Below are 56,700 nucleotides of genomic sequence, written 5' to 3' on the forward strand. Positions count from 1 at the left end.
TGATTATCTCAGTCCAGATTTGTGAGCATTTAACAATTAATTGCTGCAGTGATTGGAGATCTGGAGAGGCAGGTCCTTCTGGGACTTCTAGTTTCTAGTTAAGCCGTTCTCTTTAATCCACTGCCACCTAGTGGTAATTTAGCAGACCGAAAAAAAAGCTTTACTTTCATCCAAGGAGAGAATATAGTTGGGCAAGAAACTTTCTTTCCTTGACAGTCCTATCTAGAAAGCATAGGGGAAGAGTGATATATGTCATTCCACTGGCCTCCATTCTGCTGCCAATATTTAACTGTCACTATATATTTTAAATGTCAAGCTAGCTGATTCTTTCGCCTTTATTTTGATTAATGAGGACATTCTCATTTAATCAGGAATCTTTGAGGTACAAAACAAACAAGCAAGGCCAGAACTGGAGCATTTCTAACATCTTCAGTTGTTAGAAATTTCCTATATGTTAGCTGAGTCCAACATAGTAAATGGGGAACTGGGTCTTGATAGTTAACTTGAGTTTCCCTCTCTAAGAATCGAGATGATTTTTGTTTGTCCATCTTTCCAAGGTGACTCAGTTCTGGAAGCATACCGAGGAGATCAAGTAATCAGTGTGGCAAATCTTTGTGCAGTTCAACTTTCTGTACATGCACAGAGAAAAGCTGGTAGCAAATTCAGACATTTCTGGAAGCAGTGAGGATCGATTAATCAGATGTGGCAAAACAGTCAGAGGGGAGCAGTCGATGGTGACCTCAGTAGATCGTGAAGACAGTGGATTAATGCCAGTGAGCTATTATGTGGAATGAAATCACAGAGCAATTACCATTGCTTGGGGCTTAGAAGAGATAATTTGCAATGTGGGCCAAGTTTCTTTTCTAAGCATGAACGTCAAATAAACTTGGAAGAATAAAGCTACCTCAGGATAGAAATCTAGATATGTGTGCTTTGGTTAAAAAAAGAAGGAAAATAGAAGGGCGCAAGGTTACAACAATGACATTGCTGGAAATGTTTTAACTTTCTAGGTCAGTGTCTTCACTTGGTAGCAGACTTTCCTGCCTCCTCTCCCTTCCCCCAAAATCAACAGACAAAGCAGCCAGTACATTAATACAATCATATTTATTACAGCTTCCAGACTCCCATATGACACATATCTAAAGCAGAACATTGCAAACTGACGTTACTAGCAGCAATCCTCCCTAAACAGGAAGGGGTTAGGTGAACTTAATAATTAGGAGTAATTTCAAGACGAGATTATAAATCATGGTTTTTCATTTAGCAGCTGGTATATGAATAGAAAAACTATAAATTCATAGAGTCATCCAGATTTAGCCTTGTCTAAAAAAACAGTAAATATTTGCAGAGGGGTATTCCCAGGGTAGCCCAGAAGGTTATGTCTTTAGATGTCAGTAAATCACTTTTTAAGACATCACTTACTATCTGCTTTATTGCCAGGACAACAGAAAAAGAACTAGGCAGCTGCCCTAGAGCCTAGCTCACACAGAATTCAGTCAGATAATCATTGTTTAAATAATATCTGTTAAAAATTTTTAGATATATTTCCCCCACAGCTCAAAAAACATAACATCAGACATTTGCTCAAAGGACTAAAAATCAAAAGCAATTGCAATGTACTGGGAATAGCTTTTGTAGTTTTCCTGAGGGAGAGTTCCCATCTTTTCAGAGTGTTTTTAAAGGAGCACTAACTCTGGCTGCTTATCAGACTACTCTTTATTCTAAATAAATAAAAGACCAACTGAAGGTCTCAGGTGTACTTTCGCCCCCCTCGATCTCAGAATCATCCAAAGCCATTTCTTGACAGAGAGCTTTCATTTTTATTAGAGGAGTGCAAGAGAACTTACAAACATTTGAAAAACACTGAGAGTAAAGAAGGCCCAACCCTTCCTTGGAGCCCAGGAAACTGTGACAGGAACTCCAAAGGCTTATCTTAAACCCATCACTCAATTTGTCAGAAAGCAATGACAGACCACCCACCTTTGTAACACAAGCCCACATAAGATTTTCTTGCTTTATAATCACTAAGAAAACCCTTTTGGGAGTTACTGCCCTGAAAAACACAGGCTGATGGACAGAAGGGGTTGACTGCATTCTGTATCTGGCACAGGAAAAGAGAAATTAAAACAGTTGGAAAACCATTATATTTATTCCATGATACACTTATTTCATTATTTTACCCATGTCAGCTACTACAGGAACAGTGCAAACATAAATATAAATAACTACTCTTCATCAAGTTAGGGTCTATTTTTTCTCAAGGAATAGAAGCAGTACACCTAGTTTCCATAAGGCTTCTGAGGATTAAGAGCAGCTCATGGCTCATGACCTGACAATCTCTAAAGGTGCTTTTAGACTATTTCACCATGAAAACAGATGAACCCCTCTTGATTCACTAACAACTCATAGCAAGGACTCCTATCTAGACTTTAGTGTTAAAGGTTTCTAAGCTTTCTGGCTTGACATGCACAGAGAGCAGGCAGAGTACTGCTTAGACACTGCTAACTCTGGCTAACCATCTCACCAACTGCCCACCTCTTTCATAAGAGGTCTGTCTCTGAAAGGAAGCATAAATGCTTTCCAGATACTAAAATGAACAACCTAAAGTGCAAGTTCGCCTTGTGGTAGAGCAGTAGAATCATCTCTCTGTACAAAGAATGGCACACGAAACTATTCTGGGTGTAACAGCATATCTTCAATTTCTCAATCCCTTGTTCTTATCTAACAAAGCTGGAAACTCCTGAGAGGACCTCAACAAGTACACAGATAGGTATGCCCTGTGAAATGTCCGGAAAACACATTCCCATGTTTGGAGATTACTTTGAAGAACCAAAATGGATGTTCAAAAATAAGTACTATTCCTACCAAGTTTCCCAAATCCAAATCTCTGGGGAATACGAGAAACCAGTTTTGCTGACCTGCAGCAGCTCAGAGCCCCCTTCAGGTGGAGGGGCCCCCAGGTCTCTACCATTCTAGTGGTTACTGCCTCCTTTTCTCTCCTCTTGAGGAAGACATCAGTTGTTTCCATAGCAACTTACTATAATATCCTAGATGATCACATTTTTTGAGCAACATATACATTGTTAGGACCTATTTTTTCTTCCTTATGAAAAATTTCTCCAATAATAAAGAAAAAGGCTATTGATTTTTAAAAACTGACTTCTCTAAAAAAGTATGCTTTGCACAAAATAACACAATACTAGATAGTTCATTCATTCCAGGATCACTGTCCAAACCAAACAAATAAATGGGCATCTAAGACATATCACAGTTTTAAATTTTTCAGAGCCAGAATTATTAAGTTGGGTAGAAAAAAGCAGTAAATCAATCCTTACATGAATATATAAAAATTATATACAAACATTATGAAAACCAGCATTATGTAAAATAAATTAGGTTAGATTTAATCAGGCACTAGACTGAAATAGAAATTGATTATATTCCTTTTGATTCCAAATTTCTACTTTATTGGAAAAATCTAATATCCATTACAGCTTCTAGCTAAGGAACAAGAGGGCAGACAGATAGGACAGCCAAACAAGGGAGACTAGTAAAGAGGTAGAGGCAGGGGTGCCTGATGATTAAACAAGACAACTATTAATTGGGGAACTGAATTTTTAGACACATTATTTAGAAGAGATTAGACTGGCAGATTCCAAAGATGATGGTTCAAGTTTGTGATCTGGAACCTCTCTAAATATTTAGTACATCTTCTGTGGCTCTAAAAAACATATTTAAAATGCATTTTAAAATAAAAACAAACAAAACAATTTCTACAAATTCCCTTTTAGGGATGTGTTGTTTTTAGATGCTCATTCTCCCTTTGGTATTATCATACAAATCGATGAGAAATTCAGGGGAATCCTTTCTAAAAATGATCAGAAAGGGTAGGGGCTAGGATGTAGAGGAGCAGCAAAGAAATGTTATTCTCATCTTACTCAAGATATTCTTCTGAAACTCCCACTGTCCTTTAGGAGAAAGGAATGGAACATGGGAAATAGTTCCTGAAGATACCGCTGCCTTCTGATCACAGCAAGATCATACTTATGATACCTACAGAGATTACCCGCCTTGCTCATAAGCATTCTAACCAAACCATGAAGTAGAGTTAGTAAAATGACTCATGGTTCCTAAACATGCTTAGAGACTTTAAAATGCCTTCCTAAAATTCTTTGTCTCAGTGCTCCTGTGAGGTAGGTGTCTGATGGGCAAACACTGAGGCTCTCCTTTCATTATATGATGAGCCAGTGACCCATCTAGCAGAAGGACCAGGTATCTAAGTTACACAACAAATACAGCAGGGGAAATTTTTCTTTTCAAGCATTTTAACTAGTTAGCTATTTCTTATTTGTAATTTGAATATGAATTATCTAAAATAAAACATAAACTAACAAAACAAAACAAAAAAATTCAATGTTACCTAACAGTCTGTAGCCTATTCTGCACTGGTGACTGAGAAAGCATATAGCATGATTCAAGTAGTATTGGAGAGTGCTATGGTATTTCTGCTACTGAAGCTGGCTGTGAGTAAAGTGTCCCTTACAGACACACCTACTCGAGTTTGTAAGAACCTCTTTGGTCTGACACAGGGAATAAAACTACTGCTGCTGTCTCATGAAAACCATTCTGAAAGATATTCTACGTAAGACCAGCCCTGCCTGGAAAAGGGATTCTCAGCTGTATGGTGCATGTATATTACAGTGTTCATGCAGCACTCTTTGAAGACAGACTTGAAGGTCACAGTCTCTTGCCATAAAGCTTATAGGACAGGTCACAGAGAGGCAATACACAGGGTACATGCACTAGCACTATGCCACAGAAGTTAGAGAGAAAGACAAGAAGCCACCACACGAGCATCTTATAGTTCCACCTGGTATGTCATTCGCAGAAGTTACCTCTGGTAAGGGAAGACTGCTGAGGTCCCACATTCCTTTCCATAATAAGGAGAGGGACAAAAACAGGGCATTCATTGCTGGCTGCTTTAAGCATACCAACTTTTCAAATTTTGCCCTTACATAAATTGGTAGCTTTCTTAGATCTTATAGATACCCAAAGATAACAGATTACATTTCTTGATTAAGAGAGAATGGTGGAGAGCAAAATTCAACAGTCAGTTACAAGATGTCGGTGTAGGGTTCCAGGATAATTTATACTGCTACTCTTAGAATCAAATTCGTGGGTATTCCGAGTACTAGCTTTAAAATGAGATCATTCTTTTTGAGGTTTTTCTCCTCCACACTAAAGAGTCCATAGAGTCAACTTAATTCATACTATAACCCCTGATTCAAATGGAAGATCGTATATTTGGTCTGAGTGTCTGATGTATAGCATGATACCAAATCAGATGTGTGTCCTCATATGCAGCCTGGTATTACTGCTTTGATATTAATGCAAACAACCCACCCTCCCAAGGCCTGTCTCCCCTTCAGGGAGCTCATCTCCCAGAGAGCCCGAGCCTGGTTCTCTCCTCAACACATGCAGTACCAGAGGGGATCATTCCAACTCAGGGTTTCACTGGGATACTAGGATACAGCATAGCAGCAATTCATGCATTTTGTTTCTAAATACTAAAGCTCAAGTGAAGCAGAGTTGCTCACTGTGCAAGATGAACTAGCAAGACATTCTCGCCTCGAATGAAAATCTGATTTATGTGTCTAGTGAATACCTGTTGGTAATCTACTTTGGGCTTTCTCTTTTTCTTACGGGACTGGCCCCTAGAGAGGGTAGTAGCTCTGGAAAAGGTACCTCCCACACTAGACCCTTCTGTCCGAATAGTCCTCCCTGACAGCTCTGACCTGGACTCCTCCCTTGTAGATGCCTGCAGGGAAGATGGGACGGAGCGGGAATGTTTGCGTGAGCCCCGGTCAGTGTCTTCTCTTCCCCACACTGAGGCTACCTTCCAAGTGGATGTCTGGGAGTATCTGGACAGAGTGGAGTCTTCAACTGCAGACTTAGAATCTGCCTCCTTCTTGGAGGAATCTTGAAGTTTTAGTCGATCAAATAGCTATAAGGAAAGCAAAGACAAATATTAGCCTTAAACATCCCTCTTTCAATATACAAGGAAAAAAAGAACAGATTCCTCAATTATGCTCTGTGGACAACTTGCTTCACAATTTTTAAAAAGTTAGTAATGAATTTTTTATTTCTACCTATAACTCAGATAAATCAGTAAGTGTGTCAAGAGAAAAGGCACCTTATTTCTACAGGGTAAAACAGAAAGACTTTTAAGCCTTATAAAAGGTAACTTGTTGCTCAAATAATATGCAGGTCTGAAGCAGAAACTCATTTGAAATTAGAAGAATGCATGAGAAGAGAGACTAAGGAAGACCTTGGTCTAGGCCAGTGGTCGGCAAACTGCGGCTTGCGAACCACATGCGGCTCTTTGGCCCCTTGAGTGTGGCCACGAAGTTTCAATTGCACTGTACGTGCACGCCTGCAGGTGGTATTTTGTGGAAGAGCCACACTCAAGGGGCCGCAGTTTGCCGACCACTGGTCTAGGCATACCTGGTTGACAGCACCAGGGCTTTCCCACTATGAAACACTGGTCACTGGGCTCAGTGATCTTAATTCCTAAGCCTGAAAGCATGCTGGGTACTCAAGAAGTCAGGAGAAATTGCCTACCCTCGTGAGAGTCAGTGAAGAATCCCGCTCATATGCTTTGCCTAGAACAGGCTTTCGGTAGGTCTCATCCACATCAGTAAGTGCCTAGAGAAACAGCCCAAAGGGGGGGAAATGAGGTGGAGTTAAAAATATTATCTTTATAGCTTTCAGGAAAAAAATTTTAAGGCAGAATAACATCTAATTGTAGTAGAATTAAACTTAAGTGAAGCAGCTCTTGGGCAGGAAAAAAAAGGTAATACCCGGCCCCCTCTGAGTAGAATTTCCAAGTGGCCTATGACCACATAAGACAAGTTTCTTCTGTGGTAAGGGGCCTTTATGGCTGCACAGAAGTTCTTACATTTCACTGCTCATAAATATCCAGGAAGCTTATTAAAGTGTGAATCCTAGGCTACTACTCTCCTAGAGATTCAGATTCAATAGGTCTGGGATGAAGCCCAGGAACTTTCCGTTTTAACCAGAAACCCCAGGTGATTCTGGTGCAGGTAGCTTTAGGCCATGTTTTGAGAAACACTCTACTGCATCTTTTCCCTTTCCAGTTTCTATGTTTTGTGACAGCAATTAACAGAGACTGACCAGAGTTACAGACTGAATTGCTGATGAATTCTCACCAGTGAGAGATCAACTGCACAGGACAGCTGTTAGGATCAAATGAGATCGTGTATGAGAAGTTACTTTGAAAAGTGTAAATCACCATACAAGTATAAGCTGACAGTATTATTATTACCAGCACTCTCACTACATATGTTCTCTTAAATCCTTTTCCTTCAAAGGTAAAATTATAATAATAAAAAAAATTCTTACATTTTAGAGGTGAGAAAACTGAGCCTCAGAGAAATTACCTTGCCTAGAGTCACACAGTTACCAAGTGGTAAAGCTAGGATTAAAACCAGGGTTTCCGATGTCAGAAAGATATATACTAAAGTCCTGGTACTTCCACTTACTAGGAGTGTGATCTGTACTAATCTTCCAAAATCTGTAGCCTCAATTCCTTCATTTGTGAAATGGAACAACCTACAATTCATTCATTGAGATAATATATGTAAAGTTCTTAGTATAGTATCTGGCACATACCAAGTGCTTGGTACACATTAGCAACTATTATTATTATCCAGGGGAATGCATGGATGGAGATAAAGCATAAGGAAAAGTTGGAGATGAACGACCATATGGAAAAGAAACACTAGAAAGCCTGGTGGCTCCTATTTTAACAGCCCCACAGTTAAAATTCTGTTTTTCCCTCCCTCCCAAATTTGCAAGGCAAAATTCTTTGGAGATTGACATTGCTATAATACATCCCTACTTTTCTTCAAATATCTAGTAAACAGTAAGCCTCTAGGAGGCTAGGAGTGTGTGGTACACTCCTTCATAAGGAAATACCATGTAAATTATCTTGCTTATTAATATGTCTGTTCCCCTTCTATCCATGTATATCTTCAAAAAACAGTAGCGTGGATGTTTCTTTCTGAAACTTCTGTACTTAGCACTGTGCCCAGCCAAAGTGAAACATAAATATTTTTAATAGGAAATCAATATAAAATTGCTAAACAGATGAAATAAGTAATTATTGCTTAAGGCTGGGTGTCTCAATCTTGGCTAAAAACATTCTGCACTGGATAATTTGTTGTTGTTGGGGGTGTCTATGTATTGGAGGACATGCAGCAGAATCCATGGCCTCTACCCACTAGATGCCGTAACACCCTAGCCCACAGTTGTGATAATAAAAAAAATGTCCCCCGAGGGAAAGAAAGGCAAAATCACCCCTCCTGAAAGCCACAGCCTTAAGGAAAAGGAAGCAATAAAAGAAACTTTTTTTGTTATTTCTCAAGAAAGTGTAGATTCTAGTTCTTCTGGGAAGTTATTCTACAGGTTTCACTGAATAAGGTTACTCAGGATCTTTAGATTTATAAAAGATTTAATCCCCAAGAGGTTCTCCAGCCCCCTAAGGAGGGTTTAATTACCATATTCCAGAACTTGTCAAATGCAACGAGGAAGCCTGTGCAGACGCCCCGAAGTCCCTTGAAAGTGCGGATGTGAACATTCACCTTCACCCCCTCCCGGATACAACGATGGAGTTCACCCAGAGGGCTGCCTTCGTGCACTGAAACGAGAGAAGAATAGTTACATCGCATGAACATATGCTCTCATTCCCAGAAGTAACAACCAAGACCACCCATCCATCTCCAGCAATACGAGGCAGCATAGTGCAGTGGAAACCTCACTGTGGGAACAGGAAGGCCCACTGGGCAATATGGCTGTCAATGGGCAACACACATTAAATGAGACAAGATTCATAATGTGGATAAACCGTCTGAACGGCTATCATCTAAAAGTTTCACCTCTATATATCCCATGGCCTAAGCCATTGACTCAGATGCATCATCATTTAAAACTTTTTGGGCAAAAAAGAAATACCACATTAAATATACATAGCAGCTAGATTCTTCTCAGTTCTGTGTCTGTTAAGACAACTTTTTTCAGGATAATTCTCATGAACGACGTATCCAGTGTAAGCCTCCCAAAGAACCAAAAATCTTGCTCATATGTTTAAAGAAAATAAATTGTGTAACACATCTGCCCTTAAACACATGTAACGCTCCAAGAGAGAACAGCCTTTAGGCTCCCCAGTCTCAGCTACTACACGCATGAGCTCTCTGGAGCCACTAGTGTTTCAATGGACATCACCTTCACACTGGCACTCAGACACCTGCTTGTATTCCAAGCCTTGCTGGGGTAAAGGCAAGGCTGAGCATCTGGTTCCTATGAGACTGCTGATGAACATCATTAAAAAGAGCAGCATGATAATTCATAAGAAGAATGCTGGGATTATAATGTCAGCCTTTACTATGATGGATTCTGTTTTTCAGAGCTTGGGAGCAGGTATGAATTTTATTTTTATTACTTTATGTTAACCTTCACAATATTCTGATATATATATCATTCCAAAAGAAAAATCATATACATACACATACTCTCTCACACTCATGCATATAGAGTCTCTGTTTTTCCCTTCCTCCCAAATTTGCAAGGCAAAATTCTTTGGAGATTGCCATTGATAGTAAATAAACAAAAAAAATCACTCTCTGTTTTATTTCTAGTGGCATAAAATAGAACAGTCCTGCACTTCAGTTTGGATAACTAAGTTAACCACGCTTTTTAAAAAAATATATATATATTTTTTATTGATTTTAGAGAGGAAGGAAGATTGAAAGAGATCAAAACATCAATGATGAGAGAGAATCATCAATTAGCTGCCTCCTGCATGCCCCCTACTGGAGATCAAGCCTGCAACCAGGCATATGCCCTGACTAGAAATCAAACTGTTTCCTCCTGGTTCATAGGTCAATTCTCAACCACTGAACCATACCGGCCGGGCTAGGTTGGTTACTCTTGACTTCCTTATTCTTCATTCATGGATGCGCTTATAAATGATGGCAGTGATAAATAAAAGAAAATACTCTTGGAAGAAAGTGACTTAAGAGATAAGTAGGAGCTTATGTCAGACTAAAGATTCAGCAAGAAGGCACAGGTGGAGCAGAGTGACAGAAACAGCAGCCTTGGAAAGAAACGTGAGAACCTTGGTCTAACCTTCATCATCTACCCTTCCTCTAGCAATATCCTAAAATTATTTGCACTTTTCATATTTAAGGGGGTATGTGTATGTATACATGTATCTGGATATGTGTTACAGACTGTGTTAAAGCCAGCACTGTAAACAACATTTAGGTCATTATCACTAGTTGTGTGACCTTGGTGAGTGACTTTCTCTCTACAAGTCTGAGTTTCCTCATTTATAAAATGAAGTTAGATGGTTAGTTAGTTTCTAGATTCCAGAATAAATCTCTATAATTCAATGTCTTAGAAAGTGATTACAATGCCTGCATTTACTCCCTTTGCCTATATACATACGCTGCCCCCCCTTACCCCCATACACATATGTGTTTCCACAAAGAGAAGACCATTCTTTTTCTAACTTGGAAAAAAATAGGATACCACTTCCCTCACACCCCCAAATCAAAAAGAAAAGACAAGCTTGTATCTTAACAACAGTCTCTTATTCTAATGGCAAATGGTAAACTCGGGTCTTCAACTCTCACATCTGTGTCTTTCTCTTGATTTTTTTTTTCTTTCAAAAATTTAATAAGGTGTAATTCCAGGAAGCATTTCTCTCCTTCTGTGATCAAAAGTGCAACACTAGCACCACCTATCGGAGCAAATTGTCAAGGCAAAAATGAGCTCTGCATTCTGAATCAGAACGTACATTCTGAATCTCTTTCCAGCAGTCTCTGTAACAAATTCCAAATAGATATGAGCTAAGCTTATAAAAACTTAATATGACCAAAGGGAGAGAAAAAAAGCCTCATTTTTGCAGGACTGTTTTCTTCCAAATCCTCCTCCCTTTCCATAGCCACTATGCTTGGGCCACACCCTTCCAAGTCCAGGTCATTTTTAACTCCACTCTTACTTCTCTCTGCTCTCGGCAATCACAAAACTCAGACAATAGATTCTCAGTAACTAAGACCTTTCTCCCTCCACAACCAATCACATCATTATCATCACTGTCACCATCATTATCACAAATTACTGAACCCTCAGTGAGGGCCATGCCCTGTGCTAAGTTTAACTTTATGTACATTATTTTACTTAATCCTCACAACTAACACATAGGTACTCTTATTTCCTCTCATTCTATAAATGTGGAAACCAAGGCTCAAAAAAGTTTAAATAATTTGCTCAAAGTTACTTACCTAGTAAACAGCTGAGCCAACAGTCAATGTCAGGTTACATGTATCCCGACCTAGAGCTTTTAATTATGACTAACAGTGATTTTTAACTTTCACTGAGAATTTCCCTATATGCTAAGGAAGATTACTGTTGTAAATGCTTTAAATGTGTTAACTAATTTAAACCTCACAACAATAGGTGGATTCTATCATTGTACTCATTTCCCAGATGAGGAAATTGAGGCCCTCAAGAGTTTAACACATTTCGTACCGCATAGAAATCTCTAAGACATACGCCAGGGACCGCACGTTTTTGGGCAAACTGCACGTTATTTAAATCATCATAACTACAGATCATAATGCACTTTAGGTGTTGTTTTTCAATAATTACAACATTTTTATTTACAAAAACAATTAAACAAAGTTCCTAGTACTTTTTTAACGTATGGTACTGTGTAAAACATTTTCTAAAAGCACCAGGAACTTGAAGACGAAGACTATTCGAATGACCAAAATACAATGTAACTGCAATGCTTTATGGGTTCGTGCAATTATATAGTTTTTCGTAGATTGACCTGCACGGTTTCCACCAATGAGATCGCTTCATTCGATGTGGACAAGACAGTGTGTTGATATCTAAGGTCCATAACAGAAGGCGCGAGAAACACGAGAAAGCTCGTGAGCGGTACAAAAGGTGTTAAGTAACTTGCCTAAACCAGAACAGCTACAAAGTGGAGGAGCCAGTATTCCGACGTAGACAGTAAAACTGTGTTCTACTCTACCCCCAAATAACTTTACTACTAGAAACTTAGCTCCTAGAAACATTTGCCCTAAAAGTGCTTTTGCTTAAGAAAATACACCATGGTTCTCACGCTCTATCATCACAAAGTCGAACAAAAGAAATCTTTGGTTTGGCTCAACACATTCTAGCAACATATCCCTCTCTGAACCCAAATTCCATTCTCTTTGCTTTGGACACAAATCCTCTGCCTCATATATGCAGCATCCTCCACACAACAAAAACAAGCAAGCATTACAATGTACTCTCCTCTTCCCTCTCCTGAGACTAGCATAATGGGTAAGCACATACCCGGAGTTGGACAAACCCGGGATTCTCAGCTGCAAACTAACCAGTTATGTGACGCTAGGCAGGTAATAACTGAGACTCGGTTTCTTCATCTATAAAGTTGTTTCTAAGGGTAAAATGAAATATAATGCATCTAAAGCCGTAGTTCTCAACCTTGGCTGCACATTAGAATCACCTGGGAATCTTTTTAAAATCCTGGTTTCTGGGCCTCATCCTCCGGAAATTCTGTTTCTTTGTTACTAATGTTGTGGCCCCACCCCATAACAAAGAAACAGAATTTCCAGAGGATGCGGCCCAGATATCAGGATTTTAAAAAGATTCCCAGGTGATTCTAATGTGCAGCCAAGGTTGAGAACCACTGATCTAAAGGGCTTAGCAAAGTGTATAGCACATATGTGCTCAATAACAGTAAGTATAATTAGCAACACTAAAATTATCACCTGACTTACAAAGGGGCATGAGGAAACTTTTGGGGTGATGGAATTATTCTGTATCATGATTGTGGAGATTTCAAAACTCACTTTAAAAGGTTGTATTCTGCCAAAACTGGTTTGGCTCAGTGGATAAAGCGTTGGCCTGCGGAATGAAAGGTCCCGGGTTCGATTCCGGTCAAGGGCATGTACCTTGGTTGCGGGCACATCCCCAGTGGGGGATGTGCAGGAGGCAGCTGATCGATGTTTCTCTCTCATCGATGTTTCTAACTCTCTATATCTCTCCCTTCCTCTCTGTAAAAAATCAATAAAATATATTTAAAAAATAAATAAAATAAAAGGTTGTATTCTGCTATATGTAAATTACACCTCAATAGCCTGATTTTCAAATACAGTGGGGCCTTGACTTACGAGTTTAATTCGTTCCAAGACCAAGCTCCTCATGAGCTCGTTAACTCAAATTACTCTGTCAATTCAAAGCAAAAAATCCACCGAGAGAGACAGCTGGTATCTCAAAAAACTCGTTAGTCAGGACGTAAGTCAAGGCCCCACTGTAATTACTGTTAATCCAAAATCATGCCCCTCTTTAATTTCAAGACCTAAAGCTTACCTCTTATAGGAACTCTTTCTTGAATAAATCTAATCCTCACCCATGCTGGGGGGTGGTGGTGGGGGTGTTGGTTTGCTTCTATTGTTGTTTTTGCTTTCTGAAGGTCAGCAACCCTGTGTGATGCCCACCCACCTCTATCATGTACACCCCACTGTTTCCAGGGGCCTGATTAAAATTTTCAGTGCCTAGGGCACAATCTCTGAGACCTTGACTCCAGGCATATATTTTATAGTGGGAAGTCGACAAAGCTGGTCTTCACACTGTCAGAATAGTACAGCAAAGTGCTCCGCAGGTAAAGGTAAAGCCGCCCACCACACAGAAATATTTCTTTTCCTTGACAATCTTGGTAGCCAAGCAATTAACTGGCAAAATGGAAACGAATGTTACACGCTGAGTCTGATGTGGCAAAAAGTAGAGGCAAAATCGGGTCCCCCAAACTACCCTTATTTTAAGAACATGAAACTCCATCTTTGTGTTGCTGCTGGACAAGCAAGCTGGGGTGAACCCTAATCGTGGGCAGGGATGTTCCGCACGGTGCATCATCTGACAAAGGCACCCCTAACAGCTCACCGATTATCAGGATGTCTCTCCCTTGACAAACACATTTCTAGGAATAAAACAACATATACCCCTGCTTAGCACAATCCCCCATTCCAAAGGCAGGGAGTGACTTAATAATGTCACCATTTCGCTATCAGGGTACAGATGCTCTGAGTGGCTAAGTAGGTCACTGCATTCACGGGGCAAATGTCAGAACGGCTTGCCAGACGACAAGAGATATATAACCCTGGGCTGTTTTTATTCTGCCTATAGGAGACCTACCTCGCACAGGAGCAGCCTCTGCTGTTTACAGCGTTCCTCTGGGGATCTATTAGGAAATTCCCCCGAGCCACTTACACCTTCAGAACTTAAAATAACCTGCGCTCGTGGTAATGAGCGCCTGACAGACACAGCCCTGCGCCCAGCCCAGCAGAGCGGCTGTCACACGGTGCGTGTCTCGGCGGCACTGTGCCTGCTGCATTCCAGCACGTGCGATCTGGCAACGCGAGCGTGTGTGTGCCGACACCCTGCAAATCCTTCTCCTGCTGGGAGCGCCCCAGAAGGAGCCGTTACTTGATGTGCCCTCGGAACAGACCTCCCCACACGCCATCCCGCCATCCCCACCGCCCTCCCCCCCCCCCCCCGACCATTCCTCCCCCAGCACTGGCTATGCACCACCTCCGCCGTCCTTGGTCCCCGAGACGAGACCTCTCGTCGCGCCTGCAAACCCGCCCGACGCGGTCCGGGCCCGCCGCCTCTGCAGACCCCGCCCCTCCTGCGGATCCTCTCGGCAGGCCCCTCATCCCCTCTCCCCCGAGCTGCTTCCGTGGGCCCCGCCGCCTCTGCAGACGGACACCCGTTCCCTACGCCCACCCTCCCCCGGCTCCTCGGGGCCTCTACAGCCTTCTCCACTGCCCCGCGGCTCCTGCAGACCCTCCATTCCTGCAGACCACCGCCCCATTTCCCGCATCACTCCAGCAAACCCCCCGCTGTCCGCCCCCCTGTCGCTATCTCCGCACACCTGCCCCGAGACCCTCCCCCTAACAGGCCCAGCCCCTATCGTCCCTCAAAGGCCCCGCCGGCCGGACTCACAGGGCATTCGCGTGAGCACGTTGCGCGGCGCCCTCCGGCCCCGGCCCGGGGCGCGGCGGCTCTCCCTGTCGGCCGCGTCCCCTTCCTTCTTAACCACCATGAGGCGGCGAAGGCGCTCGATGCGCTCGGGGTCCGGGGCGGGGGCGTCCCGGCGGCGGCGAGTCCTGCTCGAGGGTCCGGCGGCGGCGGGGGCCCCCGGAGCCGGGTCCGCGCCCCGCGCCCGCCCGCGCCCGCGCCCGCCCCGGCAGCCGGTCCTGAGGAAGGTCTCGTAGGCGGCCACGTTGTTGAAGCAGGGCGCGTTGGGGTAGGGGATGGGGGGCAGGCGCGGCGCGTACAGGGCCAGCAGCGGGTCGAAGCGGTCGGAGTTGACATCCAGGCGCGGGCTGGGCGGGCGCGCGGGGCTGCCGGCGCCGGGCGACCTCGCCCCCCACTCCCGCTCCCGCTCCTCCATGTTTGAAAGGCCCGCAAGCGGAGGCCGATGGGAAGAAGGAGCGGGGCCGCCAGAGGGCGGCACTGCGCAGCCGCGGGGCGGGGTCGCACTGCGCCGGCGCAGCCGCCGGAGGGCGCACCGGTCCGTGGTCCGCTTCGCCGGGGGCGTGGCGTGCGGCTGCGGCTCGCCAGGGCCGGCCCCGCCCCCTCAGGGCCTTAGCGGGCGGGTGACAGGTTAACCTGCTTTAATGCAGTTTCCCCATCTGTGTCATGATCTAGGGCAGCGGTTCTCAACCTTGGCTGCGCATTAGAATCACCTGGGAATCTTTTTAAAATCCTGACATCTGGGCCTCATGCTCTGGAAATTCTGTTTCTTTGTTAGGGGGTGGGGGCCACAACATTAGTAACAAAGAAACAGAATTTCTGGAGGATGAGGCCCAGAAATCAGGATTTTTAAAAAGATTCCCAGGTGATTCTAATGTGCAGCCAAGGTTGAGAACCACTGTTCTAGGATGTTTGTTAATACTCCAGATTCCCGGGGCCAGCGTATTAACAAACTCCCCAGGCGTTTCTCTGCTCTCATGAGCTGGCGGGTAGAGGGCAAGGAATGTCCCAATTTGCTTTCATGCTGAGTACCACTCAAATGACTTAGCTTTTCTGAATCTTTACATTCTCATCTGAAACATAACAGAAATAGTACCTACGTCCTAGAATTGTCCTAAGAAGGAAGATATAGTGCATATGGAGTGCATAATAAATGCTCTATGAATGTTAGCTAATATTGGTTAAGTGCAGAGTGAAATCATTTAGAGTGGATAGATCCCAGTCATCCATTTCCTACATCCTATTCAAGAAGTAATTTGCACTAACACCAGGAACCTTAGTATTAAAGAAAATTCATTATATCACTGATTTTCTGAACATTGCTAAGCAACTGGAGGAAATGATCCAGCTCTTGTAAACCAGGACGATGGAGGATTTACAAGATTGGTTGTACTTCATAGCCCCTGCTCTGCAAAACGTTTTTTTGGTATTAAAATGATAGTCTGCACTAAAGGCCCAGGTATTAATCATTCCCTCATCCAGTAGAGATAAGATATTCCAGTCACCTACAGGCCACAAAAATCTGCCACTAGTCCCCGAAACTATTAACTAGTATTAACTCTATACCAGCTGCTTTTGTGTATATCTTAAAGTTTCTTTAGCTTTGGAAAGGAAGCCCAAGAGAACACTATTCTCTTAGCAAGATGAAAACGAATATAAAACTGCAATGTACATTGGAATGCATACAACACCCATCAAGCATGGCGCTTCCACGTAATAGCACTATAGACTTAGTTAGGGTATGAGTATTAAACCTAATATATTCATTTGTTCAAAACCTTGTGCCAAAAAATAAATCTCAAATCTGCAAACTGCTGGCAATTCAAGGAACAAATGCTTGTCTCCTTTACCTTATAACAAAATCAAGTGATAGCCTTTGTAGTATTACATAGCACATTTCTTCAGATGGTTTTGTCTTTAAAACTTATATTTTAATGCCTATATATTTATTTTGATATGAAATGCTATAAATTTACCACTTACATTTCCCAACTAAGAGCTACATTATCTTGCTGCCTCATTTGGCCTGTCACAGTGTACCTGTGGCCCAAAATGCAGCATATCAATGACCAGACACCACAAGCTTTTGGGATTATAAAGCAGATTACTGAACCCCAAATTTTGGGGGGGGAGGTGAAAGGAGGGAATATGGAATTGGCATTTTAAACAAGCATTTCAAGTAAATATTTGCATCCATTGTCTGTAAACCACTGCTGTGATGAAAGGTATTGTGTATTCCGGCTTATGTAGATACACAAACACATACAAAATTTGGATTCATACACTGCATTTGTATGAGAAAAATAAATGAAAATTTAGGCCAAAAGAGTTGAACCCTTTATTTTTCTTCTCAACGAGATTTTATCAATTACTAAACATCTCCTATTCCTCTGGAGAACAGGAAGGGAAAACATGGAGTTGACAGATGGGGTATCAATTGCTGAGAGATGAGACCAGCCGTCACTCTTTCAAAAATACATTTTCTTCTTGGCTGTAAATTCTGCAATGCGGGACTAGGCACTGAGACATGGGCTGCCTCTTAATTCTTAATAGAGCCAAATGACTTTCCTCTAAAATATGAAATGAGGACAAGAGGCAATGTGATTTCTACCACCTGTCCGCACTACCTCCCCCTTTTCAGAGGCCAAGAGCTTGGCAATGAAATTACTGCTGCAGCTCTCTGGGCACCTCACCCAACCAACTCTACAGGCCATCAGCAGGTGGAGCTATTAGGACTCCTTTGACACCTGCCACCTGAACCCCAGAGTGTTGACCCCTCTGCTCTCCAACTCCAATGTCATTGTTCTGATTATACAGAGGCTGAGAATCTTTTTCAGATAGTCCAACTGGTGACAAGGTGACTTTTAAGTATCTAAAGAACATGGAGTGAATGTTTCTCCTCCTTTGTTCACTCATTCTCACACATTTTCTTTCTCTCAAATATACACATAACTAGAGGCCCAGTGCATGAAATTCGTGCGGCTGCCTGCTGCCACTCAGGGGGAAGGGCCACAGGTGGTTGGCTGGCCAGCCCCACCCCCTGGTTGAACTTGTGGTCCAACCTGCGGTTGAACACCCAGTAGAGGGGACCATTTGCATATCAGGCTTTTAATATATAGGATTCTTAGAAAGAGAGCATTGGTCTGGCAAATAATGCCCCTGGCAAGATGATGATCATGCTAATTAACTCTATAAAATCAATCTACAAATGTCTAAGAAGAACATCCAATCTACTCATTTGTTCAGACAAGGTTGCCAACTTGGAGACTGACACAGAGCCCTGAGCTTTCCCTGGAATTCTTCAATTCAGAATCATACTGCAGGCATCAAGCTATATTTATCTCCAGGTCTGCCAAAGATGAATGCAAGTAGATGGGTGGGAAAGGTGAGATTTAAGGTCACTGGATTCTCTAGTTAGGAATAGGTGCGCAAAAATAACCTTTGGGCTCATCTTCTATCTTAGATGAAAAGAGTTTGGCAGGTTTTGTAAAACTTAATGCCACAACCTAAAAATGATCCATTCTGTAAGGCATAAAATAATTCTCACTGTATAAAAATAGTATCACAATTTTTTTAAAATGCACTTCTATCAAAGGAACCATGTTCCAACATTGCAAAAAAGGTGTTCCACTTAAAGCAGAACAAGATACCACACCCATCCATGCCTTCCTTCCCTGTTCCCCTCCCAACCAGTCATGCCACCCCTGGGACACTGTTCTGGGTGGTAGGAATGCTTGGGCCACCTAAGGCCAGAAGACTTGGAGGCCTTCCATAGTTAAGCACAGCAGGACACAAAAGCAAAGGGTCAGCTGTCTTCATCTAGGATCTCTGAGTGTTCCTTCCAGAAAGCATCCCCGATGATATCACAGTGCAAGGGCACTGGCTTCGTCCTGGTTCGGGTCACTGCCATCTTTTTCCCCTCCATTTCTGCTGGCAGTTTAACTTCTTTTGTCGTAACTTCATCCACCTACAGGTTAAGTAAAAATATTGACATCGTTAACTTGAGAGTGGATTTGGGAGAGAAGGGGGAGATGTGAGGGAGGTTTATTTTTTACTTTATATACTAAGACATTTATCAGACCACACACAAATATCTCAACATACGTGAATTTCTTTACAATTAAAAATACTTTTAAAAAGAATCATTTTGCTATATTCTAAAAGAACATCTTAGGCATAAAGGAGATTTCTTGTTCCTTGTTAGCAAAAACTATAGAATTAGTGGTATTTTTTTCTCTTCCATCTGCATTAGGAAATATCCAAGTTTGTGCCAAAGATTAAATGTGCTTTAAAAATACTAATAAAAGAGCTGAAGTTGCTAATGGAATGACCAGCTCTCAAAGTTCCCCTTAATACTTAAAAACATTTCAGAAAAACTACTTTGGATGGAAGGAAATAAACTTAGAGAAGTCATTATGCCCAGGGGCTGGTATGAGAGAAAATATTGGTATAATTAAGGACTTAGGTAAGTGTACACTCATTACAAAATATTAAGGGGTATGAATGTCTGGGGAATCTCATGAATATTCTGCAAGTGTCAGAACCCTCATATCAACATCTCTTTGGGCAGCAGTTCTCAACCTGTGGGTCGCAACCCCTTTGGCGGTCGAACGACCCTTTCACAGGGATCGCCTAAGACCATCCTGCATATCAGATATTTACATTACGATTCATAACAGTAGCAACATTACAGTTATGAAGTAGCAACGAAAATAATTTTATGGTTGGGTCACAACATGAGGAACTGCATTTAAAGGGCCAGAAGATTGAGAACCACTGTCTTAGGGCCTCATATTGCAGTTGTCACAGGATGGATGGATCATTTGATGGTCTTATCCAGTTTGGGAGAACATACTTTTAAATGTTCTATGAATGCAAAAATCCTCATACCTGTTCTATCACCCTTTAACAGGGTTTTACTTTATTTCAGGAGAGCTTATGACACAGAAAAATAAGTGTAACATCTCTAAAATTCTGTGTTTCTACTCATAAGGGAGATTCAAAATCACTGACAAACTGATACAGGGAGCATGGACTGAAAAAAAAAAAAGGCATTGAAATAGGAACCTATAGCATCTCGTTTTGGAAAGGATCTAACTCGTGTTAGCAACTGCAGTCACACCAGCATACTGGTAGCAGGCGAGACACACTTGGGATGGGCACAAACTCTCTTCTTTCCTGACCTCCATTTTTTCTTAGGAAACAACAGCATTACCTTTTGCCATATCAACACAGTCCCTTTCCTATACAGCAGCGGCTCATTATTGTAGTTGATGTTGAATTCAGAATACAAAATCTCATTCTTGTCTGCTGCAAGAGTTCCCTGAGAAAATAAAAACAGATATACAAAGCTTTGTATGTCTTATCTCTCCCCTAACCTTACCAGTCCACCCTCTACCTAAACTTCCACAAACAAATCAAGTGGAAGTGTTTTAGCAAACATACTTTGATACTAAAAATATTGCACAATTTCAAATCTTTAGGTGTGAAATTCATAAAATTCTCTTCTGCTAACCATTTGCTATATCCCTGAAACTAATACCAAATAATATTGAATGTAAAAACGAATTCTCTTCTGCAGCAAACAACGGCTTCACAAGTCATGAGTGTGATGGGGTGACAGGAATTAATAGTGAGACCACCTCTTCTGTACTAGATACTTTACTAGTATGTATACATTCTTATTTGACCTGAAAACCATCTCCATTTTAGAGATGAGAACTCTGAAGCTTAGAATGTTTATATAAATTGCCCAAGACTATAGTTTGCTCTTATCTATCTAGTACCAAAACCTAAAGTAGGCTCTTCCAAAGTAGAGAGACCTATTCCTATTCCTATTATTGCTATATATAAATCTTCATCATCGTTAGTAATGACAAGCATTTACTGAATAATTATAAAGTACTAGGCATTGTATTGAGTTGTTATAACACATCATCTCATTTCAGAGTTAATCATCCTACAAGTAGCACGGTCATCTAATAATAAAAGCCAGTGTTTATTAAGTACTTACAATGTGCTCTGTGTTATCCTGGTTTACATGTGTCATGCCACTTAATTCTCAATGTAAACCTATGAGGTAGGAACTATCACTTTCCCTATTTTACCTGTAAAAAACTAGGCCGAGAGGATAAAATGAAACAGGAGACTGATCTAAGTATGATTATTTGACTCCTGAAGCCTAGACTCTTTACCTGAGAAACTACAGGTGCCCAGCAGGGAATGGCAATGAGGCAACAGGCCAGATGGGACTGACAGAAAAAGAGCACATGCCCTGTCGAGAGAGGGCAGCCAACACTCAGTTGCAGCCAAGCATTACCATGTGGGAATGCAGACCCAATGTCACTGATCGCATTTTCCAGCTGAGGACACTGAGGCTCGGGAGAAGTAGCAGCGTCACAGACCCAGCCAGCAAGCAGCAGAGTTGCTACTAATGTGATTTTTATATGCTCTCAAAACAGAGCTGTAGAGAGCTGGAGAAGAATGCAAAATATCATGGGAGAGCCTACAGAAAACTGTCTCATTCGGCATTAATGCAGTAAGATCTCTATACCTGTAATCTCCCTTGAGCTTGTGCTGGTGTTAGTCCAGACTGCTGTACGAGTGCCCAGAAAACTGTGTTATAAAGATTATTGATATGACCTGTGAGGAGAACAAAGTAGCACTGTTTATACATACATAATCTTTATTCAGTATTCAGCTTCAAAGAATACTAGAACCCCACCTCTCTCCTCTTTAACGTAAAGAAATCTCAGATATATGTAGTGACCTGCCCAAAACCATACATGGGAAACATGGGGGGAAGCAGGCAACCAGAAACAAACTTATTTCTTAACAGTTTTTTGTTCTGTCATTTCAGTTATGCTTTATTTTATACACATCTGTTAACTTGTGCACCAAGCTCAGGAATACTTTCGAAGTTATGTGATTCATATTATTCCTACCTCTTTTCCAGTTCTGACAAAATCAAGATATACCAAATGAAAAAAAATCTCACAAACATTTCATCATAGTCATGCAAGGCAGGAGTCACAACTCAAACCCACTAAGTATGTCACCCCTTCCCTACCTCAGGGAACAGGGAATGGTAGACCGAGGCACACTGGCGTGTGTGTGTGCGTGTGTGTGTGTGTAAAGGCAGCCCTGTACAGGTTCTGTCCACTACTGTGTGGGAATACAGACTTAGTACTGCCAAATCTTCTGATTTTAAAAAAGCTGGAAATTGGGGGTATTGACATGAAATCTCCCAATTTTTCAATTACTTTCAACTAATTTAAAATTTTTTGAGTCTTGGCTGGTGTGGCTCAGTTGATTGAACATTGTCCTGTGCACCAAAAGGTCACCAGTTCGATTCCCTTTCAGAGCACATGCTCAGGTCGTGGGTTCAGCCCCTGGTCGGGGTGCATATGGGAGGCAACCGATTGATGTTTCTCTCTCTCTCCCTCTTGCTCTCTGGATCTTCCTCTCTCTCTCTAAAAAATCAATTAAAAACATGCTAAAAAATGTTTTTTGAAATATTTTATTCCAAACAAAATACATGTGAGCCAAACCTGTACCATATCACCCGCCACCTCTAAAGTATCGAGTTGGTGGTTTAATTACATCTGCTTAATTCCTTTCACTTACAATCTGCTTGCCGCCAACTGAGGTAGTCCTTTAAGGTCTGGTTGTTAGGATACACCACAACTCTTCCATCAAAGCCTGGGGGATACAGAAGGGGCTGGTCTTCAAAGTAATCCCGCCAATAAAACACGTAGCTGGAGGCGAACTGGGAGGCCACATGAGTCATGAACTTACTTCCAAGTGTAAGGCACGGTGGGTGGAGCAAGAAAAGAGAAAAGACATGTTGTTAACTCAACACTGTGATAGGGCCTGTGGGTGCAACAGAGAGATTACACAAACTGGCCAGCAAACCTAGAGATAAAACATGTTGGGACAAGAAAAACTATTTTAATATTTCAGTTACATATTTGAAATGTAGCCTGCCTCTCCTTCTAGTCCTTTAAGTAATTTACTAATACCAACATTTTTTTCTGTAGGATGTAATGTGAATTTATGGTTCAAGAGTTGTTTTTTTAAGTCTTGAAAAGAGAGGAACCATTGTTTTAAAAACACGCCAATTTATTATATGAGTTGTTTCCTGTAAGAGTATCAAAATACTCAAATATGAGATTTGTCTATTTTGTACTGAAATTCTCCTTCATTAATGGTTTAAGCAACACTGCAATGCCTGTATAAGTGTCTGTCACTGACTAAAGCCAGCCTATGAATCACTAATATTCCATGGTCTATTTTTCTAGTCTTAAATGTTCAATGCCAACTCAATCTAGAGCAGTGGTTCTCAACCTTCCTAATGCCGCGACCCTTTAATACAGTTCCTCATGTTGTGGTGACCCCCAACCATAAAATGATTTTCGTTGCTACTTCATAACTGTAATTTTGCTAGTGTTATGAATCATAATGTAAATGTCTGATTTGCAGGATGTATTTTCATTGTTACAAATTGAACATAATTAAAGCATACTGATTAATCACAAAAACAATATGTAATTATATATGTGTTTTCCGATGGTCTTAGGTGACCCCTGTGAAAGGGTTGTTCGATTCCCAAAGGAGTTTCGACCCACACATTGAGAACCGCTGGTCTAGAGGATAAAGTGATGGGGAATGGAGTGGAAAGAATCAGATGAAGAGGGATATGGAATGCTCAGATATCCGATGAAGTACAACAGTCCAAACAGAAATATACAAACATTCTGCAATTGCAAATACTGCAGACATATTGTGGTCTGTGAGTCTGTGTTTAAGAAAAGCAGAAACCAGATGCTGATAAGAAATGTTCTGATGGAGCTGGACTATGGAATTACCTGGCTCTTCTTTTAAACCAATTGCTTTTCCGCTTGAACACAAAGCTGTACTCATCACTCTGTCCATATGCAATCACAATATCCTCCAGTTCTTCCATTACAGTCTGGGCACATTTGGTCATTAGGTGGAGAGCACGGATGTCATTAGGTTTTGCAAAGCTGTGCTTCTCAGAAAACCTTCATAAAAGAAAGAGAAGAGGGAAAGGGACATGAATGTAAGAGAGCTTGTCATTAACACTAAGGATCAAAGAGACTGTTCAAAGAGGAAGGTACTGAAATAGTACTGTGAGTCCAAACATTCCACTAGCCACAGCCTAATCAATTCCCTTAAGATTTCAGGTTTTTCTTGTCGTGAGCAATGGAGAAAAGGGGACATAACTGCTAAGCCTCAATTCCCTTTTCTATAAAACTAGAGGCCCAGTGCACAAAATTCAAGCGTGGGTAGGGTCCCTAGGCCTGGCCGGCGATCAGGGTCGATCTGTGGGGCAACTGGTGGGGTGATCGGGGCCCCCAGTGGCACCCGCCTTGCCCGCTTGCCAGCCCTGCCCCCGCCGCCACCTCCCTCTGTGGGGCAACCGGCAGGGTGATTCCCCACGCCCCCCCCCCCTCCCTGCCCCCCATGGCACCTGTCTTGGCTGGCCTGGGGCCTGGGGGCAGCTCCTGTGTTGAGTGTCTGGCCCCTGGTGGTCAGTGCGCATCATAGCAACCAGTAGTTCCACCAGTTGTTCTGCCTTTGGTCGACTTGCTTATTAGGCTTTTATTATATAGGATGGGGATATCTTTACTTAACACAATTGTCCTGACGATTAGGGGAAGATAACAAATGTAATTATGCCTGGCTCCCTAGAAGTGTTCAATAAATGTTATAATCATTATTAAAATAGCACTTTAAAAAGTTGACTTGTTATATTTCTGCCTTTTTTCTGACTTTACTTCCTCCTGAGCCCAGACCATGTGGCCTGTTACTGACAGTGAAAGAACATACTGTAAGAGCTGCCCACAGCAAGGCCTAAATGGGCCTCAGAACAGTCAGCACTCTTAACAAAATAGCTGGGCAATTGGCCGAAGAGCTAAAGTACTGTGCCCGAGAGTGACTTTTTCCCACAAGGTCCTTACCAACAGGTCTATGCTCGCATAAAACCCAGCCCGGCTTCTAACCCGGGAGCACCCAGTCCCACTGAACTACTCAGAGACCTTGCTTCCAAGCTCGCCTTAGCCCGCACATGGAACGATGCTCAAAGCCGCGAGCTCATTGGCTGCCGCGTTACCTCGGTAACAATGAGCAGGCGCCCGCGATCGCTGGTGTAGGATTTACCCGGAAGCGCCGACGGGCCCGCGGCCCAGAGCTGCGCTCACTCACCGATGGAAATTCCTGCCATCCAGCCGCACCACCACCCAGCAGTGGGGCAGGCAGGTGTCGTCAGTCTCGAAGTCCCGCACGTACTCGAACTTGCTCTTTGCCATGGTCACCCCCAATTTCAGGCACCGTTTCAGAGTGACGGAAGTGGAAGCCAGGCAATCGCGAACCTTCACGTTACAAGAAACCCACATTCCCGCCTCCACCCCGCCACACGGAGGGTGAAAAACCGGAGAGCCCCGCCCCGGAAGTCCCATGTCTCTTTGTGTGTGGCCGCTCTAGCCCTAGTGGAGGTCGGCATCTTTCTCGCCTCTCCTTGTAGTCCTAAAACCACTTCCGGACCTGGAAGGAGGGTTTCAGCCTTCCCTTTGCGAGACCCAGCGTGGCGGGCTTTTCTCCCATCCCACAGCAAATCACTCTGACGAAGTTTATAAAAATTTCCATCTAAGTTTAAAGTTTTGTGTGTTTTTTCTTTCTAAATAGTATTTATTTTATTTGTTGTACAAAATGTAAAATATAGAGAAAAATATAATTAAGAAAATTAATACTTTCTATCTTCCCTCCCCATGGCAAAGTGTGGAGCTTCCTTCCAGTCTCTTTTTCTCTTTGTACGTTTACACAGGGAACACACAAAATTGTAATTAAAAATAGTGACAATGAGCCCTGACCGGTTTGGCTCAGTGGATAGAGCATCGGCCTGCGGACTGAAGGGTCCTAGGTTCTATTCCAGTCAAGGGCATGTACCTTGGTTTCGGGCACATCCCCAGTGGGGGTGGGGGGGTGGGGGGGTACAGGCGGCAGCTGGTTGATGTTTTTCTCTCATCCATGTTTCTAACTATCGCTCTCCCTTCCTCTGTAAAAAATCAAAAAAATATATTTTTAAAAATAGTGACAATGAAACACTATTATTTGTATTTTGTTTTTTAATTTATATAGCTCTTTTGAATTCATTACTTACATTATTGTTTTTATCCTCAAGAAAATTATTCATACAATATAAAAGGATACTAGTATGGTGAAAAGTCTCTTGCTAATTCCTAACTCCCTACTTTTAGGTAATTACTTTTACCAGTTTCTTGTATATCCATCCAGGGAAAGATATAGATAGATGATCTAGATGAGCACATATTATATATAACTAAAATTTATAATAATAAAAGCATAATATGCTAATTAGACCAGACAGCCAAATGACCTTCCGGACATCCTTCCGGATGAGCTCCTAGATGTCCTTAAGGATGACCTTTCAGATGAGGCCGGGGCTGCAAGGGCTGAGCCCCTTGCACGAATTTTGTGTACGGGGCCTCTAGTATATACACTGAGTGACCAGATTATTATGACCACCCCATCAGTACGTCGTTGGGCCACCTTTTGCCTTCAATACTGCGGCGATTCTTCTTGGCATTAACTCCACAAGATGTTGAAAGGTGATGTGAGGAATCTGACACCATGCCTGATGAATAGCACTGTCCAGTTCTGTGAGATTTGATGGTTGTGGAACCAGCTACCTGATGGCTCTTTTAACTTCGTCCCACAAATGCTCAATTGGATTGAGATCTGGTAATTGTGGGGGCCACCTAAGCAAGGTAAAGTCTCCCTCATGTTCTTTTTATTTTATTAAAAAATATATTTTATTGATTTTTTACAGAGAGGAAGGGAGAAGGATAGGGAGTTAGAAACATTGATGAGCGAGAAAACATCAATCAGCTGCCTCCTGCACACCCCCTACTGGGGATGTGCCCGCAACCACGGTACATGCCCTTGGCCGGAATGTGAACCTTCAGTCCACAGGCCGACGCTCTATCCACTGAGGCAAAACAGTCAGGGCCTCCCTCATGTTCTTGAAACCACTCCTGCACAACATGAGCACCGTGGCATGGCACATTGTCTTGTTGGAAGAAGCCATCTCCATTGGGATATGCCATCAACATGATAGGATGAACTTGATCAGCAACGATACTTAGGTATGTTGTGCTATTCAGATGTTGTTCCACACGAATTAAAGGGCCCAAATCATGCCAGGAAAACATGCCCCACACCATAACACTGCCCCCACCAGCTTGAAGGGTTGTATTCATGCATGTGGGGTGCATGCTTTCATGCTGTTTCTGCCAAATTCTCACTCTGCCATCTGCATGATGCAACTGGAAACGTGATTCATTGGACCACATGACTTTTTTCCAATGCTCAACTGTCCAATCCTTGTGTTCCTGTGCGAATTGGAGACGTTTTATCTTGATAACTGCATACAGCAAAGGTGTTCGAACAGGCTTTCGGCTTCATATCCCATACGATGCAGTGTACGGCTAGTTTGCCTACAAACATCAGGTGGTCATAATAATCTGGCCATTCAGTGTATATGTCAAAGCAACAGGATTACTTCCTTCCCTTCCCATACGTCTTCTACCACCTCCAGCACCCACTCTGCCCCAGAACAAGTAATGACAGGTTGAGAGAGCCTTCAAGAGCAGGCAAGGAGGGAGGACTGCTTCCTCACTTGCCAGTTGGGAAGCTGCAGAGTTTCCTGGTGCTGCCACTGTAGGAGGGAAAGAGAGTCACCGGAAGATCCTGATAGGCATCATCTCTCCTGTTTCCTTCAAGTTTGGGGGTGTATGTGAATGTAGAGACCACTGACTACATCACACTTGGAGGTTTCTGGAGCAATCTAAGCCAGTAGATGAGAAGGAGCAGCAATGTGATGTGCTGAGCAAAGGATAGAGATACCTCACTGCAGTTTTCCCCAGCCTTTGAGGCCGGGAAGAGATCATCACCATTAGTCCCATAAAAAGGAGCTCAGAGGTTACAGGAGGAGGCAGAAGCCGGGAGCTGCCTATGAAGTCACCCCTCCTGAAGAGGGTTTTGAGACAGAGCTGGAAGAGCCAAAAGGAGCCACTCCTCTTCAAGGGATCCAAGGAGGATCAGCTGATGCTAAGAATGGCCTCAACACAACCACACACCATGCCAAAGCAGGAAGAGAGATGATGTTCCACCACCAGGTTGAAGGACAATTACATAAGGAGGACTCTGCCTCCCTTACACCCCCGTCCACCCCTTAATGGAACAGGAATTAAGCCTTGAAAAGAGAAGGATGACTTCAGAACCAGACCATGTCTGCCACCTCCATTCCAGGTTGTTGGAATCCAGGCAAAGTAAAAGAGCAGACCCAGGGCCTCCACTCCAAGTCACTTTAGTAATAAGCCTGGCCTGTGCTGGGGCCAGGGAGGGAGTAACGATGCTTGTCACAAGAATACAAATAGTGTATGATTCTGGATACTCAATGAAGTGCTTAGAGTAGTCAAACCCATAAAGTAGAATGATGGTTGCTAGTGGGTAAGGGTAGTAGGTAAGGGTGAATTGTTGTTTAATGGGTGTAGAATTTCAATTCTGTAAAAGATGAAGATTTTTAGAGATTGGTTGCACAACAATATGAATGTACTTTACACTACTGAACTGTACAATTAAAATTATTAAGATGGTAAATTATATGTTATATGTATTTTATAATCAAAAACAAAAAGATCCCACATACAACAGATATTTATGACCTATCTGGACATTGGCCTCTAGTTTTTAAAAACTTCTATTACTTAGGAGATCACTTACCCACTGAGGCTGACAGAAAGAAAAGTAAGTATCTTTCTTTGGTATGGAAGTCATATTTCAGTTTGCCCTGATGCTGACTCATTTTATTTGAACTAAGAGCTGCATTACGTAAATGAAATTAATGGTGGAAGGGATAAGAAGAGGGAATAATTTGACTCTAAAATCTCCCTCCCCACTTTAATCAAATTTCTGGCTGGAAGTAATGTACAGTATTGCTTCCAGGAATGGACTGCCTAGTTCTGGCATGGTTTTGAAGTTGTAGTTTTGCCTGCCCAGCATCCCTTTTCTGACTTCTGGCAATGGCACCCCAACTGTCCTTTCCCTACCCTCAGATCATTTGGTTTATGTGGGATAAATTCATCTCACCTTTGCTCTAAGGTGAGCACATGGCCAGGACCACTGTGTGTCTCAGTGTGAATTATAAAAAGCCCCCCCCCCCTCTCCCGAAGACATAGTCATGCACCAAAGAATTGGTAAGTATGCCCTGCACTGGATTTCAGTCCCTGCTTTATCCTCTTTGCATTGGAAGCTTGCACAAACAATGGTGGCCTCCCAATAACTGAGACTTGGCCAGTCCATTTCAGAGATATGCACCTGATCCAAGCCAGGTCAATGAGATAGTCTGGCACTCTGCAAGACTGGGGAAAACAGTCTCTCTTCTGTTAGAATTGCTACACTGGTGGCCACCTGGCCTTCAAGGGGGGAAGATTTGGGCTATGCAAAGAAAAATATCTGAGAGATTCAGAAAAATATTTCTGATGACACTGAGCATTGGCCTGGAGCCAGCACTACTCCTGGACTCCTACAAGTTCCAGGAGGGCAGGGACCTCACTTAATATTTTTCAAAGCTGTATAGACAGCACTGTGTAGAACAGTGCCTAGGACAATGAGCAATCAAATAATATTACTTGAGAGATTTTGACAATAAATTCCTTTTTTTTTTTGTTTATGAAATTGGGTCTTTAGAAGTCTCAATTCATTGGAGTAAAAGTAAATAATAACTTCATTTTTCTCCATAACTGCTATCTCATAGGTTCTCCTTTCTTGCTGGTTAGCAATTCTCATAAAGCAGTGGTTTTCAACCTTCCTAATGCCGCGACCCTTTAATACAGTTCCTCATGTTGTGGTGACCCCCAACTTCATTGTTACAAATTGAACATAATTAAAGCATAGTGATTAATCACAAAAACAGTATGTAGTTATATATGTTTTCCGATGGTCTTAGGTGATCCCTGTGAAAGGGTTGTTCGATCCCCAAAGGGGTTGCGACCCACAGGTTGAGAACCGCTGTCATAAAGACTCTTGGCCAGCTCTAGCCAGTTTGGCTCAGTGGATAGAGCATCGACCTGCAGACTGTTGGGTCCAAGGTTCGACTCCTGTCAAGGGCACGTACTTGGTTGCAGGCTCCTTCCTAGCACAGGCCCTGGTTGGGGCTTGTGCAGGAGGCAACCAATCGATGTGTTTCTCTCACAACGATATTTCTCTGTCTTTCCCTCTCTCTTCCACTGTCTCTGAAAATCAATGGAAAAAAATATCCTCGGATGTGGATGAAAAAAAGAAAAAAGTAAAGAATCTTGGCCAGAACCCATAACTTCCCAGTTAGCAAAATGTTAGTCAGGAACACTGTGCTCCCCCAATGCAGGCACCTTTCTCCACCTCAGTCCTATTCCTGCCTGTATCAATTCAGAGTAGGAAGGTGATTTAGATAGCAGATCCAGTTTTGGGTTTTTAAATAAGTCTTTCAGGGGGCAGCTGACCCAAACTTGTAGGGGCTCTTCAAACTTAGAAGTGGGCTACTTCACATCTTATGTTCTCAGTCTGGGGCCTTAGGTATAATTTCAAAACACGAGGAAAAATCCCACTCAACACCTTGTGTATCAGGTTGGAGTTGGATCAAAAAGCAATTCATATAGATGATATGAACTTGAAATTTTGGATAAATTCAGGAATGTGAGTAATATATGCAAGGTATACTGAGGGACATATGAACACCCACAAAGAGATGGAAAATTAATCTGTGAAGGGTAACTGAAAGTGAAGAAAACCTGGAGGCAGCTAGACCATTGAGAATCTACTTCACTATTTCAGATATGCAGTGGTGATTAAAAAGAAGAGACAGATGAAGAAAAAAGAAAAACAAAGAATTTGGTAGCCATAAAATGTTTTCAGGTCCTAAATCACAAAAAGCTTTAATCCTTTTTAGAAAAGGCAAGGTATTCAGAGGTTTTAAAAAAATGTAGATGTTATTATTGATACAGAGACAGAGTCACATTCACCACAAATAACTAGGAGTTATAGGGCTACATATTGAGCACCCATAATAATTTAGCCCTGAATGGGCCATAACTTGGTAGCGAAATTATACAGACAGATATATTTCCTTTTTTTTCCACCAGTGGCTGGACTGGTTTATTAAAGAAGGAATTTGAAATCGTTTTTTCCCCTTTCATGTCCATATAAAAGTGAAATCTGGCATGCGAACTGATTTTCTATGTAACTTATATTGTTACTCATTTCTAATAGAAATTAAAGGTAAAAGAAAATCTAGTGATTTTTTGAGTAAAAATTTGCTTGGGAAGAATTATTTCCTAACACAAGTTCAATGACCACAGTAGAAGTCAATTTTTAAAAACCAGCAAAACAATTAAGAAAATCTGGGAAACTGAAGTGTTGGTTCTTTGAAAAGATCTATACAGTTGATGAAATTTTAGTAAAATGACCAAGAAAAAAAAGAGAAAAGATACAAATTTCCAAAATTAGGAATGAAAGAGGAAACATTTGAAGTCTACTGAAATTAAAAGGAATATAAAGAAATATTATGAACAACCTCATGCCAATAATTTGACAACTTTGTTGAAATGGGCAAATTCGTATAAATGATAAAACTGACTCAAAGAGAAATATAAAATCTGAATAGACCTTTATCAAATAAAGACATTAAATTAGTTAATTTAGATATTTAAAAATCTTTCTAGCCCGGCCAGCATGGCTCAGTGATTGAGCATTGGCCTATGAACCAGGGGTTCATGGTTTGATTCCAGTCAGGGGCACATGCCAGGGTTGTGGGCTTGATCCCAGTAGGGGGCATATAGGAGGCAGCTGATCGGTAATTCCCTCTCATCATTGATGTTTCTATCTCTCTCTCTCCCTCTCCCTTCCTCTCTGAAATCAATAAAGAAAAAAACTATTTAAAAAAATCTTTCTACAAAGGAAAGCCCATGCCCAGATGACTTTCTTTATTGGTGAATTCTATCAACATTTAAGGAATTAGTAATACTAATCAAACACAAACCCTTTCAAAAATAGAAGAGAAAGGACCATTTTCAAGCTCATTTTACCCTGATACCAAAGCTGTAGACAAAGATAGCACAAGAAACTACAGACCAATACCCTTCATGACTATAAATGCTAAAATTCTTAAAGTAATAGCAATTGGATCCAGTAATGTATAGAAAGGATTATACATCACAACCAAGTGGAGTTTATCCAGGAATGCAGGTTAGCTAACATCCTATCTAATAAAGCCCTAATATGCAAATCGACCGAACAGCAGAATGACAGGTAGCTAAGATGTGCACTGACCACCAGGGGGCAGACGCTCAATGCAGGAGCTGCCCCCTGATAGTCAGTGCACTCCCACAGTGGGAGTGTCGCTCAGCCAAGCAGGGCTCACGGCTGGTGAGTGCAGCAGCGGTGGGGGGAGCCTCTCCCACCGCTAAGGCAGCGCTAAGGACCTCTCGGGGTCCCAGACTGCGAATTGCAAGAGGGTGCAGGCTGGGCTGAGGGACACCCCCCCGCACCCCTCCCCCAGTGCACGAATGTAGTGCACCGGGCCTCTAGTCTGAATATAAATTGATGTAATAAACATATTAGTAGACTAAAGAAGGGCTCAGCAAACTACAGTCCATAAGCCAAATATGACATGCCTTTTGGTTTTGTAAGTTTTATTAAAGCATAATCATGTCCCATGTTGTCTATAATTGTTTTCATGCTACAATAGAGTTGATTGGTTGCAAGAGAGAGATCATACAACTCATAAAACCAAAAAATATTTATTATATCGCCCCCTCTGGAAAATGTTGCTGACCCCTGGAATAAAGTAGAAAGCTATATGATCATCTTAATAGATGTAGAAAAAGCATTTGATAAAATCTAAAAATCATACATGATCAAGCTCTCCACAAACTAGGAATAGAAGGAAATTTCTACATAAAACCTACAACTATCATCAAACTTAAAGATCAAAGACAATGCTTTCCCTCTAACATTGGGTATAAAACAAGGATGTCCACTCTCACCACTTCTATTCAACATTGAACTGGAGCTTCTATCCAGTGCAATAAGGCACAAAATGAGTATAAAATCAATACACAACCAACTAGAGATGAAGAAAACAATTACATTCACAACAGCATAAAAAATATTCAGGAATACATTTAACAAAAGAAGTGTAGAACTGTTCACTGGTAATTACAAAACATTGTCAAGAAAAAAGACCATGTTCTAGAACTGGATAATAGTGATGGTTACACAACTTTATAAATTTATTAAAAGGCACAGAATTTTACATTAAACTGTATACTTATGATATGTAAATCAAATTTCAATAAAGCTTTTTAAAATTTTTATAAAAAAGATTGCTTTCTGCTGAAAACACACTCTCCATATACTGTTTGCATTGCTGTCACAGAGGCCTGTCATATCCCTTTCTTTGAATTACTAATTCAGACTGGATTAACTGGTCCTGCATGAAGTCAACACTAACTGGATTTATTTCTCTCCCTCTTTTATCAGCCTTTGTTTATGCCCATACTTAGCTTTACCAGTTAGACCCTTCTCAAAGTGTGGTTCAGGGACTGAATCAGAGAATCTGCTAGGTTAATAGGCTTCATAATAATTCTAAGACAATATTTACCTTTTCACTTTAATCCCTCATGAATATATAATGAAGCTTTCTAGAGCCTTTATGACCCGTGCATCACAATAGATTGGAAGCAGAAGCAGACATGAGAATCCAACTGTTAGTTTGTTTTTAATTAAGCCAGACATTAGATTCACAATGCTACTCTTCTAATTTGGGGGAAAATATAGTTTTACTATGAAAATATGTTATGTGAATATGTAAACGATTTATATTGATATCTTAAACTACTTGACAACTAAATATTTTTTAAAGTCCTCAGTTTTTATTTATAATACGGCAAATATTGATAAAGCCACATAAATAAAAGCTCTTTGTACTCTTCAATCGTTTTTGTGGGAATAAAGTTTCTTGAGATAGAAAAGTTTGAGAACCACTGCCCTTGTGTAGGAGTTAGAAATAGAATTGGGGCAGGTCTTCTTTCAGAGATAACTTGTCTTGGTTAAAAATACAATCTGCTTCAAGATAAATGTATAGCTTTTAGTTAGGACATCATTTAGAAATGTAGCAAATGTGAATACAAGATTTTTCCCCCCCTTTTCTTTGGTGAGTTTTGGTAAGAGCTTTAAAAGAGGTAATGAAGGTATGACTACATAAAGGCAATCTGACCTGATTTTCAGAGTCAAGAGAATACTTCTCTGAGGATGTGCCAGTTGAGCTCAAAATGAAAGATGAGCTGAAGGAGAACTAGTGCTGGGGGCACATCCGAAGGCCTTCGAGGTAGGAAAGAGAATGATGAGAAGCCCACAGGGTCCGAGCCACGATGGTGACTAGTAGTAGCACTACAGTCCAAACTATTTGGGGCTTTATAGACTTTGCCGAATGCATTAAACCTTTACCAAGTGCCCAATGGGGAGCCATGGAAAATGTGACAGAACTAGATTTGTATTTTTTAAAAAATATATTTTTATTAATTTCAGAGAGGAAGGGAGAGGGAGAGAGAGAATCATTGATTGGCTGCCTCCTGCACGCTCCCCACTGGGAATGGAGCCCCCAACCAGGGCATGTGCCCTTGACCAGAATCGAACCTGGGACCCTTTAGTCCGCAGGTCGACACTCTATCCACTGAGCCAAACCGACTAGGGCTAGATTTATATTTTTGTAAGATCCCTGGGAGCTGGAGTCTAGGAGATCAGAGTGAAAAAAAGCATGGAGACTATTTACAGGGCTACGGCATTATCCAGATGAAACCTTGGAACACAGCAAAGGCAAGGGAACGGAAAGAAGTGGGTGAATCCGAGATGGATTGTGCAGGTCGGGCCTCCAGGACTGGTGATTACAGTTCAACTAGCACAATCGCACCAAGTTGAACCCTCTTCCCAGCAAGGAAATCAACTAATGGGGTTTTTGCGAAGTTGCAAACTCAACCCCCTCCCCCCTTTTCTCCTTGGCATAGAATCAAAGGCCTCCGGTGTCCCGAGGGTCTATGGTGTGTCCTGGCAGCACAAACAAACCGCGTACAAGGCTGGGTCCTCCAAACCGTATAAGGGACTCACGCGACTTTAGGTCGGTGGCACAGAACCACGCAGTTTCCCGGGCAACGCCATTGTCCGCGCTCTGGGCGGGGGAGGGGTAACTAAGAACAACGGCCGTAAGAGAACGCGGGAAGAAAAGGCGAGTCAGAGAAAAAAGGAGAAAATGGGCGGCACGTGCGGCGGCTCCCGCCATCGCGGGTGATTCGAGGACTCGGCACAAGGCGAGAGAGCGCGCCTCTGATTGGCGGCGCCGGGGTCCGGGGCCGCCTGTGATTGGGCGAGGCCTCACAGAGGCCTGTTTTTTTTTGAACCGCGTAGGGTTCTGGGTAGCAAAGGCCTTGGAAGGGTCTTAACCGAAAGAGGGAGGGGGCAGGTCGCCAACAAACGGCTGAGATCACAATCCGTCTGGGACCCGGCCGGGGCGTTCCCCTACGTCCATGGAGAGAGCCAGGCCCGAGCCGTCGCCTCAGCCACGCCAACTGCCGCGGGCGACCCCGCCGCGCCCACTGCGCCCCGCTCCGCCCCAGCTGCCGGTCGAGGGCACCCCCTTTCGCCCTCCGTCGCCCCCAGCCCCGTGCGCGGCCGCCATCGCGACCGTGGCCTCGCCGTGCGGGGAAGTACCGGCGTCGGGCGTACAGCCCCCCGTACGGCGGCTGCTACAGGTGAAGCCGGAGCAGGTGTTGCTGCTGCCGCCAGGGCCACCGCTGCCTCCGGCGAGGGACGAAGACGCCGCCGCCTCGCCCGCGCAGGCGCGGCTGCTGCAGTTGAGGCCGGAGCTGCTGCTGCTGCCGCCGCCGCCGCCGCCCACACCCGAGGGCGCCCCCTGCAGGCCCGAGGTGCACCCGGTGCCGCCCCAGGTGCTGCAGGTCAAGGCCGAGAAGCAGGAGCTGGGGCCCGGCTCGGATCCCTCCGCGGGGCCTCGGAGGGCTGTCGAGGCGAGCCCGAGGCCCTCCAGGACGGCCAAGGTGGAAGGCCCCGGGCCGGCCCTGGACAGTCGCCGGGGGGACCAGAAGAAGAGCAAGTTGGAGGTGGAGGAGGTCATGCGGGCCGCGGAGAAAGGCGGGGAAGGCAAAAGCCTGACGGCCATCAGAGAGAGAATCATCAAGACCGAGGAGCCGGAGAGACTCCACGAGGACTGCCGACTCGACAGGGAGCCCGCGTCTAATGGGCTGGTCCATGGCGGCAAGGAGGTCATCCTGGCCCAGCCGTCCAGCGCCTTCGGGCCGCACCAGCAAGACCTCAGGATCCCATTGACTCTCCACACGGTCTCCCCTGGGGCCCAGATCCAGTTTCAGGGACCGCCACCTTCAGAGCTGATACGCTTGACCAAGGTCCCCCTGACACCAGTGCCTATTAAAATGCAGTCCTTGCTGGAGCCTTCTGTAAAAATTGAAACCAAAGATGTCCCGCTCACCGTGCTTCCCTCAGACGCAGGTATTAGACGGCAGGGGAATCTGGTTTTCAGATTTCGTCTATGTTGTCCCATAGCTGACAGGTCAGCAGTTCAGAAGCCTAAACTAGAAAAATAAAATCATGGAACTGATTCTTTTCAGGGCAAAGTCTGCACAGGTATCACTTCTGATTGACTTGTACATATGCCAGTAAAATACACTAACACGTTCAAGATTACCCAACATTTTTTTTAATTAAGGCCCAATGAAGTTGAGATTTAGATGTGACTAATGTTTACACACAAAAATAGAAATATTTTTGCTAGATGATACAAAGCCCTCGGTTTATAGGTTTATATGCTACAGATAATATTTTAAAATATTATAGTAGATAAATATTTTTTGCATGTATCAAGAAGCCAAAGAAAAAATTGTGTTTAATGAAAAAAATGGTTATTATTAAAATAAAATAATTTAGAGGTGATTTTTCTTCTTTAAAAAGGAACAGTAGACATTGTTCTGGAAGAAAACAGTACATGATTAAATGTAACATTTTAGAATTATAAAAGCTAAGGACTTAGAAAAATTTGGAAAATGAAAATGCTGTAGAATAAGCTAAAAATGTTTTCAAAGAAGTGACTATAGTTATAGTGGTAACAACTACAAGTAGTTATTTAATTCTATCCATTATTTCTGAATATATAGCTAGAAAATTTCTTATTTCAGGTTTCAGACAAAACACTATGCCAATGAATGTCATAAGAAGTTATATTAATCTTCATGTTTCATTAACTTTCATATTTATTGTTTTTGTTACTTTCTTTACTGATTCTTTCTCCTCACTTGAACCTCTTATTTTTAACTTCAGTATTTTTTAAATGTTTTCATTTTCTAAAGGAAAGGGAAAGCTTTCTTTATAATACTTATTTTATCCTTTGTGCATTAAAAAAATCATATATCAAGTAACCCTAAAGAGAAACAATATAAGAAGTTTATAGATAGTTGTTTTTGATGAATTCTGTAAGAGATATGTAAGAGAGATGAATTTAGATATGACAACTTACGTTATTGTAATATCAACTGGGTCTGTGATTCTTAAAAAGTCACTTGGGACTAGTGTTGACCCATATTGGTAGGAGTTTCACCTTCATAATGAAATATAACTAATATAATATTATAATATTATAAATATTTTGCTTGAATGGACACTACAATGGCATGTAAATGAGTTCCTTGAAACATTGTGGGAGCACCTACCTAGTGCTAGGATTATAGTCATCAATTATGTCATAGTTCAACCTTGTCCCCCATTAATAGAATAATTTTTAATGGAAAGTAAATGGTAATGATTGTTAGAGGTATTGATAAAGCTCAAAGAAGTAATAATCCAGCGGTTTATTGTCTTCAACATTATTCCACAATATCTTAAACAATATTATTATTTTGAGAAATAGAAGAGTCATTCTACAGTTTAGAATGCTGAGTTCGGGGGTAATGAGTTCTGGAACACTGGCAGTTCTTTGGCTATCTTCAAATGTATATTTTCTCCAGATAGTGAAAAAATAAAAACGGAGGTGCATTTCACTTTAAAATTGTATGTGTGAGTGTGTGTGAAACACATTAATTTAGTCTCTTAATTTTTGTCATGTAGGAATACCAGATACTCCCTTCAGTAAGGACAGAAATGGCCATGTGAAGCGACCCATGAATGCATTTATGGTTTGGGCAAGGATCCACCGGCCAGCACTAGCCAAAGCTAACCCAGCAGCTAACAATGCAGAAATCAGTGTCCAGCTTGGGTTAGAGTGGAACAAACTTAGTGAAGAACAAAAGAAACCTTATTATGATGAAGCGCAAAAGATTAAAGAAAAGCACAGAGAGGAATTTCCTGGTAATCAAATGAACAAAGCTTCTAATTTCTTTTAAATAAATTTATTTAGGTAAAGATTTGGTTAGGCTGAGATTGAAAGACAAAATGTGTAATCTTTTTTCTAATCTGATATATATAATAACGAACAATGGCTAATATACTAATGATTGATACTGGGCATAAGTTTCGTTAAACAGAACCAATTAGAGGGCCATCTAGTCTTATTTGCTAACGCAAACCAGGGGACATACAGTTTTATTGTGTTTTTGATTAAATATATAGATATAAACTTCTGAAGATAAAAGCTCCAGAATTCTAGGCTATAGTTTTGTAAACATACCAGAAAAGTTTTAAAATTATAGCAATAGGAAAAAAAAAGGCATGCACACTTAAAGGCACCAGGCTCTATTTTAATATTATATGATTATCAGAACATAGTCCTGCCTTTTGATTGATAGATTTATCCTCATCATGATGTAATTTGAAATGAATTCTGATTTCTTCCCCAGCAGTGGGGACATTAAGATTAAGTCTGGGCCCTGCCAGCATGGCTCAGTGGTTGAACATCGACCTATGAACCGGGAAGGTCATGGTTCAATTCCTACTCGGGGTACATGCCTGGGTTGTGGGCTCAATCCTCAGTGTGGGGCGTGCAGGAGACAGCCAATCAATGATTCTCATCATTGATGTTCCTCTCTCTCTCTCCCTCTCCCTTCCTCTCTGAAATCACTAATATATGTATATATATACTTTTTTTTTTTTTTAAAGATTAAGCTTGGGATAGCAGCCAGCATAACTGTGCATGGTAGAAAAATAATTACTCCCTCTGTCCCATAATAATAATAGCAGTTGATGAATGTAATTTGTCCCATAGTAATAATAGCAAAAGAAAATAAATATAGAATGCAACATTTATTATAAAAAAAACTAGATTAAATTAATAAATTAAAAATAGTACTCCTAATTTTTATTTTGAGTGTCCACATAATTTCTGGATTTTTTCTATAATTTTGTTACTGCATTTTAAACTTGTAGGTAGGCTCCCTTGGCTGCGAAGCTTTGCTCTCCCTATATGCGTGAGCTTAAAATTATTCGCGCCATCGTTCTTCATTGCTTCCAGCATAACTTGTTGAAGTGACAGAAATGTATTATCCAGTATTTTGGGAGAAATATTATCAATGGCTAATATGGTGTCTCTTCTGCTAAGAGGAATATGTCTAAGTTTTTCAAGTTTTTCTCCATAATCTTTGCATTTATGTCCACAGTTTTGTTTTTTCAAAGAATCAACATTAGCATAAGATTCTCCTTGACAGTTATTTTCGGAAGCACGTTTCCAAATTCTTGATATGGTCATTCTGTTGCACTTAAATTGTTTTGCAGCTAACGTAATTGCACCTTTCTGCAACTTTTTCTTTTTCTTTTGATGCATCAAGAACTGGACAATCGCAACTCGATCTTTGCTTGAAAACTCTTTTTTTCATCTTACTTTTACAATGGGTTGATACTCAACTGAAATAAAACAATTGATTTTGATCAGCGGATGAAGTCAGAAAAATAATTATAATTTGTAATAATTAGATTAACCTAAAAATTGAAAGATGTATCAAAACAAATGACAGATGTCATGAAACATTGATTTTGATTGAAGGCTTCGCAATTTTGCGCTACAACATAACTTACAGCTGCATTCACCAATAATTCCCATTTAAATATTCACTTGCTACTATTTTTATGGGACAGAGGAAGTATTTTTTCTAAAGTATGAGCAAAGAGGTTCTGGGGGTGGGAAGTCAGAGGCAGCAATTATAGGGAACCAGCAATTCTGGTTATACTGTAGCTATAACTGTCATAATGCCACTCTTCTGACTTTGGAAGGAAATTTGGTTATTTGGACTTGGAGACTGCCAAGTCTAGGTGAGTGACTTCCTAAACGAGGCATAACAATAGTGATTGCTCATTATGACCATTTCAGTGTAAGATATAGGCAATTGTATCTTAGAGAAAGTCAGAAATAGGAGACAGATACTTTCTTACTGGGGCATTGTTTTATAGGTAGAGGAAAAGCTTTGGGATTCAGACTTAATGCCTTTAATGTTGTTTTACTAAGATTCCATGTGTTTGGGTATCAGACATTTGACTTTACTTTCTTTGAATTATCACAATGTTGGCCACTACTTAGAAGCTATATGGATATATATGCTAAAATGCATAGAAATAGTATTATAGAGCTGGAAAAGATACTTTAGACAATAACTTATTTTTTTAAAAACTTAGCTAACAATGCAGAAATCAGTGTCTAGGTTTTCAGTTGTTGGTATAGAAAATAATACAATAATAAATACTAATACTAATACTAATACTAATTAATAAATACTAATACTAAGTTTATTCTTGTAGACTTTTGCCCCAGCCTATGTGTAAAGAACTATTTAAAGGCTATATAGGGCCCTATCCAGCTTGGCTCAGTGGATAAAGTGTCAGCCTGCGGACTGAAAGGCCCCAGGTTCAATTCCAGCCAAGGGCACATGCCTGGGTTGCGGGCTCAATCCCCACTGCGGGGTGTGCAGGAGGCAGCCGATCAATGATTCTCTCTCATCATTGATGTTTCTATCTCTCTCTACTTCTCCCTTTCTCTCTGAAATCAATAAAGAAATATATGTTTTAAAAAAATAAAAGCTATATAGGGTCCATATGTTCAAATTAAAAATAGTTTATTTTCTTCTATAGGTTGGGTTTATCAGCCTCGGCCAGGGAAGCGAAAACGCTTCCCTCTAAGTGTTTCCAATGTATTTTCTGGTACCACACAGAATATCACCTCTCCAAATCCTACAACAATTTATCCTTATCGCTCACCTACCTACTCTGTGGTAATTCCCAGCCTACAAAATACCATCATTCATCCAGTTGGTGAGTTGGTTTTATAGTAGATTATGAATCTTTTAAATAGCTGTGTGAAAATTTTACCTTAAGTTGAAATTTTGCTTCTGTTAGCTTAAGAATTAAGAAAAACAATATTAAGGGGGGAAATGGAGAAAGTGAAAACATTAAATCAGAGAAGGAAAATTTTCAGTAGACATCAAAGAAGTTGGTTTGTCAGAGTGGCAAAGATACCATGTGCAAAGCCTCAGACCTTTTAAGGAAATCAGGATGAGTCCACAGAATAGGCAGGTAATGTAGGAAACGTCTGAGGTCACTCAGTAGAAAAGAAAGTGTCTTTTTACTATCAGCATGAAAGAATGCCTTACTAATGGGGTATGAGGCACCCTGTCCTGGAATTTAGTAATGATGACTAATCATTAAGACTGTTTTCTTGCTGCTCTAGAAAAGCAATGGAAGTAATCTATTTTTTACCAAATATTTGTCTCGTTATATTGTCTTTCCCTAAATTTCTCTTCTTTTATGAGTTCTTTACAACATTTTTGTCTGTTGCATTTAAGAACCCCAAATTAAGAATCTAGTAGCAAAACTTGTTATAGAGCTATCCATCATTGGTTTGTTCTTCCAGAACCTATTTTAACCACATATTAGGCAGAGCTTTATACATCCACTACCTAAAGCTACCTGCTCAGATCCTCTGGTAATAAAGCCACCTCTATGTGCTGAGAGATTTAGATATCTTGAAAGTTGACTTATTAGAATCTTATGCATTTTCACCTTTTTTTCTATAACATTTTAGCAGTTGATAGCAACGAAGTCACATTCAGCATGTCTAGGCTGAAAAGATGCAGAAAGCACTGAGTTTATATCCTTGTTCTTTCCCAGCCCAGTTAGGCACTTTTACCCTCCCCTATTGGCAGGATCTCTGTAAGCCTGTATTTCTACCTAGGCTTAATTATGCTTTTGTTAACTTACTTTGTTTTGTCTGTTACCTTATTTATGGCTTCTGTTTTCACAATCTGTTTCTTAATCTCTTTTTTCTAAGACCGTCCCCTTCCATCTGCTTTTACTCACTGTTAAATGCTGTATATTTGCCCAGGGACAAATTTATCAATGTTCTTATCTGAGGCAGCTGACAGTTTTATACAATATACAGTTGACCTTTAAACAACATGGGTTTGAACTGCATGCATCCACTTATACACAGATATTTTCCCCAATACATTCAGTAGACTCTCTGTATCAGCCAGCTCTGCAACCGTGATTCAACCAACAGTAAATACTATTTTCGATCAATGGCTATCGAGGGCCAACTGTATTCATGGTCCTACCCTATTTTATATAGGAGACTTGAGCATCCTCAGATTTTGGTATTCGAGAGGGTCCTGAAACCAATCTTCATGGGATAACAAGGGCGGACTATATTTATGCAATTCTGAGGAAAGACAATTAGCAGGAAAGATCAAATACAGAGTTGTTTTACATGTATTTAAAAATTCTGCCATATCTGTCATGCTCTGCTGCAATAAGATTCCTTTCATATCTACTACAAATTGACCTGTGGCAAATCCTGTTCTCACTTGGGAATTTCCCACCATATTCACATTGAATGCAATAAAGTAAAATAATTTTACTAATTGTTTCTTTAGCTTTTTCAATTAAAAAAATTAAATGCCATTCATAATTTAGTATACAAAATAAAATAGAAATTATGCATGCCACTACATGGAAACCTCTATTTTTTTTTAAATAAATTTTATTGATTTTTTACAGAGAGGAAGGGAGAGGGACAGAGAGGCAGAAACATCAATCAGCTGCCTCCTGCACACCCCCCACTGGGGATGTACCCACAACCACTGTACATGCCATTGACCGGAATCGAACCTGGGACCTTTCAGTCTGAAGGCCGACGCTCTATCCACTGAGCCAAACCGGTTAGGGCAGGAAACCTCTATTGATGTTAAAAATAAATTAATATGTTTAGATAATAGAAAATTCAAACAGTATTGACAAATATAAAATGAAAATCTGGCTTTTTCTTCTGCTTCACTGCCCGGCCTCTCCTCCCAGACATCTGCTCCTTAAAAGTAACCTCTGTCAGTGGTTTCATATTATTTATTTTAGAAACATTTATATATACATACCAATATTGCATGCATTTGTCTTGTATTTCATCACTCAGTTTTATTCATTAAAAAATAGTTGAGCTTCTATTCAATGTCAAGAAGAATTTAGAGCCTGGAGATAACAGCAGTGAACAAAACAAAAGGTCTCTCCTCTCATGGCACTTAGAATCTAGTTCAGAAAGAGAAACCAAACAATCTCTATATATAAAAGCCTAAGTGACCGTTCTTACTGGACGACCAGACGGTAGCTATGATACACACTGACCACCAGGGGGCAGACGCTCAATGCAGGAGCTACCCCCTGGTGGTCAGTGTGCTCCCACAGCCAACCTCCCACAGCCGACCAACCTCCTGTGGTCCCTCCCCCCAGCGATCGGCCCCAATCAGGACTGGGAAAGATGGCCCCGATCAGCCCCTGATAGCCAGCCAGGCCGAGGGACCCCACCCATGCATGAATTCATGCACCAGGCCTCTAGTATAAAATAAGTAAACAAGATGACTTCAGTTTGTTCAAAATGCTGTGAAGGAAATAGATAGAGGGGATTGATATTGGTGATGCTGTTACTAGTAGGTAAGGTGGTTACAAAGGCTTCTGGTTGAAGAGTTTATTAAATTCAACTGAAACATGAAAAACATGGAGTGACTCAATTAATGCTTGACCTATGCTCTTTTTATTTCTGAAGGTGAAGCCCCACCTGCCATCCAGTTGCCCACACCTGCAGTCCAGCGTCTAAGCCCCATCACACTTTTCCAGCCTGCCGTCTCCAGTACTGCCCAGGTGGCTGTTCAGGCTCCAAATCTGCCCCTCTGCCCAGCAATCTCACCCCAGCGCTTTGCTGGGCCCTCCCAAACGGACACTCATCAGCTGCATTCTGGAGCCAGTCACTCTGTAAAGAGACCTACACCTGTCTCTCCGGAGAGCTCCAATAGGATTTCAACTAGTGCAAGTACTGCCCATGCCAGATTTGCAACCTCGCCCATCCAACCTCCCAAGGAGTATCCAAGCGTTTCCACTTGTCCCAGAGGTGCTCCAATCCCCCAGGCTCCTCCTCTTCCACACTCACACGTCTACCAGACCCCACCCCTTGGCCATCCAGCCACACTATTTGGGACACCACCTCGATTCTCTTTTCATCATCCTTACTTCCTGCCTGGACCTCACTACTTCCCATCAAGGTAAAGGAACTTTTATTTCTTTTCACCTACAAATACATCTAATGAATTTTCATCTCTGAAGGAATCTCTTTTTTACTGAAAAAGGGACTTCCTCATTTCTGCTTGGAATCTAATTTAGATTAGAGGCTGAATAAGGGCCAAGCAGTTAACATAAATACATGAAGGGGGCTAAATGAGGACGGGGGTCGGGGAGCCAAAGAGAGTACATGCCCCATGTAATAGGGCAACTGCTTCAGGTCTAGCCAACTGTTGCCACATGAAATATGGGTGCCAATGTTGCCAGATCTGATTTTTCATGAGAAAATAGTTATAAGGGACCTTGAGATTATTTAGTCAACCCCTCTTACTGTATAGACCTATGTTTCTCAAATGTTATATGTATATGAATCACATGTGATCTTGTTAAAATGCAGATTCTGAGTCGGTAGGTCTGGTGTATTTCATTTAAGAATGTCAAAGCAGTACGTCAGCTATAAACAAACTGCATATAGTTTTTCAAAAGAGAAGACCAGCCTTGTAAATTACATTGTTTGCTTTTCTAACTTCTACCTGTATGTATATGATGATAATTTCCCCAAGGAAATGAATAATCTTATTTATGCTTGTTTAGATAGCATATTTCAGTAAAATCCAGCCTGGCTAAATAACAAACTTAATTGAGCCCCCCTCAATTTTCTTATTGTCTCTGCTCCCAACTGATAACAGAATCTTCTATAAAGAATATTCTCCCCTAATCTAATCCATTCATGTGTGGAATTATTCAATCATTTCAATACCATATTTGAAATGACATTTGATATACATATCAACTATGTAAATATATATCAAATATAAATATTTTCCAGAAGTCTATTTTGCCCTATATATCTAAAGTAAAAATCAAAGAGGTTAGCCAATATAAACAAGGAGTTATTGTATAAAACACATGGACTCAAAAGTACTGATCCCTAGCTCTTGGAGCTAACATCTTTCTCCCTTCAAATCTTAACCATCTTCATACTGTGCTTATTGAAACAATTTCTTCCTGTACTACATTAATTTCTTAGTTTAGTTCTTTTTTTTAATCCCTTTCACCTCTTCTTTCTCCTCCTTGCAGTATTTATAGTTTTACAAAGAGATATCTAGGATATTTTCATGTTGGCCATTGAGTAAATAAGTATATTTAAAAGTTTATTGAAAGTATGTATATAGAAAGGATGTAAAAGACAAATGGGAATTTGTTAGCTTAAAATATATAGAAAATATAATCATATATATTTATGCATATATACCGTATTCACATACATACATACATATACATGTATGGGAAGGTAAGTCCAAAGAATTCCCAGGTTTATGAGAATATATAGAATCTTAACTGTAAAATTTCAAAACAACATATCAAGGTTAAAATAAATTATCCTTTACCTTTGGGTTATAAGCCTATTTAAGAATTTGATTGAAGTTGTGGACCATTTCCCATAATAATGCACATCTACAGACATATACAATGTTTTTCATAAGTCTTATGGAGGAGGAAACTTAAAGGCCTCAAACAAATATGTTAGGCTAAGCTAACATGGAATACCTTCTGCTGTAACTATCTAGAAATATGAAATTTAAATATTAACAACTTAATACCCAGCTGAACTTATCGTTTCCTTTGCTGTGTGGAAGTTTTTTAGTTTGATGTAGGGACATGTGCTTATTTTTGCTTTTGGTGTCAAATTCAAAATATCATCGCTAAGGCCAATGTGAAGGAGCTATGTTTTCTTCTTAGAGTTTTATGTTCTTATGTTCAAGTCTTTAACCCATTTTGAGTTGATTTTGTGTTATCATATAATAGAGGGGGTTCAGTTTCATTCTTTTGCATGTGACAATCTAGTTTTCCATTTATTGAAGATATTATTTTTCCCCATATATTCTTGGCTCCTTTGTCATAAGTTAACTGATCATATATATATGTGGGCTTATATCTGGGTTCTCTATTTTATTCCATTGACCTATGTGTCTATTTAATGACAATAGCATACTGTTTTGATTATGTAGCTTTGTAATATAATTTTAAACCAGGGAATATAATGCCTCCAGATTTGTTGCTCTTTCTCAAGTTTGCTTTGGCTATTTGGGGTCTTTTGTGATTCCATACAAATTTTAGAATTGTTTGCTCTATATCTTTAAAAAATGCCATTCGAAGTTTGATAGTCATTGCATTGAATCTGTAGATTGCGTTGGATAGTGTAGAAATTTTAACAATATTATTTATTCCAATCTATGAACATGCAATATTTTTCCATTTATTTGTGTTTTCTTCAATCTCTTTCATTAGTGTCTCATAGTTTTCAGTGTTTTGGTCTTTTACCTCCTTGGTTAAATTTATTCTTAGGTATTTTATCCTTTTTGATGCATTTATAGATGGGATTATTTTCTTAAATTTTCTGAGATTTTGTTGTTAGTGTATAGAAGCACAACTGGTTTTTTGCTTATTGATTCTGTATCCTGCACATTTATTGAATTAATTGATTAGTTCCAATGGTTTTTTGGTGGAATCTTTAGGGGTTTCTATATATAATGTCATCTACTAATAGAGATAGTTTTATGGTTTTTTCTTGCCTAATTGCTCTTGCTATGACTTCTAATACTATGTTGAGAAAAGTGGCAAGAGTGGGTATCTTTGTCTTGTTTCAGCTTTTCAATGTTATCTGTGAATACTTAACTTTAAATAATGGATAGAAAACTATACATCCAAAGATGGGATGAAGATCAGTAAGGAACTAGAAGCCTGTACAATACTTTGAACCAAGTAGATCTAAATATATACATATAAAGTACTTCAACAACAAAATATATATTTTTTTCAAATGCACATGATATATTCTGTAGGATAGACCATATGTTAGATCACATGGTAAGTCTCAAAAACTTTAAAAGATTGAAATCATACATAGTTTCTTCTTTAGTTATGGAATAAAACTAGTAATCAATAACAAAGAAAACTGGAAAATTTACAAGTATATGGAAATTAAACAACACAGTCTTAAACAACCAATGGTCAAATAAGCCATCATGAAGGGAATTTAAAAAATACTTTGAGAAGAATGACAATGAAAATACAACATACAAAAACTTAAGGGATTTTATAGTGAAAGCAGTGCTGATAGAGAAGTTTATAACTGCAATGGCCTATATTTAAAAGGAAAGATCTCGCCTGACCGGTGTGGTTCAGTGGTTGAGCTTCCACCTATGAACCAGGAGGCCACGCTTGGATTCCCAGTCAGGGCACATACCTGGGTAGTGGGCTCAATCCCTGGTGGAGGGCATGCAGGAGGCAGCCAATCAATGATTCTCTTTCATCATTGATGTTTCTATCTCTCTCTTTGTCTCCCTTTCTCTCTCTCTAAAATCAATAAAAACATATTTTTTTAAAAAAAGAAAGATCTCATGCCGAAACCGGTTTGGCTCAATGGATAGAGTGTCGGCCTGCAGACTGAAAGGTCCCGGGTTCACATAGAAAGGGAATGGACTGACTATTCTTGGGGGGGGGGGGGGGGGGGGGGGGGGGAGAAAGGGGTGTGGGGGTGAGTGAAGAGATTAGACAACAATCGTGCACCTATGGATGAGGACAGTGGGTGGGGAGTGAGGGCAGAGGGTGGGGTTGGAACTGGGTGGAGGGGAGTTATGGTGGGAAAAAAGAGTAACTAATGTAATAATCTGAACAATAAAGATTTAATTAAAAAAAAAAAAAAAAGAAAGGTCCCGGGTTCAATTCCAGGCTAGGGCATGTACCTGGGTTGCGGGCACATCCCCAGTAGGGGATGTGCAGGAGGCAGCTGATTGATGTTTCTCTCTCATTGATGTTTCTGGCTCTCTATCTCTCTCTCTTCCTCTCTGTAAAGAATCAATAAAATATATTTTTTAAAAAATATCTCAAATCAACAACCTAACTTTACACCTTAAGGAACTGAAAAAAGAAGAACAAAGAAAACCCAAAGCTGGCAGAAGGAAGGAATTAATAATGATCTGAGATAAATGCAATAAAGGATAGAAAAACAATAGAGAATTTCATAAAATAGAGGAATAAAAGTCAACAAAAGTTGGTCTTTTGAAAAGATCAATAAAATTGACAAAACTTTTAGCTAGACTAAGAATAAAAGAAAGAAGACATATAGCCCTGGCCAAGTAGCTCAGTTGGTTAGAGTGTCATTCCTATATGCCAAGATTGTAGGTTTGATCTCAGGTCAGGGCACATACAGGGATCAACCAATGAATGCATAAATAAGTGGAACAATAAATTGATATTTTTCTCTCTCCTCTCTCCTTCCTCTCTCTCTCTTTCTCTCTCTCTCTCTTCCCCTCTCTTCCTTCCTCTCTCTTTAAAGTTAATAAATAAAAATTGTTTAAAAAGAAAGAAGACAAATTATGAAAATCATATATGAAATTGGTTACATTACTTCTGACCTTACAGGTATAAAAATGATTATAGAAGAATACAGTGAATAATTGTACATCAACTAATTAGGCAACAAAATTGAAATGGACAAATACATGAATTGCCAAAACTGACTTAAGAAGAAACAGAAAATCTGATCAGACTGTATCAAGATATTGAATCAGAAATCAAAAACCTCCCAACAAAGAAAAGCCCTGGACTAGATTGCTTCACTAGTGAATTCTACCAAACATTTAAAGAGGAATTAACATCATTGCTCTCAAACTCTTATAAAAAGTATAAGAGGGAACACTTCTAAGGCCAACATTACTCTGTTACTAAAGCCAAAGATCTCACAAGAAAGAAAATTACAGACCAATGTATCCTATGAATATAGATGTAAAATATACTAAAAAATACTAGCACCTTGAATCTAGCAGCATAGTAAAGGATTGAAAATCAGGAACAAGTAGAACTTACCCCAGGAATGTATGTGTGGCTCAACATTTGAAAATAACTATCACAACAGACTTCATTAATAGAGCGAAGGAACAAAACCACCAGATCATTTCAACTGATGCAGAAAAAAAATTTGATAAAATCCAACACCTTTTTATGACAGAAATCAGTTCCTAATTTCAAACTTATTCAGCAAACTAGGAATATAAGGGAACTTCCTCAACATAATAGAGGACATTTATCAAAAGCCCACACTTAGCCCTAGCCAGTTCGGCTCAGTGGATAGAGCGTCGGCCTGCAGACTCAAGGGTCCCAGGTTCGATTCCGGTCAAGGGCATGTACCTTGGTGGCGGGCACGTCCCCAGTGGGGAGCGTGCAGGAGGCAGCTGATCGATGTTTCTCTCTCATCGATGTTTCTAACTCTCCCTTTTGGGGAAAGTGTCTTAAGTATTTTAAAGCGAATTATAGACATCATATAATCTCACCTGTAAATATATCAGTATGTATATTTACTAGTTAAAGGATTTTAAAAAATGATCTCCTACTGTTTTCATACCTAAAAAATTAATAATTCCTTATTGTTTAATTTTCCTCCATTGTCTCAGAACTGTCTTTTCACAATTGGTTTGTCTAAAACAAGATCCAAGCAAGGAATACACATGGGATGTAATTATGTCTCTTAAGCCTCTTTTATGCTACAATAGTACTTACTTTTTTTTTTTTAATACCACGTGTTTATTGAAGAAATAAGAAATTACCCACATTCTGAATTTGACTTATTACATCCTTGGGTATTGTTTAACATGTTTCCCTATCACCCATTTTTCCTATAAAATGGTAGTTATATCTTGTAACAGGATTAGATTCTGGTTCAGTTTTTTGGTGTTTTTGTTTGTTTGTTTGTTTGTTTGTTTGTTTGTTTTTGCAATGATACCTCATAGGTGGTGCTTTGTACTTTGTATTGTATCACATTAAGAGGTACATAAAGTTTTTATTCGTGATGTTAGAATGATCTGTAGGTTCAGGTACTATCAACCTGATCATAAAGTTCCCCACCTAAAGCAGTGTTTCAAATATTCTCTTCTGTACAGTAGTATCACTTGAAGGTCTCAGACCAAACAAATCAGAATCTTTGGGGGTTAAGAACCTGGGCAGCAGTGTTCTTTCAAAGTTTCTCTATGTAATTCTAATGGTCACTTAAGGTTGAGAAATGCCCGCATAATTATTTTAGTAGCTAAGATGATTGTTACCTTAGACATGAGATTTTCTGATTTGATACTCCATTCATTAGCTGGAATTCTTTCATAAAGAAAAGCTTTCCCTCATCAACTATTCAATTACTTCGAAATTTGGAAGGGCAGGATCAACTCTTGATTCTTGCCACATATCAATGATGCTTGTTTTGTTTTAGGAATATCATTATGAACATTTTCTATATTTGACATGTTTTAAGACTTTGCAGTCATTATTTATTTATATCTTTTGATGCTCAAATTTTCCCATTTTTTGTCCAGTTGGCTTTGTTCCTGTGTCCTTGATCTTTGATTTGATAGCTTTTTTGCTCTCTGGCACAAAGACTTATGTGGTACCTTATTTATACCAGACCTGGAATCAACCATTTTACTCAGGTGTCCAAGTTTCTTTTACTGAAAGTGATATTTAGAAATATCAATTTGGGCAATAGGCATGCTTATTGCTACTGAATTAACAGGGTATCTAGATCTTTTCAGTAAAAATACGTATTTTTCTGAAAAAATTTGAGTTTATATTGATATTTCCAGAATAAATGTAATACTGTAGAGTTTCTCATGAAGTTCTTTGATTTTATGTGCCTAGTATCATTCCCCCCTGAAAATCTTGGTTCCTAATGATAATAAAATCATTACTTATTTGCTTTATCCTACCAAACATGTTTTTTCTGATATACATACACATATATACACGAAGGGAGTATATTTCAAAACAATATCAATAGTTTCAAAGCAGTGATACCATAATAAAATTATTGAATGCAGTTTAAGATTTGTGTTTCTTTTTCTTCATGGTTATATTTTACCAGGAAGGTACAATGCAAATATCAGATTTAAATTATCTTGAAATATCTTTTCTCTGTATATTTGAGACACCTACAGCTTGATGTAAACTTTGTATATTTGCTTTCAATTTTTAGGGACTATTTTTTTAAAACTAAATTTGTTTAAAATTATATAAAATATTTATATAGTTTCAAAATCAGAATTTTCAGATTTGCCTTTAAAAAAAAATCAGGTTTTTTTGCCCTTTAAACCCCATAATACAAGGTACATTTTGAGAAGTCTGGCTTCCCTTCTTGTCTCCTTTCCTCTTTCTTCTCTCCTCCTATAGGTAATCATTTTAATTAGATTTTATTTTATCTTTACATTCTTTCTTTTTGAAAATAAAAGCAAAATGTACATGTATGTGTATATTTAGCAATACATTATTAAATACAACTTCTTTTAAAGCTAATCATACATTGAAAGTGTTTCTGGTTTCCAAAGTACTCAATATACATTGAATGCTCCCAAGTTCCTTATGATAGACCTTTTAAATTGGCAAAACAGGCAATATTACCCCTATTTTATATAAGGAGGCCCTATGGCCCAGATAACTTAAGATTTAACATTACCAGATATGTAAGTGGCACAGCTAGAACTAGTGCCCAGGTAGTGTGCTGTGGTGGTTAGGATAACAAGTTCTGCCTGATTCTATTTTACTGGTTGCTAATTATATGACTTTGAGAAAGTTGCTTAATCTCTTTAAGACTCCATTCCCTAAAAAAAAAAAAAAAAAAAGACTCCATTCCCTTATCTGTAAAGTGGAGATATTACAGTATCTATATCATAGAGTGGTTCCAAGGAATATTTAAGATAACATATATACTCCTTAGCCACTGTTTAGAAAACATAATAAATGCTTATTAGATGCTGACTAATATTATTATTCTAATAATTCTGTTTGATGCTTTTCTCACTATACCATGATGCTTCTAGTTAATCATTTTCATCTATATAACCTTCTAGGATTGTCCTTGTCTTAGTATTTTTTATTCTCTGAATATAACACTAACTATTTTTTAAAAATACCAATATAGCCATGTGTTGTTTGCATTTCAGACTTCAGCACATGCCTAGTATACACCTAGATTTTAGGCCTATTTTAAACAAATTCTCTATTAAGCCCTACATAGTATCTTGCCTATATTTAGTCCAGGAAAAAAGTAGTGGTTGAATTGTTTCTACTGGTGAATGCTTGGTGGAGGAGGTAGCTTTGAGCACCCCCCTGAAGTATCATGGATGGAGTGACCCTAAGGTGGAACGGGTACAGGAGCTAAGTCATAGTAACTGGAAGCACAATTGTTCAGGACATATGCACTGAATTAAAAATGCCCGAATGAGATTGTGGCAGTAGGAATGGAAACCTGAAGCATTTTAGAAACTTGGCCTCATATTTGTGATATTTAACAAGGTCCCTAGTACTTGGAGATTTGGGGCGTGAGACACCAAACCGCTGAATATAACCATATTTTTCAAGAGTTTGAGATGATAGTCTAATATGTTGATCATACTTATGATTTTAAAGGGAAGGAAACAAAGTTTACTTTTTATTTTTTATTTTTAATGTGGGAGCATGAAATAAAACACCCACCTTGTCATAGGTTTTGCTGAGATCATTATGTTTACATGATGTGTCACTAGATGGAGTCCATGAGCCCAGGGAAGTCTTGGTTGGACTTTTCTATATACCTCTTCCTGCAATTCCTAGATTCCTGTTCTGTGCCTTTGAAAGGGAGAAAAGATACTTTTTTAAAAAAGTATCTTTTTGACAAATGGATTGAATGGTAGAATTTTTATATTTGCCTTTAAAAAATGATCAGTGTTTTGCCTTTTAAAAAATCATCAAAATAATTTTTTCCAATTCTTCACATTCCTGCCCTCCAATTTTTTTTTTTTTGAAAAGATCTTTAAAACCACAATTTAATATCAGTTCTAAATATTTCTGGTGTTAACTGTTCTCTTTTTAAAAATATATTTGTATTGATTTCAGAGAGGAGGGGAGAGGGAGAGAGAGAGACAGAAACATCAATGATGAGAGAGAATCATTGATCTGCTGCCTCCGCATGCCCCACACAAGGGATCGAGCCCACAACCCAGCCATGTGCCCTGACTGGGAATCAAATCATGACTTTCTGGTTCATAGTTTGGTGCTCAACCACTGAGCTTTGTTTTAAATATTCATAAGACATTGAAGCTTGCAACAGACTAATGTATTTCAGAGGGAAGGGAGAGGGGCAGGAAGTGATCAACCAAAGAACTTATATGAATATATACATAGCCCATGGACAGACAATAGTGTGGGGAAGGCCTGGGGAGGAAATGGGAACGGGGAAGAGAGGGTCAATGGGGGTTGGGGGGAAGAAAAGGGACATCTGCAATACTTTCAACAATAAAGATAAATTTAAAAAATATTCATAAGAGCAATTATTGCACTGCTTACTAAGTATCAGTTTTTAAAACAGCACAGCACATACCTGTATTTCTAAAACCTTACATGATGTCAGGCAACATGAGAGAAAGGACCAGATAAGTAATTTTTCTTTATCAAGGCTGTCATAAAGAAGCCGAAGGCTGATGATAGATAATAGTCTAGTGCCGTGGTCGGCAAACTGCGGCTCGCGAGCCACATGCGGCTCTTTGGCCCCTTGAGTGTGGCTCTTCCTAAGCCTTAGGAGTACCCTAATTAAGTTAATAACAATGTACCTATATAGTTTAAGTTTAAAAAATTTGGCTCTCAAAAGAAATTTCAATTGTTGTACTGTTGATATTTGGCTCTGTTGACTGATGAGTTTGCCGACCACTGGTCTAGTGAGTCACCTGCTTATTACTTTGCCATTTGTTTTCTGTCAGGGCTAAGCAGTAGTAAAAGAGCAAATGAATACATGACCTGGTAGCAGAAAGTTATCTTGGGAACCTTCCAGAGGATGCAGTTAAACTTGATCAATTAGTCTATATGCGAGACAACATGTAGGCAAGGTATGATCTAATTCCTTTTTTGTCTTTCTGCTGCAGCACGTGTCCCTATAGTCGGCCTCCCTTTGGCTATGGAAATTTTCCAAGTTCAATGCCAGAATGCCTTGGTTATTATGAAGACAGGTACCAAAAACATGAGGCTATGTTTTCAGCTTTAAATAGAGACTATCCTTTCAGAGACTACCCAGAGGAACGCACACACAGTGAAGATTCTCGGAGTTGTGAGAGCATGGATGGGACCTCTTACTATAATAGTCACAGTCACAGTGGGGAAGAATTCCTAAATCCCATGCCTCAGCTCGACATCGGAGTCTTGGAGAATGTCTTAACAGCTCCTACATCAACTCCCTCTAGCATCCAGCAAGTCAATGTCACTGATAGTGACGAGGAGAAAGAAGAAAAAGTGCTTAGGAATTTATAATTTTAAAACAAATATGCACAGAAAATAAACATTTCTTAAAATATATTCTGGGTCAGTTGGTGTGAGAGAAAAAAGCCTAGAATGCTTTGTTGAGAGTTTTCAGCCATGATTTGAGGAGTCAAATCAAATGCAATTTATGCCTTCATAACATTTTTATTAGTGAAACTGGAGTCCTGATGTTTCATCATATGAATATTTAAGATACAAAATAGTTTATTTTTATGGAAGAAATTTGCATCAACATATATTTTCATCACTTTATCTTGGAATGTGCAAAATACCAAATCTTCACAATTATATGTGAGGGAAAAAGGAGTATGACATGACAAGTGTGATTTGTATTTTATTTCAGGATACATTATTTATTTTTCTTATATGATTTTTTGTTTTGTCTTTATGTAATATTTATGGATGTCAATTTTAATGTAACATTTTGAAAATATTTTGATAACTTTTATTAGTGAATTGGGACTGTTACTAAATTTAATTTATACAGATAACCAATTATAACTTTCAAATGTGTTTTAATGTCACCTGGGTAATTCCTTCAGCTAAATTAGTCATTTCTGTTTCTAAACATTTTCATCATCTTTTTTGGATATCTTTTTCCATTTGGTATTCATTGTTCTACTTTTGTTATAATTAAATAAATGTAGATGAAATTGTTCTTGTTGATGTTTCTGTTTGGGGGATAGAACTAAGCAAAATGAGTACTCTTCAAATGAGGATGGTTCCCATACCATATAGATAATTGCTTTTACTTTATAGCCTCCAGAATTATAGATTCTATTAGCTCACATGAGATCCAAAACTCTATTAACAAAGATGCTGTGCACATATTCCAATGCCATTTCCAAACTCTTTATACACGTATACATGTGACTTAAGCACTCCTCAAAGTGGAAGGGCTCTTCCAGATTTGGTTCAAGCAGCTGTCTTTAAAACCATGGCATTCATGTAGGAGCACGTTGGAATTTGTTTAATTCACAAAGAGCAAAAAAATCCTACTTGCAATGTGACTTCTTGGTAAGTGCCCACTTATGGATGGAGAGAACCTTTTTAGAAGATCAGATCACCAGAGATGGGATCATCTACATGACACAGTGAATTGATGACCAGAAATAAACATAAACCAATAGCTTTTCCCTCAATGATCTGTATAACATGCAAATTGGGATCTTGTTACTTAGACCTGCTTGGAAATTGTGTATGGAAACCTGTTCTAAGCTTTTAACGTCTTCCTTTGCAAAATCTGTAGTATTTGTTCATTATTGTAATACATTTCATCAGCCCTATACTTAATTGTACCTAATATTTCCTCTTCTCAATAAAAATTTTATTTTTGTATCTTATATTCTTAAATTACTTTGTGCAATGTCATTTCAATGTGGTTAAAGAGCAAACTTGAATATTTTGATAGAGAGCAAATGTGACTTGACATCAGAACTAGAGCAACGTTTGTCTTCACACTTGCTGTCTACACCATAAAGGAAAAATGTATTCAACAATTTGACCCCATCTCATTTTAATAGCACTTTAGTGACTAAATTGGCTTTTGATCACAGA

General features: G+C 40.1%; 3 protein-coding genes across 5 annotated transcripts; 1 reads left to right on the plus strand and 2 right to left on the minus strand.

The window, feature by feature from the left end:
- Window positions 1-1,085: 1,085 nt before the first annotated feature.
- LSM11 (LSM11, U7 small nuclear RNA associated) lies at window positions 1,086-15,553 on the minus strand. The gene is made up of 4 exons (XM_070414513.1): window positions 15,103-15,553; window positions 8,580-8,719; window positions 6,622-6,705; window positions 1,086-6,004 (listed from the first exon to the last, which is right to left on the minus strand). Exons 1-4 carry the CDS (start codon window positions 15,551-15,553, stop codon window positions 5,594-5,596), a joined length of 1,086 nt encoding a protein of 361 aa, XP_070270614.1. The 3' UTR covers window positions 1,086-5,593.
- Window positions 15,554-17,459: 1,906 nt separating this feature from the next.
- THG1L (tRNA-histidine guanylyltransferase 1 like) lies at window positions 17,460-25,590 on the minus strand. 2 transcript variants are annotated; one of them, XM_070417094.1, is made up of 6 exons: window positions 25,363-25,590; window positions 24,003-24,179; window positions 22,762-22,931; window positions 21,689-21,777; window positions 20,351-20,458; window positions 17,460-19,102 (listed from the first exon to the last, which is right to left on the minus strand). In XM_070417094.1, exons 1-6 carry the CDS (start codon window positions 25,551-25,553, stop codon window positions 18,941-18,943), a joined length of 897 nt encoding a protein of 298 aa, XP_070273195.1. In that variant the 5' UTR covers window positions 25,554-25,590; the 3' UTR covers window positions 17,460-18,940. The 2 variants fall into 2 exon arrangements, with proteins under 2 accessions (XP_070273195.1, XP_070273196.1); XM_070417095.1 differs by lacking the exon at window positions 25,363-25,590 and having other exon boundaries at window positions 22,762-22,836; window positions 24,003-24,159.
- A 10,205-nt stretch (window positions 25,591-35,795) lies between these two features.
- SOX30 (SRY-box transcription factor 30) lies at window positions 35,796-55,134 on the plus strand. Of its 2 annotated transcripts, XM_070417096.1 has the most exons (5): window positions 35,796-36,792; window positions 38,401-38,640; window positions 41,347-41,526; window positions 44,306-44,798; window positions 54,753-55,134. In XM_070417096.1, exons 1-5 carry the CDS (start codon window positions 35,796-35,798, stop codon window positions 55,132-55,134), a joined length of 2,292 nt encoding a protein of 763 aa, XP_070273197.1. The 2 variants fall into 2 exon arrangements, with proteins under 2 accessions (XP_070273197.1, XP_070273198.1); XM_070417097.1 differs by lacking the exon at window positions 44,306-44,798 and having other exon boundaries at window positions 54,753-54,871.
- The last annotated feature ends 1,566 nt before the right edge of the window (window positions 55,135-56,700 follow it).

The sequence above is a fragment of the Myotis yumanensis genome, unplaced genomic scaffold (genome assembly GCF_028538775.1).
Source record: "Myotis yumanensis isolate MYYU_CA2020_CCGP unplaced genomic scaffold, mMyoYum1.0.hap1 SCAF_5, whole genome shotgun sequence".
Lineage (NCBI taxonomy): Eukaryota > Metazoa > Chordata > Mammalia > Chiroptera > Vespertilionidae > Myotis > Myotis yumanensis.

Bases quoted from the DNA above. Each gene is read 5' to 3' on its own strand.
- THG1L (XM_070417094.1), bottom strand. From the start codon at position 25,553: ATGTGGGTTTCTTGTAACGTGAAGGTTCGCGATTGCCTGGCTTCCACT. The intron at 24,180-25,362 runs GTGAGTGAGCGC...TCTTTTATGAAG, and splicing joins GATGGCAGGAATTTCCATCG to GTTTTCTGAGAAGCACAGCT. The intron at 20,459-21,688 runs GTATAGAGATCT...TTATTTTCTCAG, and splicing joins AAGCTCAAGGGAGATTACAG to GGAACTCTTGCAGCAGACAA.
- SOX30 (XM_070417096.1), top strand. From the start codon at position 35,796: ATGGAGAGAGCCAGGCCCGAGCCGTCGCCTCAGCCACGCCAACTGCCG. The intron at 36,793-38,400 runs GTATTAGACGGC...TTTGTCATGTAG, and splicing joins CGTGCTTCCCTCAGACGCAG to GAATACCAGATACTCCCTTC. The intron at 41,527-44,305 runs GTGAGTTGGTTT...TTATTTCTGAAG, and splicing joins TACCATCATTCATCCAGTTG to GTGAAGCCCCACCTGCCATC.
- LSM11 (XM_070414513.1), bottom strand. From the start codon at position 15,553: ATGGAGGAGCGGGAGCGGGAGTGGGGGGCGAGGTCGCCCGGCGCCGGC. The intron at 8,720-15,102 runs GTGAGTCCGGCC...CTCTCGTTTCAG, and splicing joins CGTGCTCACGCGAATGCCCT to TGCACGAAGGCAGCCCTCTG. The intron at 6,706-8,579 runs GTAATTAAACCC...CTGTTTCTCTAG, and splicing joins TTGACAAGTTCTGGAATATG to GCACTTACTGATGTGGATGA.